General features: G+C 24.7%; 4 protein-coding genes across 4 annotated transcripts; 2 read left to right on the top strand and 2 right to left on the bottom strand.

The window, feature by feature from the left end:
* The first annotated feature begins 5,874 nt into the window (after positions 1-5,874).
* LOC145842885 (CDAN1-interacting nuclease 1-like) lies at positions 5,875-6,821 on the top strand. The gene has a single exon (XM_082950361.1). The coding sequence runs from the start codon at positions 5,886-5,888 to the stop codon at positions 6,819-6,821; it is 936 nt and encodes a 311-aa protein (XP_082806487.1). The 5' UTR covers positions 5,875-5,885.
* Positions 6,822-10,890: 4,069 nt separating this feature from the next.
* Positions 10,891-17,020, top strand: LOC145842601 (sentrin-specific protease 1-like). The gene is made up of 6 exons (XM_082950070.1): positions 10,891-11,226; positions 11,640-11,745; positions 12,712-12,937; positions 14,011-14,205; positions 15,599-15,676; positions 16,347-17,020. The coding sequence occupies exons 1-6, from the start codon at positions 10,923-10,925 to the stop codon at positions 16,503-16,505; spliced, it is 1,068 nt and encodes a 355-aa protein (XP_082806196.1). The 5' UTR covers positions 10,891-10,922; the 3' UTR covers positions 16,506-17,020.
* Positions 17,021-25,616: 8,596 nt separating this feature from the next.
* On the bottom strand, positions 25,617-35,431 carry LOC145842884 (adenosine receptor A2b-like). Its single transcript, XM_082950360.1, has 6 exons — positions 35,242-35,431; positions 32,534-32,687; positions 29,130-29,246; positions 28,674-28,803; positions 28,292-28,477; positions 25,617-26,027 (listed from the first exon to the last, which is right to left on the bottom strand). The coding sequence occupies exons 1-6, from the start codon at positions 35,429-35,431 to the stop codon at positions 25,617-25,619; spliced, it is 1,188 nt and encodes a 395-aa protein (XP_082806486.1).
* A 15,310-nt stretch (positions 35,432-50,741) lies between these two features.
* On the bottom strand, positions 50,742-61,045 carry LOC145843349 (cyclin-dependent kinase 9-like). Its single transcript, XM_082950816.1, has 8 exons — positions 60,952-61,045; positions 60,161-60,242; positions 59,722-59,828; positions 58,347-58,449; positions 54,658-54,788; positions 54,151-54,325; positions 51,528-51,767; positions 50,742-51,258 (listed from the first exon to the last, which is right to left on the bottom strand). Exons 1-8 carry the CDS (start codon positions 61,017-61,019, stop codon positions 51,052-51,054), a joined length of 1,113 nt encoding a protein of 370 aa, XP_082806942.1. The 5' UTR covers positions 61,020-61,045; the 3' UTR covers positions 50,742-51,051.
* Positions 61,046-72,089: the final 11,044 nt, after the last annotated feature.

Raw genomic sequence — 72,089 nt, 5'->3', positions numbered from 1 at the left:
TAGGAAAATACTGTTTGTCTTCAAAGTTAAAATATATTTAGCACCTTTAAGTTTATATATAATATTTTTACATCACCAGAACTTAATATTTTTTTTTATTAAAATAATAAATGAATTCAAAATAGTTCAAACAATTCTTTATTGATTATTTGGTAAGAATATTTTTTCGTACATACAATAAAAAAAATTAAATAAAAATTACAAAAGATATTTTAATACTATATAAGTATTTAACTTATGTAGTTTATGTTTTGTACAAGATATAACACTTTAGTAGTTAAACTGATTTTTTAAAGCATTTTAGTTAATTTTTTTAAACAATTTATACTTATCTTATTTTATATGTAAATTAACCGAAAGATATGTTCTTCGTGCACCAGGTCCTATGACTAAAGATTTTGAGCGCTTTTTTTTATCGTTTAATAAACTATAATTAAATATTAAATGTGTCCTTGAGGTTTTCAGTTTTTTTTTAGTATTAGACAACTACGACAAAAATAGCTATAGCAAAAATTTTGCTGATTTAAAAAACAAATTTAAGATAGCAGTTTTCTATTTTTAATAACAGTGTAAACTTTATGGGACCCAACATGTGACTTTATTGTTTTTATGTGAAAATTATTTTACATTTGACAATTATCAAAAAAAACACATTATGCGGAATTAAAGAAGCTTTGAAGAAAGTTTTACAAAATCTCTTTTTGATAATATGTATTTTACTATTATTTTTGTTATTTTCTTTTTAACTTCAGTTTTTTTTTCTTAAAGTGATATGTCCTTTTTTGAAACTTTCTTTAAAGTGTCATATATTCAATGGGATAAGTTTTTGTGATAATTCCCATATTTAAAACTAAAACAATATTCAACTAAAACATTTTAGGTTCCAAACAGTTTATACTGATTTTTAAAATCGAAAACTGTTACCATGACTTTTTTTTAAATCAGGTAAAATTTTGCAGTAGCTGTTTTGCCATATTAGCCTAATAAAAAAATAGCTGAAAACTCTAATGTCTTAATTTTTATAAGCACCATAATATATATTTGTTAATTTTTTTTTGCAATGAAATACAGTTACAAATATGACCACTTTCTTCTTTAATTGTAGGCTTATTTTTACATAAGTACAATAATATTCTAAACTTTAAACAATATCCTTACTATTTAAAACAATTTATAAACTCAATAAAATCAAAAGCTATATATCTCAATTACATTATTAAAAAAATTATAAATAAAAATTCAGTTTACAATTTTTGTTTGAAACGTTTAGTTATACATTGCAACTATTACAACAATAGTTTTAACTTACTCTAATAAAACCTTTTTGATAGTATGGAGTTTCATAAACTTTTTTATCGTTCGTTTCAGCAACGTTGATTCTGCAAAACCTAAAAAATTCTAGTTCTTTTATACTTTTACGAAATATCTCAGTTTTTAAGATTTTGTTGTATTTTGGTTTTTTACTGATGATTATGTCATCTATATAAGTTATTTAATTTTAAATGCATAAGTAATAACAATAAACTGTGTTACTATTCAATATTATTTAATACAACTTTTTAAAAAAGTAATTTAGGTTTTATTTAAAAAAAAATTTTAATAAATTGACAGTTTATAAAAAAGATAGTGGTAATTTAAACTTTCTAAGGGCCATAAGTAAATCTAAACTTGTTAAATACTTATAATTGAGTCTTGTTGAACTACAAGGTGCTTTCTTTAATATTTTCTGGCTGAGCAAAAAAGAACTTTTTTTCATGTTATTTTTAATTTTAATTGTTAAAATTTATTTTTTTTAATTAAATTTGAATATGTTTTAGTGAGATATATTGGGGATAAATGAATAAACAAAAAACAAAATCTTAAAAAAAATTGTAGACTTAGCAAATATTAGGGAAAGAATCTTGTAGTTTCAATCGGGCCCCTAATAGTTTGAGTAAATATTGCCTGATAAATGCTGTTTTTTTTTAATAAACTATTTGTAAAAATACTTGTTTACTATTCAGCATAAAACACATTTACTAACTTATTCATCTTTAAATTGAAACAACTATTTTACAGTATATATAACAAACATATGTGCTAATATGTGATATGAAGAACAGCAAACTACAACCTCAGGGTCAGGAGTGTCAGGACCATACTTGGTATAACTTAAAAATCAACAACTTGTTTTGTTTCTACACACGCATTTAGCACTATAGTAAATAAAGAGGGAGTTCGAAAAATAAAAGAAACTAAAGAGAAAAAAAATTGGTACGCTTGAGCGCGCTTGAGTTATTCTTTTAATTTGCAGTATGGTTTTTCATAATTAAATTAAAATCCACTGCTACCGATTTTTCAACACTAAGCACAGTGCTTTTTACCAAGTCAGCTGTTGATCTAATACGGGTCGTCCAGAATTTTTTTATTATATAAAAAACTTATAGAATTCGAAACCGAAATTCACTAACAAATTTATGATTAAATTTTTGAGAGCAATAGAAAACACACTAAATACTATTTAATAAAAGTGTGTTTATAAACTAGTTACTACAACTTTACTTCCAAAACTACAATAGTCTGTTATTTTTAAACCTAAATCTCGACTGTAGAAAAAACAATTATTATTTTCTAACTATTTAAAATTTTATTATAAAAAATCTTGTTTTTTTTTTAAACATTCCGTGCGCTAATTACCATGAAATTTATTTATAGTTTTTTAACTATTTTTTCTTTATAGTCTTGTTAAAAGTAGTTTACTAAATTTACTAAAAACTTTAGTGTATATTTCAGTTTTTTGAGCTAAATAAAACAAAACTAGAATTTAACAACAAAAGTATATGAACTTATAACTTCTTTTTTAGATTTAGTTAATTTTTCTAGTTAATTACTCAATTACTTTTTCGCCCACTTATTAGTTATTGTCCTTTGATATTTCCCACTTTTGAAACTCAACCTTGGTTTTTATTTTATTTTAGGATAAATTATTCAAGCCAAAATTAGTAAATTTGCAAGATAAAGACAAAATTCTATCAGTATCAAAAATTCTAAAAATTTTTCCCTCCCATTGCTACTTTACTAGTTATTACCTTAGTCTATATTTGAAAAAGCCTAAAATAAAAGTTATGATAATAATTATAACTACTAATATTAAAGGTAATTTCTTAAAAAGGTGGAATCACACATGATAAGCTCAAACTCACTTTTTTTTTATTTGTAATTTTTTTTTATGGTAAAAAGACATCAGAACTTACTCTCCCCTCAGTAAAAATAAATGTTTTTTGAAAATCAATTAAGTGAGTTTGAGCTCATCATGTGTTATTCCACCTACCCTATCTTTAAATTTATCAAGAGAAAAATTACCTTTTAATGGAAAATAAAACTAAATCTGTCTACAAACTAAAAAAAATAAACTAACCAAAATAAAATCTAATCCTAACCCTTTAATGAAAGAACCCTGGTGACATGTTATTTGGAAAACACTCACAAGGTTAAAATCTCATCACCAAAAACCACAAAGTGTGGGAAAATCATGAAGCTCAAATCCCTAAGTAAGTATCCACCAACTCTACAACAAAAAACACATCAATAATCCAATTATGTGATCACTGCCACCAGTATGAACTCTCAATCAGCTGTTGCATATTCAAATAAATTTATATCTAATTCAAAGTATTAAGTTCTATAAAAACCAACTAGATAGAAAAAAAAAGTATATATATATATGTATATATATATCAACACTAAAATCAATAAAATAATAATTATTCCATTAACTTGTTAGTATTAAAGGCATAGGGGGGTAAACACCATTTTTTGGTTTTTGATCTTATTTTATATAGTTTTTACTAAACTACAAGATGCTTTTTACAGATTTTAAAAATTCAAAATAATTTTTGAGATATAGCCGGTCAAAGTCGGAGCCAACAATAGGTTTCTTATAGGAGGCGCAAACTAAAACGGCAACATTCAAACAATGGAATGGTATATGAAAAATATATTTCATTATAATATTATATTTTTATATATTTAATTGTCTTAAAAAAATATTTATAATTTTAATATATATATTCATTTAAGCTAAAAAAAAAGTTTTATTTTTTAGTATTTGGTGTTTGTTAATTAATTTTTACTTTATTATAAACTTAAGATGACTCAGGCTAGTTTGATTTAAACTGGTTAGTTTTTGGTTACTTTAATTTTAAAATTACTACAGCAGTGGCAACTCAGTCGATTTCGCAGGCAGTTGGTAGTTCAAGATCTAGTTAAAAAAAAAATCTTGTGAACTGCAGTTTAAGTTAATCTTTTTTAAGTCTGTCAATTATACAGTATAACCATTACTTTTAAATTTTGCTTTTTATTTGTATTTTTAATGGTAAAAAAATCAGTCTCAGACTCTGCCCTTTGAAATAATAAATATGACCCAAGAATTTTTCATTTCTAACACCAGATTATCTATTTTAACTTTTGAAAATTCTAGACCCCAAAATGTCTATATAAAATTTAAACATTTGGTAAACTATCCATATATACATAATGTTTTTTTTTATTATTTAAAGTTTCAGAATGATTTCATAAATTTACATGCTTGCAGGCCATATGTAGTCTGTGGGCTGCAGTTTGCCAATTTAGAGTTTGAAGTTTTTTTTGAAGCTGATAACTAGACTATAAAGAATGAAGCAAGTTATTAAAAAAAGCTGGTGAAAATTTTACTCACTATTTCTGCTTTTAAGCACTTGTTAAAAACATATTCTTCAAATGAAAAATATTAGAAAATGTTAAAGAAACACAATTCAGCATAACAATAAAAGCTTATTGAAGCATTATTTAAACCAGGGTTTCTTAAAAAAAAATTTAACATCCCCTTTAGATATTTAGAAAAGCAATGTCCCCCTTCAATAAAGTTTCTTAAATATCTACTGTGTCAAGGTATGAAATATTTTCAAAGTAATATCTTGTGTATGTTTCAAAAATACCCTTAAATATGCTTAAGACCTTTTTTGCTCTTAATTGTCAACTCAATTATATCAAGTACAGTGGTTCTTGACATTTTTTTCCTATTTTACCGTTTTATAAAAGGTAATTACCAAGTTTACCTTATATATCAAGTATTATTTAAATATATAACATTATATAGTGTAATTATATAAAATAAAATAATATTTGTGCATTTATTTTATTAAGAAAAAATTTACTTCCTAAAATAAGGGAAATTACCCCCAGAGGTAATTTTACCCCAAATTAAGAATTCCTGATCTAGGATAAGTTTCTAATTATAATTTTGTCACGCTGACCTTAAAAACACTTTTTTTTTATTTTTTACATAATAAGATAAGCTGCTTGTTACTTTTTACCGCTTGTTAAACTTCAAAGTAACTTTTGAGAAATAGGAGATAAAAGTTAGAGCCTTCAATAGGTTCTTTACAAGAGGCGCAAACTAAAAGGGCAAACATAGACTATTTAAATAAAAATCTATCTTCTCCTTCACTTTTGAGCAATTGTATTAAAACTTTTTCTAAGTACTCTTTAATAAATTTAAAATGACTTAAAAAGAAGAACATAGATATTTAATAAAATTTTCAAATTTGTTTACACAACTTGTTATATATCAAAAGTTAATTGAAATTTTTCTCTTATATTAAAAGTATCTTATAGTATATACTTAATGCTTTGAAATAATAAATAATGTTAATTTTTGTAAAATAAAATGGTGGACCCCCCTGTGCCTTTAATTTTAAATTAAACAGAAACATTTTATTAAGTAATTTTATAAAATAATTTGATATGTTTTGATGAGTTTGTATAGTATCTAGAAAATGCTACTTAGTTTCAATTCAAAACTAATAATTTAATAATTAACTTATGTAATTTGAAATTTTTATTTATTTAGAATTTTATTTGTAAAAATGAAACATTGTCAATGGAAAGAAATTAACAGTTTTTTACAATCGCTTGAACCTCTAAAATTGCAATGCTGGGAAGTTTTAAAACTAGTGAAAGAAAAATTTACCACTGTAAGTGCAGAAACTTTAATCAGCATAGTGTTGCAATGGTATGCTAAAGTTGTTGTTGATGTACAACCCAGAAAATACAGGAAAGGGGCATATTCAAGTTATAAAAGAAAAGTTAAAGAATTAGGTTCTAGTGTTACACAAGGAGCCATATACGAGCTTGCCAAATCATTCAATTTACCTCCAACTGTATATGCAGGTTTTATATTAAATCAATATGTTGAACAAAAGTTCACCATTGAAAACAATGCTGAGAGAAAAAAGACAGCCAAAAAGTTTTTAAGTAATCCATTCAGTATACCAGATCAAAGACTTTCAAAGGAAGTTCGACACAGTATTGTTATGGACGATGCCTATGGACCTCTTGTTACTGTGATCAGAGAGTTGACAGGAGAAGATATGGAGAGGTTGCTAAACAAAGAATTGGAAAGAATACATTGCAAGTGCAACAGCGAAGATGAGTTGCGCCGGATTGGAACAGACAAAACTCCAGACTGCCTTTTGGTTGTTCCGAAAGTTGTTGATGGAGTCACCGTCAAGTGGATTGAAAGCAAAGCTTTGTTTGCTGATGAATCAACTCATCAAGCATATTATGAGAAACAGTACAAGAAGTACGTTGACAGGTTTGGTTCGGGCGTGGTGATTTATTTTCATGATTTTGTTGAGGAGCTTGCAGATGAAGCGAAGAAAAATGGTATTCTGATTAAAAATAAAGTTCCAGAAATTCATGATTACTGTGATGATGAAGCAGAAATTATGAAACTACTTGATACTTGGACAGAAGGAAACGAATATAATCTTAAAATAGCTGACAAGTTTTTAGAATTGTAAATACTTACAATTATAAAATTTTATTCAATATATATATTTTTTCCTTTTTTGTTTTTGTATGTTTAAACTATTATAGGATAGTTGTTATTCTTTTATTAAATATACTTCAGAAAGTTAAACTAAATTTTATAGTTAATATATTGTAAGTGTTTTATTTTTTCTCAAAAAACGAGAGTTTTAAACAGTTTAAAAAAACTATTTTAATATCAAAAATTTTAAGTGCATTTTTTTGTAAAAAAAAACTGTTTTAAAAAGTTGAAGAATGTATATATTTTTGAACATAAGTAAATTCATAACTTTAATTCTGTTGTGGTTTTTTTTAAATAAACCTCTTGTGAAGACTTATCATGTAAAAAAATGTATAACTTTTTCAATATTTTTTGAAAAAAAAAAAAACAATTTCAAGAAGTTTTTTTTGTTTAACATTTTTTGAAAAAAAGTAAGACTTATGTAAAATAAATGAATCATTTACTAAATATAATTTCTTAAAAATTTTTCACTAAATTAATTTTTCACAGTTTTAAAACTTTTAACTTTAAATACATTTTGAACTGAATCTCTTACTAAGCTAATACGTATTTTTAAATAGATGTTAAATATTTTTAGATTCTACATTTACAAGGTGATCCTAAATTTTTACAGATGTTTGCTATCCTTTTTTTTCAAAGAAACTTATGTTGCTCAACAGCCTGTAAGTACAGTAGACTACCGCTTAAGTACGCGAATTGAACCCGATCAAAAAGTGCGTACTTAGTACGGGTAGTGCGTACTTTTTGACGACATAGTATAATATGAAATTTATTTGTTTGTTTTCTTTCTCACAACTAGCCACCAAATAATTAAGCCAAATAAACAGTCTTTTTATTTTAAATAACATTTAATACATAATTCTAATCTGCAAAATTTTTTAATAGATTTTAAAATAACTTATTTTTTCTATAAAAAGTTTCTACATAATTAATAAATACATTTATTATATTTTTTTTATTAGCTAAAAAGTGTTTGATTTTATTTTTTTGAAAGAAAAACGTTTCAGGACTGCTTTTGTAAGAAAGTTTATATCAGTAGAAACATTTATAGTATAAGTGCACAATGATAAGATGCTCATTGATTTTTTTTTTAACTTTAGTTTTTTGTTGTTGTTGTTGTTTCTTTTTATATGTTTATTTTGACTTTATAAAATTTGTAACTAGTTTTTGTGGTTAACTAGTTTTATATTATGTCACATTAAAATTAGCCTTTCTTTTGCAGAAATTATGAAAGTTTTTGAATAAAAAAAAATTTAGAAACTTTAGGAAAATGGATGGAAAGCGTCAGAAAATGACTCTATGGAACAAGTCTAAGGATAAAGGTAAAGTTGCACCACCAAAGCAAACATATGTCTCCCGTTGTAATGATATTAACATTTCATTTTCTTATTTTAAAGCGTGTGAATAAATACGGAATTTTCTTTAACAATAAAATTAATGATAAGCTTTCTCAAAACAATTATACCAATTCCCAAAACAACTCAAGGGAGTTAATTTCATTCCGACGCGTATGTATTTGCGCTTGTCTTTCAAATACGCGTTAGTTGCTTATTTATTTGCTTACTTATTCCGAGTTACGATCAAGTTACGATAAAGTTCAACGTTTTATTCGCAAGTTTCAAGACTCAAGAAAACGTCTACATCGCGGAGTTGATGTTAGTATTTTATATAACTTTACGATTGTTAATACTTTTTATAGACTTTATTTGTATCGTGATTTAATAGTTTCTTTCTTCAGAACTAAGAATTATTATTTAAAATAAACTAAATTGCATTTATTCAAAGTGTGTTTTATTCATAACTTGGGAAATAGTTTTGTAACTTATAATTGTAGCTACTTGTAACTAAAGCTGTCAGTTAGTAAGTTACTGGAGACCACGTAGTTAAGACATAAACATAAACAAGCATTAAAATATAGCCTATTTGGTTAAACCGTGATAATATGAGGGAACTTCTTAGAATTTTCAATGCTGAAATGAGAATGGATTCTCGATTTTGTCTTTCTTGATAAGTGCGTACTTAAGGCGGGGTGCGTACCAAAAAAATTGCGTACTTAAGCGGTAGACTACTGTACAGTTATATATTAAACGTGATTTATATCCACTAAGTTTTAGATAATAGTTAAAGTGATTTTTATTAACAGTATGTAAAAAAACTACTTTTCTGGTACATATACCAAATAACTACCGTTGATTATTATAACATTAGTAAAATTTTAGTTATGTCTGTGTTTTAATTGTTGGTTAGGCTAATGCTTAAGAAAACTTTGTACATACCTTTCACAAACATAGTATAACTTTAAATATCTTAATAATGCATGAATTTATCTTATGCTATTATAAATAGGTAAATATAAGATATTTTATACAAATATACTTTTATATTTATACTTTGTGTTTTTATGGATACTATTATTAATGTTATGTTTGAAAATTTTTAGGACAAACCTAAATATTTAGAGCAACTTAAAATTGAAACCACCTTTTGTTTTCTTATTTTTTAAACTTTTACTAGAGCAGATCAAAAAACGTTGTTCATAGAAAAACTGAGTATTTTTTTATCAACAACTATGTATGAAGTTTTAAAACATTTTATTTAAGCAAAACTATAAGCATTCAGATTACTATTTGAATTACTTCAAAAACAATTAATCACATAGGTTTCTTTCAAACAGTATGTTTTGACCATATTAATACATAAAACTATTTAAAACCAATAAAAGAAAAATTAAATCCTAAAACAATTTAAAAAAATAAAATCGACAAAAATATCATTTAACTACAACAAAAAGGCTTAACTTTAACTAATTAAAACTTTAATTATTGCCACTTTGTAGCTAAAATGTTTATTTATAAAACCAAGTTTAATAGCTTGGAGCTTTTTAAGTCAACATATTTTGTTCACTTATATAAACACTAAAACTACTGTCAAAATACTACTTCAAACAAAAGGGCTTATTTACAAAATACTTATGTATTTCAGATTTTTCGATTATGTTGCTAATTACAATACTTTTTCTGAACTTTATTTATTAGTGAAACAGTCTTCAAATTTTATTGCTTTGCAAGTTCTTTAAAATTTGTAATTTCAAAGAGAGTTAAAAAATTTCTATCCATACGTTTGTATTGGAACTTTTTATTTTAATGAAGCATTCATCTACATATCTACAGTATTTAAACTTTGATTTAAGTATGTACTATATTAGTCTTACCATAAAATGGTGTATAATTAATTTCATAATAGGGACTTGTTGCATTACCGCTAATTTGATAGTACATTAAATTTGGCCTTCAAGCTAATCAAAATTTGTGCACCCTAAATAACAAAATTAAAATTTTGTGTACCCCTATTACAAGTATTTAAAAAAAGTTTCAAATTTCCCGTAATACCTAGTGCAGGGTTTCCAAAAAATTTCTCAAAAAACGACCATAAAAACCGCCTAAGACTTTTTTTGCTCTTCATTATCAACTCCAGAAAATCTAGTGTAAGTTACAAATTTTTTTTTCCATAATATCTAGTATAACTTTTAAAATTACCACTAAAAACTCCTAAGACTTTTTTTGCTCTCCATCATCAACTCTAGAATATCTAGTGTAAGTTTCAAAATTTGAGATATTTTTTCAAGTTACGATTCATGCACCCCAAAATAAATTTAGTTTACACTGGTGCACACTTTGAAGATCACTGCATTAAATGAATGTAACTTAACATGGACTCAATTTCTCATATTTTCTGTAATAATTAAAAAAATTAATTTTCTTTTTTAAGACTTGATTTATCTAAATTAATAAAGAAATATTTCATTAAAGATCCAACTAATTTCATCCTAAATCACTAATTAAATATGTTTTAAACACAAAAAAGACCAGATAGGTTTCATTAGCCTTAAAGGGTTTAATTGTTTTAAATGAGAAAAAATAACTTTTATAGCAAATATAGATTTTTAAAACAGAATTAAAATAGTATCTAGTAATTAGACAAAAAATTGTTTTATAAATTAGGTTTTATTAATGTCAAAATTAATATTTTTAGTACAAGCTTAAAAATAAAAGTCATTTAAGTTAAAGTAAGAATGGAAACTTCTCAAAGTCCTGTCCGTACCTTGCCTAGTAGAGCTGCAAAAAACAAAAGATATTATGACTGTGATTCATTTATAGAAGAAGGTGACGATTTTCGCCCATATAAACAGAAAAAAGTTAAAAAAGAGTTACCAGATTTAGGAGATGACAAAGAAAGTTTTGAAAAGCTCTGCGATTACATAAATCAGAAAAATAAGCAAGAAGCTAATAACAACAAAAACAGCGATGAAGATATTATCGTGGTAGAAGATGAAAAACAAGAAATTAAAGTCGACCAACTTTACTGGAGTGTTGAAAGTTAGATTATATCATTTTGTTATAAAATTGGCTGGTTTGTAGTAATTATTACGGAAGTTAAACTATTAAGTTTTTATAAGAGTAAATTGTTTTTCTATTGCTGGTTTTTATTATTTTTAAACATAAAACATTTTTTGACATAATTTAAATTGGTTATTTATAGTTTGTTTATGGTGTTATACGTTTATGAAGTTGATAAATTACTTATAAAAAATCAACAATTGTTGGTTTCAAATTAAGAATTTTAAATATGTATGTTTTTTAAATTAACATTGAAAGTTGTTTTCTCTTACATTTAACGTAGACATCTAAGTTATCATATTTTACAATCTTAAAAAAATATTATTGTACTTTTGCCAACATATTTTAGCAACAACACTGAACACAAACTGATTTTAAATACTTTTCACTAGGCGTGCTCACCAACCTTTTAGTGCAAGGTGAAGACCCAGATAGAATTAAAATTGAAACCGTTTGTGATCGCCTAAAAGTTTCTGTTGGTTGCAGTTTTGTTGAAGTGTTAGTTTACACCGATTGTATTTTTATTTTAATTGGTAAACAGTCATCCTAGCTATATGTGTAAATATATATATGTATTGCAACCAGTTTTTTTTTGTAGTGATTAAGGCCATAGGGGGAGGTCTACTTTGTTTTTTACAACTTGATCTTATTTTGTAGAATTTAATCTGAGCTATCAGACACTTTTAACCGCTTAAAAAAACTCAAAGTAATTTTTGAGATATAAGTGATCAAAGAAAGGGCGTTCAATAGGTTCCTTATGGAAGGCGAAAACTAAAAATGCGAAAAAAGACTATTTCACTAAAAATCTATCTCCTCCTTCATTTTTTGAGTAATCTTTCTCAAATTTTTACAGAATGTGTATCATTAAACTTTAAAGAGATCTATTGTAGGAATTTTTTAAATTTTGAGTAGAAAAAAAATTATTGTCAAAAAATACCCTTTTTTTTAGTTTTTTGTGGATAAAATTTTTATTTTTCAAAATTTCAAAAATTCCAACATTCAGATTCTTCAAAGTATTAAAAGGAACATTTTCTGAAAATTTGAAGTCTCTAGGTCAAAAAATGAAGGAGGAGATAGGTTTTTAGTGAATTTTAAAATTTCCGAAAAAATTGACCCCAAAAAATTTGCGGTCCATACGTTTATATTGGAAAATTTTTACAAAAAGTTTAATATCTCAAAAGTTAAATGATATTTTTGAATTCTATAAAAACTGGCTTATAGTTTGTACTTTAAGCTTTCATATAAAAGCCAAAGTTAATTTTAGTAAAAAAAAATGTTGGACCCCCCCCTATGGCCTTAACAAACGTAGCTTTTTTCGTTGTTCGCGTTGTAACTATATAACATATAATCAAGTTGAATTTAAGAAGTGTTAGCATTTAAACTAAAATTTCCTATTAACTTTTTAAATAATTTATAAATTAATCATTTAGGCTCTACTTAAAATTTTAGTATTCTCAAACACAGACTGGCTGACGTGAAGGCAGTAGCCGAGAAAGTTCTTTGCCACGTTGATACTGATGAAAAGCCCACTGTTCAAATAAATAGTAGTATAACCAACAAAGACCTGGAAACACTGGACAAGACCAACTGGCTCAATGACGTCATAATCAACCACTACATGGAACTGCTGTGCAGCGAAGCCAAAGAGAATGGGTTTTCCTACAAAGCCATCAGCAGTTTTTTACTAGAGGTAATTTTAAATTCTTTAAATTTAAGCCGTACCGGTAGTCTAACTTTTTTAACACAAAATAACTTTTGCTTCTATTCAAAAGCATAAAGTATATACTATTAGGTACTTTTAATGAAGCAAAAAAATTAATTGTACTTTCAGAAAAATCAGTCATTTAAAATGTTTCCTATGCAATATATGTAAAAATATGGATAATTTTTTTTGGATCGGAAAATTTTAACCCGAAAACTATCTACTTCTAAGTTTTTTAAAGCTTTTTAGTTTAGTTTTCAGTTTTCTTGCAATTATTAAAAAAAAAAAACTGATTATAAAGAATTATAACCAAAATTTATAAAGATCTGTTTTTCACTTATGTTTGAAAAAAGTGTTAATTATAATTTTTAAAATGATTATTAAAACTGCTCATTTTTTTAAAAACGTTGTATTTATAAAATTTAAAAACCATCGTTTACAATCTGTAGCAGTAAATATTTTTTTATAAAATACTATATATTTTGCCTCTTTATTTGTGCTTTTCATAAAAAACTCATTGATTTCTCAAAGTTTAATCCCATGTATCAAAACAAAAAAAAAAAACAGCTAGTAGCTTAATTAATATTTTAAGAAGCAGACTAACTTTGATAAAAACTATTTACCCTCCTCATTACATAGAAAAAATTGACATATTGTTTTGAAATGTTGTGCTAAAATTTATTACTAGTTTTAGTAACTACTAGTTTCCAAGCGTCTAGAAAAAATCCTTAAGTTTTAAAACTTTAATATATCCTTGATTTTATACACTTTTTGGTAATAAACAACATTTACTATTTCATTGTCTTGTATTTGTTAATTACCTATCAATACATGATATTTAAATTTTAAATGTTAATTTTTTTGTTGAAAATTGTTGTCCTGTAATAGAAATATATTTTAACTGAACACTAGTTTTTTTATAACACTATTAAGATTAATTAAAAACTATAAAAAAATATTTTTTTAATACTTTTTTATACGTAGAGAAAAACGGTGTTGTATTCAATTATAGTATTTACTAACTTTTAGAGTTTACTATCAAATACACTTTTGCTTTCCAGCATATAACGAATGAATCAAAAAAGCAAGAGAAGAAGAAACACGTTCTACCGTCTGATTGGTTAGAATTTGACCACCTTCTAATTCCTATATTCTATGACGATCACTGGTTTCTATTGCATGTAAATGTATTGTCCAGAACTGCAAATGTGTTTAATTCTTTTGAAACATCTAAAAGAGAAAAGAAACAAGTTAAAGTTAGTTTGTTTTGTTCTAAATAAGACTAACAAAATAAGTTGTTAAGTTTTTACAAAGGCAGTAATACATTTTAGTGTTTTTATAGTTGAATACGAGTTTCCTGTATGATAAAAGTTTTTCCAAGTTTCATTGAGTATTTAAATAAATTATTTTAAAAAACCTGTAAAACTTAGGGCAATATAAACATTCTTAGTTTGAAAGTAAGCTTTTAATAGATAAAAAACTAATAGTCCTAACAATTAAGATACTTAACTTTACTAAATGGTATAGTGTTATATTATAACCAAAATCAATTGATAATTTTAGTATTTTTGTAGCCAGTTATAAAGTCTTTAAAGTTATGTATATGTTAACTTACGTTATTTTAAAATTTATATTTAAGCTAATTGTAAGTGTTACATTTTAATTAAGATAGACACAGAAATTCATAACTTACACTGTACTTTAAAATATTCGTGTACTTAATTAAAAAAATTTTTTTGTTAGATAAAAGTCTTAAAATTTTTATATTGTTTGTTTTATTTTTTATGACAACAAAAAATCAGTTTATTAGGTTTATTTTATTTGAATAAGTTTAAAGACAAATTTAGTTTATTTTGAGACTTTGATATCTTAAATTGTGTTGAATAAAGAATTGTTTTTATCTATAATTATTACTTAACTGGTTTTTATAGTTATAATTTTAATAAAATATGAAATGTATTGTTTTTTTGTATACATTTTTTTCTTCTAGTCTATTATTTCATTTGGTCATTTAAAATGACTTAAATACTTATTACATTGACAAAAAGTTTATCTTTGTACTGATGGTGTGGGAACTCTTAAAAATAATCTATTTAAAATGGGAATCATAAGTAATAAATGTTTTATGATTTTAGGGCGTGGGAATATTTTGTAAAATAATGCATTTTGATAAGCTTTTCCACAATAAAATTATTTATTTGAGAGAACTAATGCGATTTTTAATGCATATATAAGCAGTTTCGGCAGAGCATTCGGTGGTTATTGGTGTGGTTTAAGTTAAGATGCATTTCAAACATGTTAAATTTAAGATTCTTTCTTGACTAATACTTATTTTAGTTATAAGATACTTATTACAATTGTATTAATTTGTGTTTAAATGTAGTTCTAGTATAGAGTGATGTAATTGTATCTTTGTGTTGTTTAGTTTATGTAAATAAAATATAAGTGTTGTTTTGATTGTTGTACTAATCTACTTTACTAATCCCTATTACCCCTTAATAACATTTCTGTAACGGGATATCTTAATAAGAAACTTTATAAATAGAAATACGGTCCAATGACTAAGAATTTAATTGTTTATAACTGTTAGATATGTTTTTATTGTTGTTATTAGTTTATACTTTTTAGCTGTTGAACTATTTTTTTCAGATAATTTTAGACTATATGGATAAACATTTCGATAATAACGACGAGGGTGGAGAAAATTGGACAGTAAAATACAATCATGTGAGCCTTTTTTAATTTTAACATCTGTTTTTATGTAATTAAATATATGTTTACAACGTCGAATTTTTATTATTATTAATATGACCAGCTAAAAAGTGTGTTTTGAAACTGCTCGAAGTGTACATTTATTGATATTTTCAAAATTATGTACATTTATTATTTCTATATTAAAGTTCAAAAGCTCCCTTCAAGTTTATCTAGTTCCTTAAACTTGATTGAACTTTTATAAAATGCTCTTTCTAAACAACGTTATGAAAACTTATCTTATTTATGATATATTACTTTATAATTTCAAACTTCAGTGATTTTTTGTTGCTAAAAAAAGAGCTTACAGTTTTACACTATAGATATTTGTTTGATACTTGGTTTAAAGCGATGTATACTTTATAAACAAAATACAGCAAAATATTCCTATGGTATAAATTTAAATTGTACAGTGATTTTTCAAATTCGTCTAACAGATTAATAAGTTATTGCGTCGTATCATCAAGTTTTTTCGTACATATGATAAATTTCTACAAAATGATTCTAATTTAATAGTAAACACAATCTGATGACACTAACAGCTTTACGTTTTAGGTGCAAAACATACGTAATCCGTTATTTTTGTTTATACCATAGATATGTATTTGTTTGTTTATTTATTTTAAATTTTTAATCAAAACAACAGAAACACAGGCAGGACAACACATACGACTGTGGCGTGTACGTTTGCATGTTTGCCAGATCCATTATCTTCAAAATTAAGCAGGACATCAAAACCCAGCACGTCACATCTTACAGAGATTGGATGAAAAACGAAATAATTGAAGGAAAACTTCTCAGATAACAATTGTTACATTTATTTACGTTAAACATTTGTCCGGCATATAAATGGCTTCGGTTTTTTGTTTTGATTGATAAAAGTCTTAAAGGATGTGAGATTTAAAATTTGTTTATTTGTATTTTCTGATTTAAATCTAAGCAAATACAAAACCTTTCTCAGAAAAGGATACGTAAAAATTCAATGCAGCTCCATTTCAAAAATTTTCACTTTAAACTGTTTAAAACTAATTTTGAGTAGTTAAGCAGCTAAATTAATTTTTTTTGATAGAATTTTTTACCACTTCATAACTTTTTTTAACAAAAGTCTACTTTTTTTGTTACAAAGTTTTAATCAAGGTTTTTTAATTGCTGTATTTAAATGTTATGCAGCTAAAGAGCATTTAAAAATCTTCTTTTATAATGTAATCTGTCAACAGTTTTTTATATCTGTTTGAATTTGAAATGTTTTATTGTTAGGAAATATTAAATATTAATAAAATTGTTTGTTTCTTTCTTAATATCAAAGTTGATATAAATATATTTATACCTAAGTTTTCACTTTATTTGTACAAAGATTACATATTTTACCAAACACTATAATTTATAATTACTTATGTTATTAAAAAAACATACTAACAGTAACTAAAAATATGTAAAGAATTATTTTATTCTGAAATTTATTTAGGTTTTTTTTAAATGTTTCTAAAAATGTAGGTTTAATAACAAAATAAATAAGTCTCGACAGTTTTTACACTCTGTTGATTAAGATAAAGCGGCTACATTATTTGTGAAAGTCTTATTAAAATAATTTTGATAATGACCACAATTGTACTGGAAAATAATTAAGTGTGAAAATTGTTATTTACGTTATTACGTATATTTCGAAAGTTGTACAGTTTGGCTATAATGCTTTTTTCTTTTCAAAATTAAAAACCTAAAAATTGCTTACATAGTTTTGAATATTTTTTTACAGAATATAAACATAACTCTTGTTCAACTTATTACAACTAATCTTTAAAGTTATAAGGTTATTGCTTGAATTGAAAAACATCTATTTAACATCAGGACGGGTCAGTTTTTCACAAAGAAACTTTTGCGCGTAGAGTCAGTTCAATGATACTTTTTCACTAAGGGTCACTTTCGACGGAAGTTAAACTTTCCAAGAGTGACAGTTTTGCACTAAGAGTTAAGGGAAACAATAATACTAAAAACTGCTATTAAGGGTTAGGCGTATAAGTGATAGTAAATAGAGACAAAAATTAAACCCGTGCAAAAGTGCCCGTTTGTACATTTTTGACATTACCCACATAAAGTATAGTAAGATTGAATTGAACTAACTTAAGATACTATCGTATGAATGTCTTACGTAGTGTATTGATATTCGGCAGATCTTACAAAATAATATTATAATGAAAATTAATCTCCATTTTGGATCCGGCCGAATCCGAATATTTAAAAAATTGGAATCCGAAAGATTTAATCTTATTGTTATGTAAATACAATATAAGTTTATAAATAAAAGTTACGTATTATATTATTACTTATTCCGTAAATAAAATTTGAACAATATTTTTAACGTGTTAATAAATTAATATATTTTTATTTAGAAGTAATTTATTTTATAAGTGAACAAATGTGTTGCTGGAAAAAAAGCTACATACACAAAACTTAGTTTCAATGTTTTTATGTCCATCCAAGCAACATTAACAATTAAGTTATACTTTTGTTAGGCAAAATAAATAATAGACTTTAACAAATGTTGATAGCACAAAAAAAGTTAAAACATTTACGTTTAATTTAAGAGTTAGTTCTTACTGTGACCATAAACGAATTAGAACATAAACTTTTGCAAGTTTTCATATTTATAAAACAAAGAGCTATTGAAAAGATATGGAGCCTTAATAAATTGAAGTATAAGTAGTAAAGGCCTAAAAAAAGAATCGAAATTTAAATAAAAAGTTTTTTAATTCCACTTAGGATTACACTTTATCATAATAAAAAAAGAAATATAGATTAACTTAAGCAACTGTTAAAAAATATTAAACGAAGAACAATAGCAAAAGATGTCTCTGTTATAATACAAAAGACTACTCTTGTTTTTCAAGTTGTGGAAGAGAAATAAAAGTTTTTTTCAAGTGTTTGGAAGCAAACGATTGCGCTTTTGCTCGTACGAATTCGCAGCTTCAGAAAATAATCTTACAGAATACACAAAAGATAATAGTGCAGCAAGATATTTCTTTGCAAAACTGGCAAGTTGTGGGTATTTTGTCTTGTTTAAGTTCTACCAGTTTAATACTTCATCCTCTTCAGTTTCTGCATTCAAATTTTCTGTAGCAAAAAAACTCTTTACTTCTGCTTCAACTTCTTCATCAATAAAACTTGTTGCTCGTCCTGTTGTGTTTTATTCTATTTTAATCAAAGAATAGTAAGTTGAACATTTCTTCGGATCAAAAAACCCTGTTATGAGAATGATATAACTTCAATTATTTTAAAGTTTTGTTTTTATAACAATATTTCATTCAAAAAAAATGAAAATCAAATAAAATAAAGATTTGTTAGAAATTTGTGAGCTATGAATGTTGGTGGGCCAACATCCAAAGTCTCAGTAGGTTCTGGTTGACTGTCTTTGTGTAGATTGTCCACCTGACATTTTTGCTCATATTTTTTCTGCAAACGGGGTGACTTTCTAGCACTTTTGTGCTTAGGACCCTCTGCAGGCAGCTTGGTATTTGTATTACTTAAATTCGACATAACAAACATAAAATGCTTTTATACTAACTTATTACAACGTATCAGTGAATTTTAACTATCAATACAAAAGACTATTCTAGACTACTTTTTATAAACTAGGCAAAATAGTTTGGGTGATGCATCTATTATACAAAAGAACCACACAAAAATAGTACAAAATTTCTTACTAAAAAAATATAAGCTGCTTTTAATACTTTTATAGATCACAAGGCAAAAAATGTTTGATGAAATGTCGGATCATTGATTTTAAGCCTGTTTTCTCATAACTGCAGCAATCTCTAAATATGCTCTTAATATTCAGAGTTCAAAATGAATAATGCAAGTAGTTGCAGCAGTTCATTACAAGTTAATTAAATCTTTGTTGTTAACATATTTGTTTTCTTAAGAACATTTTTTTTTAATAAATGACAAAATGTTTGAAGTTTTAACATAATTGTCATAAATTAAAATTATCAATTAAATAAATAACAAAAAAATTAACAAAAAGTATATAGTTAAACATATGTTAGAATCTGTCTTAAAGTTACATATTTAAGCTGCATTTTTCTGTATAAATAATGCAGCAGTTCATCACAACGAGCAAACATAAAAAACTAAACATATAATGAATAAATAAGAGCAGTTATCAAAAAAGCTAAGATTAAACTCATTAACTATGTACTTAATTTTATTTGAGAGACTAAGAAAAATAATGTATCATAGTTTTTACACTGTGTGCAAAACTCTAAATAAAAACTGATAAGGCTTTTATATGTGTAAAAAATCATTTTTTTAATCCACACAAGCTTGAAATCATTAACTAGTTTTACATTTCATTTAACTTTTGATAAACAGTTAAGTAAAGTTCAAAAAGTTTAAAGTGGTCTACCTAATCTAAAACTTCGGATTTGGCCGAATCCAAATACGAGTCTTATTTTTAAGTTAAAGATTTGGCCGGATCCGAATCCGAGTCCGAATATTGGATACAGTAGATCACTGCAGTCTTTTAAAAAGTAAATAAAATTTGAATTTTTGCTGTCTATAAATAGTTCAGTATAATAACAAGTAAATAAATTAACTTATATATTTTACTGTTTAAAATATTTTTGGGTTGCTACAAACTTAATGTAGTTAAAATTAATCCGGCCAACTTGGCTAGTTGAAAGAATTAAATAGAGATTGGTTTTACAAATTTTTGATAACTTTTACTATGATTATATGTTTCTCCATTTGTTTTTTTATTAACTTATGATGAAGTTTAAACTCTTGGGTAACCTCTCCTTCTAAGTGCAAAGCATTTTTAATTTTCAATTAAATGCTGAAATGGTTATTTCTGATAACTACAAAAAAAAATTATGTTGAATTGAAGTTTACTATAGCGTATTATGTACTCAAGAAGGTTTTTAAAATTTAGACTAGTATTGTTTATTAAACGATAAAAAAAGCGCTCAAAAAGTTTGGTCTAAGGACCTGGTGAACAAAGGAACCTTTCAATTATCGAGTCGTACACCACTTTATATCAAATAAATTCAGTTATATTTATAATTCAGTAAATTAAGGTTTTTTTTTAACTGAGTACTGTTTTTTAAAAGTAAAGTATTGTTAAAATGCTTTACCGTGAGTTGAAAAACTGTGCTCTAGTTTAACATAATTTATAGAGCTTACACAAATAGAATGTTTTTTTTTTCAAATGTGAAAACAAACATGCTTACACTTTTTCATATACATTTTGATTTATTAACATCTTACGCCTTTAGAAAAACATGTGTTTATAAAGCTTTTCAGCAATGATATGCTCGAATACAAATCAAAATATTTATTAAATACAAAAAATATGTAATTATTTATTAGCATAAAACATAATAGCGCTAGAGGTGCAACATTTTTCAAAGAGTGATTTAACATACTCAGAATAATTTAGTTTATAGAAATATTTGCAACTCTGAAATACTTTACTAATTTAATGGTAAGTAAATAAATAAAACGAGTGAAAATTCATACATAAATTAATTGTGTGAACATATGTTAAATTAAGTATTTAATATAAAACTATACTTGACAAATGCCTAAACAGTTCTAAAACGTTTGTTATTTTTAACAATTTTATTGTGATTTGACAATAAAAAGTTATTTTTTCATAAACTTTAAAGTTTTGGAGCAAACTTATTCTTAAAAAAGACTAAAACTTCATTATAATACTAATTTGAATGACCAAAAATTGATATAAAAAAGCATTTGGTAATGTTTTTTGAATTTTTACAGCCTTGTCTTACTACATACTTATTATAAACTAGTTGAAAAACAAGTAGATATAAACAATTATATCATTTTAACAGGTATAAATATATTTAATGGCTTTGAATTGTCTTAAATTTACGTTAGACATGTACAAAAAGACTTACACTTTTGAACTCCTTGGACAAGTTTAAAAGTTTCTAAACTGATGATCCATAAAACTGTTTATAAAAATTTAAGGTATAATGATAAACTGACTACCACAATTACAGCTATTTTTTTTAACTCAACTTTTTTTTTAATTTTTAAGTATTAGCTGTATAAGGTACTGACATACAAAGCCGTAACAAACTTTCTAAGGTATTTGTAATTTAGTTACAAAAAAAAGTAATAAAGTCAAAAAATTAAAAACAACTTTAGCTTTTTAGAAGTACTTATACGTTAGAAAACATAGTTTAAATTGTTAAACAAGTTTGTTCCAATTCTATAATTAAAATTTTGTTTATAAAGTTTTATTTAAATGGTATCCGAACAACTACACTTACCTTAATAGTACGAACTAAAGGTAATAAGGTTTATTAAGTCTGTATCTAAATAGGGAACGAGTCAGTTATGTACGAAGGGACATTTTTGCACGGGATATTTTTGCACGAAGACTTTTTTAAACGAAGAAACTTTTGCACGATAGGTCGCTTTTTCACGTAGGGTCACTTTTGCACTAGAGTAAAACAACAAATAAAATAAAATTATAAAAAAAAAAGATATATAAATAAACAAAAAGAAAAAGTATAAGTTATCAACCGAGGGTAAAGGTTAGGAGTAACAGTAATAGTAAAAATTAAAGTTAATAGAAATATAAGAAAACTAATAACTATTTTTAATAATAAAAAATTAATTAAACATTAATGAAAAATAAATTACTAAAAAGAGAAAAAAAAGAAAAGTAAGTTACCAACCGATGATAAGGGTTAAGGTCAACACTGATGGTAAATAAAAATAACTAAAAGAAAAAAAACTATAAAAAATTAAAACAAACTAAATATTTTCAACTCGTGCAAGACAACCTTCATGCAAAAGTGACCCTTCGTGCAAAAGTGCCTTCTTGTATGTTTGACACATACCCATCTAAATAAACTTACTGACATAAGTTAGACAAACTAAGGAAAGTTTTACGGCACCTTACTTAAAACATTTACACCAAAGTAAAGATGTTTAGAACTTTTTAAAGTAAATAGTTAGTCGAAAAGAAGTTTAAGCGGCAATTGACTACAGAAAAATAGTTTTGATGAACAGAAAATAAAATCAGGTGATGTTCATAGCTAGATAGAACTGGGTTTACTAAACTTGTTTTGCTTTAAGTACTTTAGAAGATATATTAGTTCAAATGCAACGAATATTTCTATTTGGAAAAACTTCTAGAAACTCCTCGAAATGTTAGTTAAAATTGACTACTTAAATATATGAAGTAACTAATAACGACTATTTTTCTACCCAGTTTCTTAATTATGGTAAAGTGTCTATCGAAAAGTTAAAATTAAGGTTTGTAAATTGTACAGTTTACTTTTTTTTATGGTACTTTATTAAAAATATTAAATATCTATATATTTTTTAAAATATTACTTACAGAAACCTTAAAAAAAAAGTTTCCTCAGAATCAAAACTTGTGAATTATTTTTAAGCTTCTTTATAGTGTGTGACTGGGATGATAAAATAGGAAGGTTTCTTTGTAGGTTTATGAGTTTAATGAATTCAATTAAAATTGATTTAAAACCACCCTTGAGTTTTTAAAAAATTTAAAAACTTTATTACATTTTTTTTCTAAGTTTTTGAAAAATATGTATAATTTTTCTATGGGAAATGTACCGTTTTAGATAAAAAAGGTAAAATAAAACTTAGATAAGTGTTTAAGGTGTTTTTTAGTTGTTGTTACATTTTTTATAGAAAACCTGAAAATATTTCGAATAATATTTTAATAGGAAATTTAATAAAATGGACGTTTTAAAAACTTGCGAAACTTTTGGAGTACTTGAAGTAGAGAATTAAAAAAAACAGTAATGAAATATTAAACCCAGTTTTAATGAACAATGTACAATGAAGTTTCATTTTTTAGAGATCAAAAAAGGTCAACTTCCACTTACCTACTGCGAAGTAGTTACATAAATATTGTTTTCAGAGTTTTCAAATTAGTTCAAGTTAATCGTTAAAACTATATAAAGTTTACTATAGAAAAGATGATAACAAATCTAGCAAATGGAATAAAGTATTAAGGTAAACTGCAACAGTTAAGAATTAATTAATAACGATTGTTATCTAAAATTTAAAATAAGGAAATAAAACAAAGGCCCAAAAGTTATCAGACTTTTTTACATAAATCTCTGAAAAGATGAGAAATGTTAACAAATTAACAATATATTTGTTGACAATAGTTTTTTATTTATTTCGAGTGCATTTTTAAATATTTGTGTCCTGGACCGACTTGCGAATTATTATAAATCTTGTCTTGAGTGCATTTCTAGTTAGGGTTATTTTTTGAAACACTTTTTTAATCAACATTATAAATAATCAAATAGCTTTTATTATTATCTTAAGAAAATGCAAAATCACATTTTTAGATCATTAAGTTTAAAAAATTTTTTATGACTAAAAAACAACTAGTTTCAAATAAAATAATATGGCTATAACTTAACTTATGTACTAAACTACATTGTAATATGGTGAGTTTATTTAGTAAAACTAAATTAATGTTTTAGTTCTATACAAAAAAAAAGTTTTGATAAAAAGTAAATGTATAAAAAAAATTCTTTCAACAGCTTAAATGTATAACAAAGTTTATTGAACAAAAAGTAAAATGTATACATAAGAAAATTAAAAAGTTAAGATTTTATTTTATCTACTTTATTTTTCAGCGATAGCTTATTTTGAAAAAATGTTTTGACTTAAAAAACGTAAATTACTTTAGATATGAATAATTTTCCAAAAAAAATCAATATATGTTTTCTAGATCATATACAACTTTTTTATGATTTTCAATCAAAAATACAATAAAAACAAATGTTTAAGTATAAGAGTTTAATTTATTGCAGCTTGGTTGTATTTAAGCATAAGAAGTAGTTCGATCTGAGCAGTTTGAACAAAATAAAAAACTATGAAAGCAGTGATTTATAAAAATAAGATATTTATCTTCTAAAAGATATTAGTATTTGAAACTGTTTCAAGTCGTACTCAATCACATAACTTATGTGTTTCGTTGAACTTGAAAAAACCACTGACTACTAGAGAAATAAATTAAAAAAAGTGTAAATAAAAGCTAAACGAAAAATCATGGTTTAAAGAAAGTAAATGTTACGAATATTATATAACTTGTACTTCGGCTAAAATATAACTTAATGAAAGTAGTTTATAACAAACATAGTTCTATAGTTTTAAGAATTATTTTTATTATACTCTAAAATTTTGGTCTGTTTGCAAAAGTATGGTCATAAGTTTCTAAAAATAAATTTTATTAAGAAGAGTTTAAATTTTTTAAAATAATTATTTACTTATTTATTAGTTGCTATAAAAAGTAGTTTAATTCCTACTTCTTGAATAAGTTTTTTAATATACATTTTTTATTTCAATTTTTTTTTGATTTTAAAGTTACGGTAAAATATAAATTTATGATTATTAATAAGATAAATTTATATAAACAAACTATTTATTAAAAAGTTAAGCACTTTTTTATATAGAAAATAAATTTAATTTTGAAATTCAAAACATAATACAAAATGATGTTATATTAAACTAGAATATTTGTTTTTTGTGTATAAAAATGATTTTAAGAAGTTCTATAAGTATAATACAAGCTTATATTTTAAGATAATATAATTATATAGAAAAACTTTTTAAAAACGGATTTAAGATATTTAATCAACTTATCTTTACCAATATAATATAAAATATATATTTCTACTATAAAATACAGTATAATTATTCTATGTAGCAAATATTTTCAGTTCTATTTTTTTAAATGTGAAATGTTTGAAACTCTAGAACTATTTGAACAAGTCCATTTGAAAATACCGGTGAAAGTAATCAGTTTGTTTACCTCTTATTTTTAGCAACAATTAAAACAAAAAACCTAATAAAATAAAAATCAAAACTATTAATTTAAAGTTAAAGGTTTTCACGATAGTCATAGTTTAATTCTGCCCAGCAAAGTTTGAAACGCTCTTTTCCACTCCTTCATGCGGAAGGCGTACACGAAAGGGTTCATCAGCGAGTTGGCGTGCGAGAGCAGTATGAACAAGTCCGTCCACACGGGCGTCGAATTCATTCCGACGCCGAAAAATAGCAGCGTGTTGTGGATGTTGAGGGGCAGCCAGCAGAGGGCGAAGAGGCCGACGACCACGGAAAGCGAGGTCGCCGCCCTCAATTCCCTCCGGAGCAGCTTGGAAGTGCGGAGTTGGCGGTGGTGGCGCTTGTTGCCATGGCGGCAGTGGAACTCTGGGGACAGGTCGGCGTTGTTGAACAAGGAGTTTTCGCTGGATGGCGTTGACAGCGCTGAGCCTTCTTTGATAACGGTCGTGTTGTTGCTTTCAAAGTCCTTTAAACAATACACATGTTAAGTATTTGGTATTTTGATTCGTTATTATAGTATTTCATAAGTCTAACTAATTTTATTTTGTTAAGCTTAATTAAAATAGTGGTTTTTCATTAATTTTTTTAAAAGATCAGCTGTACCTCTACTAATCGTAAATAATAAGAAACTAGCAATAAACAAATAACATGATTATTACAAGGTGGAGACTTGACTAAAAACAATCAAAAGTACATAAACACTATATACTTGATAGTTGAAACACAATATAGTTTTACAAGTATCTAATATACTTTTTTTAACAATGTATATAGCTTATATCAAGAAAAATTATTGGAAAAGTCGATATATTTGTTTAAGTATAGCTCAATTATAGTATATACAGTTATTTTCTGTAAACTAAAAAGTAACAAAAACGGTATTTTAACGAAAACTATGTAAATACTGAGATGTTTATAACCTAAAATTGTGCAAATAACATGATATGGTTCTGGTTTGTGTCTTTGTTATTTTTTTATTACTTAACTTTGTTTTTAAAAGTTTTTTTTTTATCTTATAAGCTTTTTCAAGTTACTAATTTTCAACTTAAGTATTAATCGCTTAATTTAAACCTAATATTCGAGAATTAATTGCTAATAGTTTACTAAAAAAGATCATATTAATGTTGTTATTACATTATTAACCAAAACTTCTATTTCAATTTAATATTATTACTTATACTATTTAAATGTTTTAAATGTTCTCTTGATCTTATACGAATCTTATCAAACTATTGTAAGTAATATTCGTTTAGCAAATTATAACTGACGAGCTCCTAAGCAAAAATACTATTGATTAACTTTTTGAACTTTCTAAATGACTGAAATAGTGTTGAATTTTAAAAAATGAAAGTTGATACCAAGAGAAAACTAAATAAAAAAAAACTTTAACTTTATAATTAAATGAAGAATGTATCTCAATTAAGTATTATTCATTAAAGTTTTTGACGACCGAGTATTCAAAAATATTTAATTACGGTTTAATGTGTTCGTTTGTTTTAAAAAATGCATCAAATAAGTGCATAGATAATATATAATAAATAACAAGGTTAAAATTTTGATAATTTTTAGACTTCTTTAAAACTCAGGGTTATTTATCAAATGTCACTGGGAAATATAACTTTAATCGCTAGTTTTAAATATGCATGTATTATAAAGTTTTAAGGATGTTATTACAGAAAATGATAAAAATTCAAACAATTTTTTTTCGTCAAAAGTCATAAAGTATTAAACTACGTTAAGATTTTAGTTGTAGCATTTGCGGTAAAATATTATTAAAAATGTAGACTAAACGTGCTTTAAAAAGATCAATGTTTTTTTTTTATGATATAAAAAATACTTTTGTCATCGTGTCTGTACTGTTCTGTAGATCTTAAAAGATTATGTTAAAATCGATATTGTGTTTATCAATAGTATTCTTTCATTTTAATCGAAAATATTTTCTGTAAAGTACTTATTTCAAAAACAAACCATTGAGTCATGTGAATTAAAATTATATTAAAATTTTACAAGTTAATGGAACTATTGGGTAAATAAAATAATAAAACAAAATAATTTAATCAAATTTTTTTTATTTTAGAAATAATAATAGCTTTATACATGTAGAAATTTTTTAATTTCAAAGTACTAATTTTAGTTAGTTGTATGAGGCTGGAATTAAAAAGAGTTGAAGTAAGTAGTTTTAATTGTTTGTTTATACAAAACTTCAAAACTAAAAATAATTTTTTTGTACTATGTTTAAGAGTCTAAGATTGTAATTTAATGTATTTTCTATTATTGAAAATTATATTTTTTAGTAACCAATAGAAATAGATACTTGGTAGAAAACACTTTAAATTAGTTGAAAACAGTTCTCTTAACAATTACCAATTGAATTTCATACCAAAAGATAAAATACAATTTAACTTTTTTCTATCATATAACTACACTTTTATAATTGCCTGAAACTCGTGTTTAAATTTTTTAGATTTTGAGTACAAAAATTAGCAATTTAGAAAAAAATAACTTTGTCTTTAAATTTAACGGATTCTTATAAAAGAACACTTTGTTAGTCTTTAAAATATTTTTTTAGTTTAAAGTAATAACCACTGAAGGATACTATCTGAGTATATCAACAACTGTTAATACTAAAACAAACATTTGTAATACTACCTTTCTCATTAATTGTTTAAAAGTTACCTTAAATAAAAACTAAGCTTTATTTACCCATCTACAATTACAAAAACAACATACATCATATTTTATTTTTCCGTTTACTTGTATGACCACCATACAGTCCTTCGAACTTGTCACATTGTTTTTGCCTTCAATAGAAACTTCAGATATGCGGTAATTAGAGACGGAATCGAAACTTTTTTTCTTATGCTGGTTCACATGGCAGTTTAGTTCGTAAATTTTCTTCAATTGATTCGTTGCTGACTAAATCGTTAATTTAGTTCTAAGATTGATATTTTGTTAATTTGTTTAAATTAGTAGTTTTTTTCATAAATATAAAAGTAAAATTGCAGTACATCTAAAAAAAATAGTTTTATAGGTTAGCAGTTCAAAACAATTAAATAAAATGAAAATCGGTTTTCAATTACTGACTCAAAATTATAACAGTTAAGTTTCTCACCCTTAAAATTAGAGTATATATGATGAACAGAAACAGTAGGGGAAGTAATAAACAGGCGAAAAAGTTGCAGTACACCATATACTTCATGCTTACTACTTGCTCGAACGCACAGTATTTCGCCTCGTTTTTTCTTAAAATTCAAAGTTAGTATTAAAGAGCTTTTTCTACAAATTTCCAATTTAGTAGAAGCTTAAACAATGAACGTCATTCATAAAATTGTTTTAGGGTAGTATTGTAGTAAGCGAGTATAGTTAGAATTATGTACTTTTTGTTTTCTTTTTTCATAACGTAATGTTTACTGTCATATTTAATTGCAAATGTTATTTACATATAACTAAATTCTTACTAATACAACTTACAGCATTCTTGTTTGATAAATTTACTTTTATTAGCTTGAACTTTGACATACAAATTTTTATTCCAAACAAATATAAGTAAACAACAGCGTAAACGAACCCATTGAAACTTTTACTAAAGACATCTGCTAGCGGCGTTATGCCTACTAAACCACCAACTATCCAACACAAAGCAATCCCAAGTCTGATTCTGTTTGTTGTCATTATTCGATGATATCTGTTTAGTATTTTTTAGATATGATAATTGTTTGAAACATATAAAAATGCTTTGAAACCAGCTCTCTTAAAAAAAAAACAATAAATATAATAAACCCAAGGAATTTAGAATTTTTAAACGTTTACAAAAGTTTTTTTGTTAGGTAACAACTACACTAAACTATGAAAGTTGCCCTACTAGATATAAATAAAGTAACAGGATATCAAGTAAATAAAATAGTTCAATGACTACTATGAAATTTAGTTTATTTTTTATGGTTTTATTGAGCAATCATTATGTTGATTATTTGTATTTACTTTACTATAACACTTTACAAACAGATTAAAGACTGTTTTAATACTATAGAATTAATTAGATTTTTATTTAAAGCTTCAAGAGGTTTTACTTTACGATATATTCTTTTAAACAGAATTTAAATGTTTGTTTAAGTTTATCTCAATATTTAAGATAACTTTTTACTTTTTATTAATCTTAAGTATTTAAAAACACAAGCTATGTTAAGTTTATTAATAATCACAATTTCCGTTTAAATAATTAATTTGCTTTTAGTAGGTAGTATACTAATAAAAAAGCATGTTGTATAAACTTTGTGTTAATTTCATATTCGTTGCTTTAAAACTATTTAAAAATAAATACATATGCACAATAATTTATTTTTAGTGTATAGATAAACGTTTATGAATTTTAATTGTTTAATATCTAAGAATATGATAAATATTTAGTTAACTTGAATACAGTTGTTTATTTTAGAAACAATAAATAAAGCTTTTCATGAAAATAAATCAATTACACTTTGTTAAACTTAATATTATTTGTATACATTTTAAAAATTTAGTACTCAAATGTTGCCAAATTAAAACAACTAATATTTACTAAACTCTGTAAAGTATAAAGGGTATATTATTAAACCAAGCAGTTTCATCTGGGAAATGTGGTGAATTAAAAATGAAGCTTAGCTTTACAAAAATTTAAATTGTAAGTTACTATGAAAAAATTTAAGCTATTTTTATTCAATAAAAGCTCATTATTCTGGAATCTAAATATTTTTTTTGTGCTTAATACCTGGATTGTTCTTAGTTACCTGTGCTTTTTTCGAAACTGTATTAAAACTAATCAACTTTAGACAAAACGCTTGATTTATTTTTTCTAGTATGGTTCTAGTAGGCAAAAATGTGGCTTATTTGCAAAACAAAGTGATTAATCTTGAAAATTGTACGACATTTAGTTACAACTGACGGCCAAGATGTATGTTTTTCCTTACAGTTTTAGTTTACATTTTTCAGTCTATATCTTTATATAGTTTTTATAACAAAAAAAAAAGTCTGAGTTTTGTTTTTTTTTTAGTTTGATGTAAAAGTATCCCTTAAACTACTTACATATTTTAATAAAACTACAAATACGGTTTAACTGAGAAGATTTTAGTAAACTTTACCAACATTAAATTCAAAAGCTTTTCTACTTGAGTAAACTATTAAAATTATATAAGACAATATTTATATATTTCTACAAAAGTTTTAAACAAAATGAAAAATTAAAAAGAGCTAATTTTGTAGTTCAAATTCAAATGTAATTAGTTTACTATTAGTTAAATTTATCACAGGGGTCGGCAGCCTTTATATGTCGCTGGTCAATTTTCCTAGAGAAATTTTCTCGCTATAATTTATAATAAAATATTAACTAATATATCGCTAAAAAATGTTTTCAACGGGCCGCAAATGTTTTAGTTTTTGTGTTAATCATCAAAATATTATTTTAAACAAAAAATTATCAATTATTAAACTAAAAGACATGATAATAAAATTTAACTAGAAAATCTTTATTTTTTTAAAGTTTTTATTAAGATTATAAAACTTTATTTGTTTTGAAATAATTTAAAGTTTGAAAGTGTATGCATTGATTTTTTACACCATAACTTAAATTTACTTGTAGTAGGTTAGTTGTTAACAGAACTAATATGCGTTTTTAATTTACTTTTCGAGAATAAGTCGACGAAAATTAGCTACTTAAAAGTGTTTATTTATATAACTGTTTATAAAAAAAAACGATTAAGTTTTAAATACATAAAACTTATTTAAAATGACTAAAACAAAAATATTAAAAACGTCTACATTCCTTGATTTTTTTTTTTTATAAATACAGTTAAGATTACATAACTATATGAACGCGTCTTAAAATTATTATAAACAAACTGTTTTTAACACAATTAATTTACAACTTACCACTTCTGAAATTTGTTCTATAAATGCAATTTGTTAACAAACTTGTGTGGTTAACAAACGTTTTTAAAATATAACTGTCTATTATCAATTACTAATTATAACTCATTTACAAATAAATTTCATTTACTGTTTTTAAAACATTAAAATTGAAAAATATATAATCTTAAGTTTTCTATATAAGTTTTAAAAAAACCTTTCGATTTTGAGATAAAGCACATTTCCCTAAAAATGCTTCAAACGTAAATATTAATTAACAACTGTTTTTCAAAATTTTTAAAAAACGTATTTATAATGACGTAAAACAAAATAAATTACCGAAAAATTGGGAAAAGTGTAGGTTTATGTAATTGATTAGTTTAATTTTAGTTAATAAAAATATAAACTATAAAAAAAAATCGATCAGCTGTTTGCAAGTTCATTATTTTAAGTTTAGGTATATACTATTTTAAAGAGAAACAAGGTAATTGATTAAAATAATAAGTTTACGAAAATTAATTATAAAAATAAATCGTTCTTGCCTAATAATTGTGTCATATAAAAAATGTTTTACTCACTGTTTTTTCATTTAATTAGAAAAAGCTTTTATATTTAGACGGTTAGTTTGAACCTAATTAACATTTCAAAATGTAACTGGAAATAAATATTAGAATAAGTTTATTTTATACAAAGCAGTTATTTTAAATATGATGAAAATAAAAACATAAATTAATGTTTTTTATGTTTTCAATTTTGCAATTATCTCAATTACTTCAGTAGAAGCTGTTTTTTTTCCTGTTGATTGTGTAGAAAAAAACATCTAAAGTTATAAAATAACAATGCATGGAAATTTTTTTTTCACAACTTTGTCTTTCTTATTTATTTTTTTAGACTTAATAAGTAAAACTTTAATAAAAATAAGTAATGTTACTAAAGAAGAACTTTTTAAAGCTGGTATTTTTTTGCCGATCTTTTAAAAGTTGCATCTTAATCCAAGAGCTTTTATTGTGCAATTTACATAATCTAATTTACAAAGTGATGAGAAACAACACTTATTTTATTACAACAAACTTTACCTATAAATAAACAAACCTTAAGCAGTGTCTGATCGCAATGTATCTGTCAATTGCAATGAGTAGTAGATGAAGGATAGAAACTTGAGTTATAGACACAACTGTCCAAATAGCTAAACCACAAAATTCTATTGATATACAGCCAGTATTCTTTTTAGTTGATAGTTCAACATCTAAAATTTGTTACTTGTTGAGTATAGAGAATTTTGTATAGAGAACCTAGAAACTAGTTTAGAAAAACCATTAGTAATTAAAGTACTTTTTTGATATAACATGTTTTAGGATTATTTTAGTTAGTATAAAATATTATTACAGTTTGTGATTCACAACGTGCTTCTTTTTTGTTCTTTTATTTAGTATTTTTTTTCAGTTCAATATTAAAAAAGTTTTCAAATACTGTATATACTTTTCTTTTTGTTTAGATTTTTGTTTTAAAGTATTCATTTGGCCTATATTTAGTTTGTAAGATGTTGCGAAACAATACTTCTAAAGACAAAGTATAAATACGCAAAAAATAAAAATAAAATATTTCTAACTGACATATCAAAACTATTTTAGATTAACCAAAGCTGAATTTGCACTAAACAGTTAAAACAGATAATAAAGAACCTAGTTGAACTAAACTACATTTGCAAAGTAATCAAATTTTGAGATAATTGCGAAAGTACCACACATGTTTCAAATTTTTTGTTGTCAGCAATAAAACGGTCACATTTTCGCTTCGCTAAATCTTGAAACTAATTCTAAAACTATCTTATCTAAAGTAGTTTCATAAAGACCTTTGATAAAAAGATGTAAAAATGTTTTTTTAGACTTGTCGTTTTGGTTATATAAACATACTTTAATTACAAAATTACATTTTTTTTACACTTGTACATTTTTTTATACTTGTCTTTTTTTAGTTATAATGGCACATTTTGTTTTTCAATAATTAAACACATTTATAAGCATAAATCATTGTTCTTAAACTAATACAACTATTCCTAGTTCAACTTAAGTCTAGAGCAAATTTTTAATATTTAATGAAACTTACTGAGAAAAATATGTTTTTATATAGATCAACTAGTTTAAAATTATCTTAATGCATATTATTAAATAAAAATAATGTTATATTAATGCAATCTATTTTTATAAATGCAAATAAACTTGGATTAAAGTTAATTCATAGTAGTATATAAGTGTTGTTTTTGCTGTAGTAAAAACTATAATAAAAATCTGAACAACAATTGTAAAAAAAAATTTTTTTTTTCAATTAATTTAGTTTCATATTTATTAGTTTTAAACAGATTTTAAATTCAAATATAAATTTCAAACCTATGAAAATAGATCGTGTGTAGCATGTAATTCAACTAAAAATAAACTTTAAAAATTATAAAGAGAACGGAACAGAAATATCGAAGTATATATGGAAGCTTAAAAATGACAACATTGACTACAAAATAGATTGGGAAATTGTCCACCATATTGGCAAAGCCAAAAACCCACAAAGCATTTGCAGTACTTGCATATTAGAAAAGATCGCGATCGCCAAAGCAGACAGAGGGACAACTTAAATAAACGGTACGAACTCTTTTATTCCTGCCCGCACTTCCGAAAACTCCACTTCAAAACTTAAGTTGCCCGTAATACAGGTTTTATGCATGCTTTTAATAAATTTTTGTGTAGCTATTTTTTTCTTAAAGCTAAAAGTTTTTTTTTAATTATTCAAGCAAAATTTCAAATTTTCGTAACTATTACAAGCACAAAATTACTTAAGTTTTCAATAGTCAAGTCACAATAAAAATAAGCTTGATTAAAATGCATCTTAACTTAAGCTCACTTATTACTATTAACTACACTTCATTTAACCAATGTTTACTTTGAAAATCAACTAGAAGAAAATAGAAAGCTACAAACAGATATTTTTATTTTTATTTGTGTTGTTCTTTAATTTTGAAACTTAACTAAAATTTAAACTTTGCCACAAATTTAATCTTAATATTGTAATTTAACTTGTTTTGCTTTTAAGTAAAAATTTGTTTTAATTATAAGTTTTTATATCAAGCATTCGGGCGGGATTTCAAAATTTCATAGCTGTTACAAGCACAAGATTGTTTAAATTTTCAATAGTTACGTCACCATTAAAATAAGCTACGTTAAAATGCACCTCAACTTTTAGCTCACTTTATTAACTACATTTTTGCTTAAGCAATGTTTACTTTGAAAACTAACCAGAAGTAAAAAGAAAGCTACATACAGCTTTTATTATAATTATTGTTGTTATATTGATTTTGAAACTTAACTGAAATTTAAACTTTAACTCAATCTTAATATTAAAATCTATTTTGTTTAGTTTTTTAAGTAAAAATTTGCTTTTATTTTAATTTAATTGTTTAAATGCTATTTTCCATGACTGTCACATATCTTTTTAGATTTATTAAAGCACTTACGAAACTTAGTTTGTAAAATAAATTCTTGAAAGAACAAATTCATTATTTCTCCTCCAGTGGTTGAGATCTCTCTATTTGTTTTCTTAAAACCAAAACATATAAAATTGTTGCTCAACTAAAAATAAGATAAACTTTCATATCCTTAAAAAAACTAAATTATTTATATACTAACATAAAAAATACTGATTTACCGAAAAAAAAAAGTTTTCGTTTGAAGCCTACGATTGTGTTTAATAAAACTTGGTCTCGTACACACTGTTAGTTATCAGTCAAAGCGAAGTAAAACAAATAAATTTACTCATTTTTATCATTATGGCAGCAGGGATTCCCAACAGCGCCACCAAGAGGTCTGTCACGGCAAGACTGGCAATAAGCTTGTGTGTCGGAGTGCGCAGGTAGTGAAACTTGCTCACTGCGATCAGCACCAACGCGTTGCTACTCACTACCATGATCGCTATGACAACCTCCGCCACTATCGTCATCGACATTGCTGTGCCCCATTTTTTCAGCTGATTGCCACAGCTAACATTTCCACGGAAATTCTATCAATATTTTACAGATTAAACTAAAAATAAAAAGTATAACAGTATTTGAAATGGTTATAATACATTAATCAGTGAAAGAAGAGGAACTAAGTGGTTATTTTTTTTACAATTCTAATAATGTAGTTTGTATTAGTTTATAACTGTTAGTCAAAAGCCGTCTTCAAGTACAAAGCTTCTTACAAATACCCTTAATGTTCATGCGTAAAAATCAAGAACATAAGTTATTAGTAGTTCGTAAATTTTGGATTTTACTACTGACGACACATAATAATATAATTTTTGAAGAACTAAAAAAAAATATTTTGTTATTGTTCCTATATTTTTTGTGGTTAGTAAGCATGTTTTTTTTTTTTTTTCAAAAGTTCTACAATAAAAAGTTTTTAATTTTTTTTTTAAGTATAGGTCTTGTGAGATTTTTATAATAAAATTTTTTCTCTAAGGAGACAAAAAAACCTCGGATAATTTAGAATTAAATTTTATTTTTCTTGAAAGTTTAAATTCAAAAAACTTAGATGAAAATTAAGCTTAGTTTTGACCTTTAAAAACTATAAAAAGAACTTATAAATCTTACATCACGTTATTAAAACTTCAATGAGTATTTTCTTTCGTATTCTACTAACAGATGTTTTTTTAATTTATATAAAAGTTCAAGTTCATGCAATTTTGCTGGTTTGAGAACTAGAAAATATATAAAATATGCAATCAAATCTTAAAAAATAAAACTTTTTTTTTCTAATTTTAGTATCAAAGTTCAATTAAGAAATAAAGTATGTACTTTAAAAAGTATAACAAAATTTTTCTATTATTATTTAAACAGTGCATTTTTTGTTCTGATTTTATCGAAAATTTGTAAAGCTCGTTATAAACAAGAGATTGTTTATTTTTAATTTTAATTAGAAATTAAGAATTTATTGTAAGAGTTTGTTATCTATTTAAACTTTTTATATAATAAACAAATATTAAAACAGTTAAACTAATTATAAATTTAAAGTTACAACTTTTTTAAAGAACAAGGTATCAAGTATAAACGATCCAAACAAAATGTATATGCTAAAAATTAAGGAAGTCTATAAAATAGCTTTTCAACTTTTAGCTTTAAAATGCTGCTTTATATTACTGTATGTAAAATATTTCTGTTTTAATGATTTTTTTTATATAACTTTGACATATGAAAATAAAAAACAATGTTTCATATTTCAATACTTTTATGACTTAAAAAATATAAATTTAATTTTTAGTTTTAATTCTAAAATTTTCTTTAATGGTTTGACCTATTAAACTATTTGTTTTTAATTTCGTATCGTCAATAGTTTTGTGACATTAATGTGTGAGAAAGAAAAGAATGCTTTTAGTGAAATCGTAATTGAAGATAAGTGAAATTCACTGATAAGCCATATGATTTAAATACTTATTTCTAGTAAAGTAAGTTTAAACCAAAATTATTTTAAGTTATGAAATTAATAATTTTGTAGCTAAAACTTTAAACCGTAATAACTTTTACGTAATTTTATATAACTGCTAAGTAGTTATATTTTAGTTGTACTCAATGTATTTAGTAATAAAACTTGTAAACAATTTTTTCACTTTACATTTACTGTACAAAGTTTAAAAATTACGTTATAAAAATAGACTAAAAGCAAATATTTACTGAAGTTTTTAGTTAAAAAGAAATCCATCTAAATTTATTAGGTTATTTTTTGACTTAAATACTACTTTGCATAAAATAAAAAATAGTTTTGATTTACGAAGAACTAAAGTTTCGCTCAACTAGTTCTATTTGTTAAAAACTAAAACATTTTTACGAACTGGTTTAACTGTTAGTTGTTTTGTTAGTATAGAAATGAAATATCAAAACTAAATCAAAATTAAAAAATACAAACCGATTCTGTGTGATTATCTCCAAATGATGCCTGCATTTTTTAATTTCTTCGTTTTGATTAATATATAATAAACCTGTGATTATAAGTACTGTTAAAATTTGCCGAGTTTTGTACAAGCTTAAAGCTAGGGTTTGTATCGACTTTCGTGAACAAAAACGTTCATGCTAATATGTTATTTAGATTACTCCTTATGATAAAGTTAGAAAGTAATGTTTAACATATTAAGATAGAATACAACATTGAAAAACGCAATCGATTTAAAGTATCTGGCTTAGAAAGTGTTATCATGTATTTTTTCTTTTCTTCATCCGTTTCAATTTTTAAAGCTAGATTATTTGTTTTAATATTTTCTTTAGTCATAACTCTCATATAATCACCTAATAACTAAACACTACATCAATACTTTGTTAAAAGTTTATTAATAAAGTATCTTAAATTTGTAAAAACTTTGTTTTGAAAATAAGCACATTTAAGTAGGCTAAAATAATAATAAAAACACTAAGTTTCATATTATCTTAAACAAAAAAAGTTTTGCTCATTCAAAACAAAAACTTTTTTGAAAAATATATTAAGAAAGGGTGTTTTTAAGAAATTATTTTTCTAATATTTTATACGTTAACATAAAATTTACTTTCAGTTTAGAAGTAAAAAGATTAATGAATTATTTAAACTACAACTTAATTTTTGATTTAATGTTATAAAAATATTAGCAAATAGGATCTTAAGGTAACTTTTTTCTTATAGTCAAGAAATAATTTAATTTTAATAGTTTTTTGACAAACTAAAGGGTAATCATACAAAATATTTATTATAAAAATAGTTCTTCTATATAAATCTATTTCAAGTTTCAGTTCAGCTCTCTAAAAAATTATTAAAATAAGTTCTAGTTTTTCACAGCAATGTTGTGTTTTAATAATTCATAGTTAATAAAAAAGTTGATTAGTAAATTATTTTCAAAGTTAAATAATCAATACGAAGAAAAATATTTAGTTTTTCTATAAGAAATAGCTTTCCTATGGGAGAAAATACTTTAATGTTTACTTATAACTTAAAACATACCAAGTTATCAAATAATCAAAATAAAGAAAACAAAATGTTGATACTTTTTAATTAACTTTTAATTAAATTTCAAAGTTACAATTTATCTTTAAAGTTTAAAAACTTAATTCAACACCACTTAAAAAGCTCAAAAAATAAACACATTAGTTTAATCTCTTATTTTAGTAATATTAAATTTATAATAAATCAGATTTATATTAAATTCAAACATCTTTAGATTTATCATAATTTAGTTGTATCATAATTTACTAAAACTTACCTTTTGTTTCTAAAAAAATACTTGAGAGATTCAGTTGATTAGATTGTTTTTATTAGTTAAATTTATTTAATACTTAATTTTCATCTTAAGGTTTTCAGCGAAGTATTTCTAATGATGAAACTATTTTCAAACTACGTTTTTAGCTTTCAACTTCCTATTTGTGAAAAATTTAGCTTAATTTACTTTATTCTATAGAAAAACTTCCTAATTTCTTTTTTTAGATATTAAACGTTATTTATAAGATAATTAACGAGAATGTATTTTGTTATGTAACTAGCTTTTCGAAAATGCATACAGCTTAGAAATGAACTTTATAAGAAAACTTTTAATTGTATTTACAGCTTTTTATGTTTCAAAAATTATCTCTAACCCATGAAATATTAGTTCTATACTAAACTAACTTATCATGTTAAATTTAAGTTTACTTTTAAACAATAACTCAATTTCATTAACTGTTTGTGTAAGTAAAAAATGTTAATAGATACAATTATAAAACTATATGTGATAACTTAAAAGACATACAACAAACTTTAAGTTTAGATAACTTAAAATAACGTAAAACTTATAATAAATGAATTACCATAAGTTTAAAATAAAACTTTGCTACGCTTCTAACTAGTTTAATAATGTGTTAACTTAAATGTGATTAAAACAACGGTAATAGTTTTAAATTTAATATATCAACTGCTTCTCTATTTATTTCTTTAAAATTGTTAATTTTAATTTATATAATTGAAAAAAAAATATATTGCACACAAAACTTTTTTTAATGGTTTTTCAATTAAATAACTGAACAAACGAAAAAAATTACTAAGTTTATTTATTTTTCATAACTATGAAGTAGATATATATAATTCTTCACTTTTAAAGTAAATAAAAGTGTTTATACATCACTAAAATTTTAAACAAATGTTTTATCTACAACTAAACACATTTTAGTGTCGATGAAGATGTTCTTAAACTTGTAGCGCTTTAATGTTTACAAATCTATACATCAGTAAAAATACTATATTATGGATGCATGTTTTTTTTTCTGTTATTTCTCTCATGCTATGCATAACTTTTTTACCAGTTATTTTTGTTTTTTATTAAACTATTTTGTTCGCATCTAAAATTGTTATGGAAATACAATTTAATAAAACAATTATTCTTTAAAAGGCATTTAGATTAAAAACAAAAGAGTTTCTATTAAAGGTTAAAGTAAGTCTACGTGACAAAATATCGTAGGTGAGACAGTTTTTAATGAACAAAGTAATTCGGTAGACCGCTATGAACTACTTTGATTAATCAAAAGGAAATATCAAACTTGTATACAAAAGCTTATTTTCGTGTATTTCAATTTTAAAACATATCAAACGGAAATTGAAACTAAGTTAAAACTAAATGTTGTACAAATATATAAACTTCCAATTTTAAAGTAAATAAAATGTGTTGTTACTGAGTATTTCTTTTCATTTAATAGAGCTTTATAATAGTTTTTTATATAACAAGCTGTTCTATCTTAAATTTTCTTATTAGTGTTAATTTATTTGTTGAAAACCAAAATAAAAAATGTTCAGTGTATTTTTTCAGTAAAGTGTTAAGCTTATAAACACTGACTCATTGAAAAAATGTAAACAAAAGCAACTATACTTGAGTTTCACCTTTCAACTTCTCAATAGTTGGATATTCAAATTACATTAAATTACACAGCAAAGCTTAGCCAAAATATACAACACTAAAACTAAATTAAAGCATTATGACTTTAAACTGTATCCTGGTGTATGACTAGATAACCGAAAGGTTTTTTCGTACACCAGGTCCTTGGACCAAATATTTGAGCGCTTTTTTATTCGTTCAATAAACAATATGACATAATATAATAATCTCTTGAATCAGTTTAAGATATTTTAATTCAAAGTCTTAATAGTTCCTAAGACAAATAAGCCAAAGTTATAATAAGTTCAAAGTTATTTAAACAGTAATAAAGCTCGTTAAACCTCAATAATATTTTAGTTTGTTTATGAATTAGAATTGATCTAATTTAAGTAATTTGTTCAGATTATTTTTTACGTATAAACAGCGGCGTTAGCCTCTTTTATTTAAGTATACTCTAGTTTGTTACCATAAGCTGTCCTTTTTTATTACCACCCAAGTGGTTCTAGCATAATTTTTAGTACTTTAAACTACAAACATACTTCAAAAGCTCAGTATCATCTTCGTTGCAACCGCATTAAAAATAATTTTTATGGTTAGTTTATGTAAATCTTAAGTAAGTTGAGAAGACTCCAGTATGAAAATTGTATTATTCTTGGAGATAATTTTTGCCTTGTAAATAGTACCTATTAGAAAGGAAGTAGTTTACCTTTTTAAAGTATTCTTTACTGCACTAAATTTCGTTTTGTTTTGTTTAGAATTTTTTCGTTGTGCATTTTAATGATTTTCTTTTAATTTGTCTTACATGAGATACGAGTTTATTAATATGTTTCTTGAAGTTTTAATCAATGAGTTACTTTCAATAAGATGATTTTAAGAGTTTATGAATTGCTACTAAAGTTTGTTTGAGTTGAACTGCTAGAAGTTTTGTATCAAACTACTTTTCTTTTCTTTTTAAAGTAACTTCTTTCTTTTTTACAGTTTTTATACCAAATTTTTTCTTGGTAACCGCATTTTTTACTATTGAAATATATATCTTTTACTTTAAACGTAAATTTTCTTCTTTACTATTTTTTTTATTTAACCGCTCATCAATTATAATCTAATTTTGGTTTATTGTGACTTTTGAATGGCTTAGCTTTTGTAGATGTACATAATCTTTGAGTTTTTTTACGGTCTTTACGAGATATCGTTTAAATCTAGCTCCATATCTAAGATGTCTGTAAACACTAGTGGTAATTACATAATGATAAATGGATAAAAATATTGAAATAAGTGTGAGTCTTTTTTGCTCTTTTTGGTTGAAAGCTAGGATAGCTTGACAATACCTCTAGACCATCGTCCTTGTACAATCCAAAACTTCTAGAACAAAAGTTTTTTTTTAATGTTTCTAAAAAAAAGCCCTACCAGCTTGTATAACTAAGCGCCCATATTCGATTCCTGTGCTAAGACAAAAAGTTATTTCATTTATTTTTCCGCCACAAGCTCCCTGTCCGTAAAGTACAAGGGTTTTGTACTAGACTTAAACCTCTGGTGTAAGTGTAATTTCCAACAAAGTTGACTCTGTTACTTATTTTTTGTTAATTTAAGGATTAAAGTCGACCGCATAAAAATCAAAAAAGCTGTACGTGTTTTGTCTTGTTGGTCTACTGCAATAGCTTGGATTGTTAACGTGTAGCCTTGTTTATGAAGTCAACCTTCATATTACACTTCGGACTTTGTCAATAAGTTTACATAGGGTGTGTTAAATAGCATTCCCTATGATCTTTAACCGTTGTATAGGTGCTTTTTAGCGGGAGTTACTTAAATCCATCATGTTATTAATTAATCTTTTTGGTTGTAAGGTTTTAAATTTTATAATAAAAAGAAGCAAACAAAATCAGAAATTTCAATTTGTACAGCTGTTTCAACGTATAACACGCGTCCTAAGCATAGTTATGTCTTAGATAAAGAGGATTCATACAGTTCAACATAATAAATGAGTAAATTCACTCTTGTAGACACATTAAAAATGTTTTTGAGTTAAAAACAAAACTTATTGACATTTTTTATAGTTTAACTGCTTCCTCAAAGCGAAGTAAAACTTTTGTATAAAAGGTCTTACATAAAGTTAAAAATTAGAACATAATGTTTAAATTTATTGTATTTTATTTACTTCTGTTTTGATGTCTTAAGTGTTTTTAAATGTGAAAAAATAAGAATAAATAAGTTTAGTGAGGAGCAGTAATGTGAAACTATAGATGTTTTTTCAAATTTTTGTTTTTGCAATAGACTTCATAATCTAACAAAAACAGTTTAGTTACATCTTTAGATTTGAATTGAGAATACTTAAAAAAAAATATTTTGAAAACTCTGTTTTGAAGTATTTTTGCAAATTTTTTTCTAATTAAACTTTTGAGACAAGTTACTTTTTTAAAGATCCTTTTGTAAATGGTAAATATTTTAATTTTTAAATGGAATAAATATGTCTTAACTTAAATTTTTAAATCAAATTTTATTTATGTTTTAAAAAACAAATACTTAACATTATAAAAGTTGCTAACAACTGTTACGATAAAAAAAAGTTCCCTCAAGTTTTATAATAATTTTCATTGTTTTGAATTAATATAATTAAAATTTTTAGACTTTTAATTTTTTCTGGATAATGTTTTACTTAATATATAATAAGTCATGATTTCATGAGTGTTTAAAACTGGCTGTTAATTAATTAGAACATTAATAAAAAACTTTTTGAACAACTTTATTTTAGTTTATGATAATTAATTATAGTTTTAATAATTTTGTGTTTTTGGGGACAATTTAGTAAATTTACATAGTTTAAAAAATACCTAAAACTAAGAATTAATAAATTAAGTATTAAAAGAACTCAACCAATACTGTTAAAAATAGTTTACAAAATTAATAAAAGTGTTTCTTCATTTATTTTGTACAAATAGTCTTTGTTTAAAATTAAGTAAAACTTGGAAGACTACTTAACATTTGTCTTGTTTTTTAGTGTTATGTACTAAGGGACTGAATATTTTTTTAAATGTTTAGTTTACCTTACTACAATGTTAAAATAGATAATCATTTAAAGCTTAATCGTGAATTAACTTCGGTCAATGAATATACTTTTATTCTTCTGAATATAGATATAAAAATAAAAGGTTTAATACAGTTTGGTGTACGACTCGATAACTGAAAGGTTCCTTTGTACACCAGGTCCTTAGACCAAATATTTTAAGCGCAAATTTATCGTTTAATATATTTTTTTAAAAGACAAAAAATGCTCAAAATGTTTGGTATAAAGACGTAGTGTACAAAGGAACGTTTCGGTTATCGAGTCGTACACCAGAACAGTTTAACGTCATGTCCAGGACAATAAACAATATATTAAATATATCAAATGTTATTTTTACTGTAATAAATAATTTTATCACTAAACAAAATTTATATATGATATTAAATTTGTTTATTATGTCTAGTCGTTTTTATAAATTATGTATCTGTTTACAAAGCATTAGTTATAGATTTTTAAAACTACGTATATCTAAAATTTTAACGTTTTAGGTGCCTAAAAACAAAGAATAGTTTTAAAATATATTCAGAGTTTAAAAAAACTAATAAAAATCTATGTCTAAGTCTGAAAAATTTTAAGTTACATGTTATCTGTTAATACAATTGAAAACTGCTTTGATAACTATTTTCTGCCTGAACTGTTATTATAAACTTGTTGTTATTTAAACTGTGAAGCAATTTTCAAGCTTTTTGAGTAAGTTTAAAACTTAAACTGTATTAGAATAACTATGAGAATTTTTAAATGTAAAATGACATATGATTTTATGGTACTAATTGATTAAATTTAAACAATGTTGTTAAAATCAGCGGAAAATTCTTTAATCATAAAAGTTAAATAATTTTTTGTAATAATGTAATTTCGATAACTGACCTAGATTTTTAGTTTATACATATTTTTGGATTGAAAAATAACGTTATTTATATTTAACATAAAAAAGTCTTGTCATTTGATTAAAAGTTCTTTTAAGTACTAGTACAATAACTTTAGCAACTTTAAACAAACGTAAGAAAAAAAAACAAAATTTTGCTTAAATAAAAAAAAAAAAAGCTTAGAAAATTTTTTTTTTTATTTAATAAACTTAAAAACTTTCTTTTCAATGGGTAAAACAATTTATTTGGTTTTGAACAATTGATTTGGTACAAGTCGTATTTTTTAAAACTAGTTATATGTTAAACGTTGTTTAACATAGTTAATAAAAATTTTATTAATGTTCTGTTATTATTTGTTTTATTAATTTATTTATTGTTTTTGAATTAGATAAATTATACAGTGTAAAATAATATTATATAGTATGAATGAAAAATTTTGAAAGTCTAAGCCAGGGTTTTTCAAACTTTATTTTAAATGGCCTTAAAAGAAATTAAAAACGCTATTGCCTCCCTCCAACAAAACTACTCCAAAAACTACCATTTGAAAACACCTAAGACCTTTTTTATTTATTTTTGCTCTTCATTGCAACCCAAGAATATCTAGTGAAAGTTTCAAGTTTTATAACTGCACAAAATTTTAAATTTTTGCGCACCTTTGCTAGTTATTGCCGTCGACTTACTAAAAACACCTCCAGGGAGGCGCTACCGCCCATTTTGGGAAACCCTGGTCTAAACCAATAACAAAAACAAACCGCATAAAAAATACTATTTACTAATACTTAGAGGGTTGCAATTTACTATTTCTATTAAAGTTAACATTGTCTTAAGTCAGGGGTCGGCAACCTTTTGTAACTCGCGGGCCAGTTTTTTTTCACAATTTAGAAAAAAAAGTCTTAGAGAGTCGCAGTTATTTAAAATTAATTATAGTTATAATTAGAAAAATACTATTTTAAACCAAAAATATAATAAAACAAGCAGTGTAGTAGCACCAGTAAAAAGTAATAATTAAATTAAGAGCCTAGTTATAAGTTTTTATTGCAAAATCTTTTGTTTTTTTACTTTTAAATAAGTATATTTTTAGCTGAAAAGTACCTCGCGGGCCGCAGATTTCTGCTTTGAGGGCCGCATTTGTATTTGTAGCTGTACCTTTTATTTCATAAATGATAAATAACCTATTCACATATATTACAAATAATAAAGTTTTTTTTAATTGATACTACTTAAGTGTTCTTTATGGACTTTTGAAACAAATAAGACGATAATTTAAACTAATTGACTGCACATTGTAATGCTTTTTTATTTCTATAGATGTTATATGTTTTGTTTATAAAAATTAGAGCAACTCAGTTTTCAAGAAGCTCTTAACATGAGATAAATTCATACTTTTTAGTTTAATCTAATTTTTTTGAAAAAACAGTGATATATACCATTTTTATACACAAAAAAAAAATAGCTACTAAACTTAATGCCTTCATATATGTTCAATAAATCAACAGATACCTATCTAATCCTATAGACTTTTTTCAAAACTTACAAAAACTCTGTTTTGATAATTATTTTTGACTAGAGTACTAGCAAAATGTTTGATAAATCACAAACTTATTAAGAAAAATTAACACTGAAAAATATACATACAAAAATTGCATTAACAAAAACCTTATAGAAGTTTACAAATCAGTAAATTATCATTAGACAAAAAAAAACTGTTATGAATTAAAAATATTGTTTTTTTTTTTACGAAAGTTTCTAAGTTTTTTTTTCAGTTTTATACAAGGATTCGAAAACAAATTTTGTATAAATCACATCAAATAACAGAAATGTTTTTGTTAAGTTAGAATTAGAACATAAGGTCCTAGTACATGCTTAAGTACATAACGAAAAAACTTATTAATATTTCATTAAATTGTCGTTTACAAATACACTCTGTCGATAGATAATAATCTTTTTTTAAATGCTCTCCTAGGAACATCACTTTTTAAAGAAATTTTTATACTACCTAGAGGGGAGCGGGTCTAAATTTCACGAAGACAAAACTGCACGAGGTTACTAAATTGCACGAGGGGACTAAATTGCACGAGTGCACAAATTTGCACGCGAGCACAAAATTGCACCAAGACGGTTTTGCACCAAGGCTCAATTTTGCACGAGAGTAAAAAAAAACAGAAAAAAAAACTTTTGATTTAATAAATTGATTTAATAAAAAAGGAAAAAAGTTACTGACCGAGGGTAGGGGTTAGGGGTAACAGTAATAGGAAAACTAAAAAAATAATAATAACTAATAAAAAATAACATTTAAAAGTGTAATAATTTAAATAAAAGGTTCCGTCCGAGAGTTAGGGGTAATAGTGATAATAAAAAATAAAAATTATAAAAAAATTATTAAAAAAAATTAAAAACAAAAGCAATAAATAAATAAATTGCCGACCGAGAGTAAGGGGTAACAGTGATAGTAAAAAAAAAGATCTAAAAAATAAAATATTTACGAAAATAATAAAAAAATTTAAAAAAAATAAAAATTAATCCGTGCAAAATTGTCTTCGTGCAAAATTTTCTGTTCGTGCAAAAGTGACCCTTCGTGCAAAAATATTTTCGTGCAATTTTTGTGCACTCGTGCAATTTTGAACGCTCGTGCAACTTATACAGCTACCTACCTAGAGAGACTAAGATTAGTAATAAAAGTTTTTTTAAGAAAAGTCGTAATATACATTTGTTTGGTTAGCTAAACTCAATTTTGACTGTTCTAAACAAACTTTAGTGTAGTATTTAAATTTTAAACAATAAACAATGATGAAAATAAACTTTTTAAAAAATGTACCTTACAGCCTAATGTGCACACTTTTTTTACAGTAAGTAGTTAGAAATGTTAAAAGCTTTTCGAGTTTTTGAGAACCACTGATTGAAGCATCTAGCACGCATAGTATTATGAAAAATTTGATAACAAGGAAATAGACAATGACTATCTAATTTGTAGTGTAAACGTATTTTTTTCTTACCATCGAAAGTAAATCTTTTTCAAAAATATTCATTTATATATATATATATATTTGTAAGATAAAAATTAATTCCAGGAACAATTTTGTAAGTAAATTTTAAATTATTTAAGTCCACTTAAAAAGCAATTTTATATTTATCCTTACTAAGTTTTTTTATTAAATTCAAGTGTCTTAAGCATTTTAGCTAAACAGAACACATAGTACAATTATTATTATAGAATAAAAACATTTCAAATTGACATTGTTTTAAACTTTAATTAAACAAGCTTGAGATAAATTAAGTTTTTTGAACTAAATAAAAACTCAAAGGGTTTAATGTATAACCAAACATGTACTAAAAACGGTGCTAGTTTTCGATGAATTTTTATTTAAAACCGAAAGTTTTTTAGTTTAACATAAGATAATGATAAAAAAGTTTATAAAAATTGTAAAAAAAACCGCAAGTTTTATATATTTAAGTTTTTTATGTTAATGATTCTGTATTATAAAAATATATAAATCGTGTAAACAATAACAAAACTTCAGACTTCGATGTCGACCCTGGTACGCTGAATAAAATTTCTAGAGTTATTAGGGATAAAAAAAAGGTTCTATGGATAAGACTACAAGATGTGTGCCGACAAAATTTACAGAGACTTATACTAAAGGGAAAACATCTTAACTACGAAAGTAGCCATATATACGCTTAACTTGGAAGATAAATTTGAAGCTGTTTACGAAACTTTTTTATTGCTTTAGTGCAGTGCTGATATTTCATTTAACTATATTTCTCACAATTATAAAGACTTGCTAAATGACTCGATTGTAACAAATTAAAAAGTGTTGAAGTTGTCAGCAAAGTTATTAAACTTAGTAATGTAGTGAAGAAGCCTCCCTTAAACGAAAAATGGCAGAACTTTTAACAATTTTTTATCATTCATTAATTACTATCCAGAAGAAGTTGAGCAAGCACTCAAAACTTTAAAATACTTTTAATTTTTTTGATTATTTAAAAAATTTCTTAACTTTTAATTAGTATTTATATAAAATATGATAGTTTGTATTTTAATAATCGGTTATTTTAGTAAAGTTTTAGCAACTTTTACTATCCATTTAGCAATCAACAGCTGTGATCAAATAAATTTTGTTTAGCTTAGTATATTTTGTTAATATATGTATAGTTTCTTACTCTTAACAAAGTTTGTTTAAAACTAAACTTATTTATTTTTAAGAGTTTTAGTACTTTTTAAGTTATAGCTGTTTTTGTATCGTTAAAATTCATTTTCTATTACAGTAAAAGATAATAATTGAAAAAAAATAAAACTAGTTTGTTTAGAAAAGTTGTACTTAAAAATAAGTTATGGATTCTTTGTGACTATTGTCAAATCAACTTAAAGTAAATGGAGGTTTTTAGTTCAGCTCAAAAATCCAGAAAACTAAAACTTTACATACCATATTAAATGTTTTATTGTTTTTACAAGAACTTTATTTACTTAAAACTGTTTTACTGTAGTAAAAAAACATGGAACAAACTTATGGCTTCTATAAGTTTACAAGATTTAAAATTTTTTTAATACTTTACAAAGTAACTTACTTTACTGATAGCAAAAATAATAATATAGAAACAATTTATTTATGTCTTTCATTTAACGATTGAACAGTTTAAAAATTAGACCAAGATCTGTTAGCTGTTACTATAAATTCTAGTTAAGAATTAAGCTAAATTATTTTTCATCTGCTTCAATGTACTAATTTTGATCTTATAGTTTTAAAAAGTCAGCAATACATCTCTTTTGAAGTTATTTATATTATCTGTAAATAATAAATATATGAAGATCCATCTATCTATTTAGACTTTAATCTATAATAAAGCACTTGTGCTGGAAAAATTTTTAAAACTAGAAAATGAAGTTTATCAGTATATTTTTATAAGTGTACATATCAAATGATAGAATTCAGAACTTTCTATAAATTTAAATATTTTTCTTCAACAAAGCAATTAATAAACATAAACTATTTTTCAAAAATGCTTATTTTTGTTTCATCTTGTTAACAATAACTTGAAAAGTAAATTAACTATTTTAAGTTTTTACAGCAACTATAGCAAAGGTTTTGTAAATGAGGCTACATAAAGAAAAACCTTTTCATTAAATTAACTATAACTAAAATGTAACAAAACTTGCTACAGTCTAGACTAGATCAATGTCATTAAATTTGTTTTTTGTTTCAAATAAAAACTTATATAAAACAATAAAAATACTTTTTAAAATAAAAACACTACAAGTTAAAATAAAACTAAACTTTAATAAAAATGTCAACAAATTCATTGCATTGTTCTATTTAGTAGAAAATATTTTTCTAAATACACTTATCAACTATTGCTGTATTTAACTAAGCTATACTATATAATATCAACACCTATAAAAGCTAGATAACGGATACGTTATAAAGAGTTTAAATAAAAAAATGTGGAATAAATACTGTTTAGATAAGAATTAGGTAAAAATTAAATACACAAGACATTTAAGTATAAGTAAGTAAATAGAAAACTTGAATTAGTTAAAGGATATTACAATAAAGTATATACAAACAAATTTTTAAAATTTTAAAGATATATAAACGTAAATAATAATAAAGCTATGAAAACGTTTGAATTAAAATATAAGTATCAGAATTTAGTTAATGTAACAATAATAATAATTAATTTAGCTAGTTATCAAGCTAAAGTATTAAAGAATTTAAGTTTTGGAGCAATTACACTAAAATATATTTTCGCAATTAAAAAAAAGTTTTAAAAATTAACTAAAAAAAATACTAGAACAAAATTAAAAAAAAAAAAATATTATATAAGTTTTATACAAGTTATTACTATCAACTAACTTTTGTTTACAAAGCTTAGGCTTATAGATTTTTATAAAAAGAGATTCTAAAACACTTAAATGATATATGTTAAGTCCCTTAGTTAAAATTGTAAATTTGTCACCATTACAACTTTTGGAGCATTCTGGGTAGTTTAGTAAGTGATCTCCAATTGCCGAAGGACTTTTGGTCGGTTTATTACCTTTATTGGTCATTAATACTTAATTGTTTGCATATAAGTAATAAATTTTAAAGTTTATCTCAATTTACTAGGTGCATAACTTTAAGAATTGACATAACATAAATAAGCTTAAAATTGAATGTTTATAAATAAAACCCGTTATCAACTTTAATACTTTTTCCAAAAAAGTATTTTGGACTTAAGTTTAATTTATATGTGATATTTGCTTCCAATGATAAAACATACGACTGTGTAAAAGTATGAAACTTTTATTTTAATAAAGAATCAGAATAAGTTTGCAATTTACTTAGAAAACATAGTAAAAAAAAATCAAATAAGTAAATGAAGAAAAATACTTAATAAAAAACTGCAAAAATTAAAAAAAAAACCTTATTTTATAAAGCAGAATTTATTGTGTTCTATATTATTTTTTGAAAAACCATAGTAAAATTAGTAAACATTTTTAACAAGACTTATAGGAACTAACAAACTTAAATTAGTTTTAAAATCAAAACCAGTAAAACATAATATACATTAAAACCGTCTCAAATAGAAGCAAAAAAAAACATTATTTCTAAGATCTGTGGTGTTATTAATAACATTAAAAACTACAAACATTGAAAATTCGTGCAACACAACTTTTTAGTGTCATTTAAAACCTTGCCTCAAAACAATAAACTTAGCTAACGCAAACTAGCAAGTTGTGTCTCATATTCTATAACATATATTCAAACAATATATACTCACATACACCATCTACAAACTTGTCTCCTATTTAACATCAAATGATTTTAGTAAGTGCGGTCGACAAGCTGCGAGGTGCTTTCAATCTTAACTTTGTTGTTTTTCGGAAGTGCTCTTGCTTGGCCCTGCGGAACCTTGAAATTGGGTTTTCGGGACGGCGCCAGGTACTCGAACATGGACTGGTTGAGTTTGCTCAGCAACGGTTGCAACGAACAGGGTAACGGGTCGGCCCACAAAAAGTCGTGGTTGAGTGCCTATCACATAAAATATTTAAATAAAACCATTAGCAAAGAGTAATTTAATAATAAATTTATAAATAGTTGTTTTTAATTAGTCTCATTAAAAAATTGTAGTAAAAATTAATGAAATATAGAGATTGGGAATAAAAAAAAAGAATAGAAAAGTTAAAATTTAAAAACAAAACTTAAAAAGTATAGCTTTTGATAAAAGTTAAGAACTGAAAATATAGTTTTTTAAACATTAACTTTAAATAAGAAGCACGCGATCTAAAGCAACCACCGACCTGATCTGCGTCGAGTCTTTTTTTGGGGTCGAGGACGAGCAGCCTGTCGACGAGGTCCAGCGCGTAGCTGTCCTTCACGTAGTTCCTCAACCGCTCCTTCACCCTCCTCTTGTACTTGTTCTTGTCGGGGACCACCATCGACTGGTAGTGTTCCAGCCTGGTCGCTTCCGGCCACACTTCGGGGGCCACCGTTCCGCACAGCTGGCTGATCAGCTTCAGCTGGTACTTTTCGGACGCTCCCTTAAATTTATTTTGTTTTTTACAAAACCATTAAGCTCTATTCAGGGCATAGTTAGTAATCACGTATTTTACAATTTGATTTTATAGTTTTAAGTGAGCTACAAGTAGCTTATAACGGATTTTAAAAATTTGAAAAAAAAATTTAAAATCTTGTTTTGAGATATAGTTGGTTAAATTCGGAGAGTACAATAGTTTCCTTACAGGAGGCGCAAAAAAACTTTTATCAATCTCTTCCTACTTTTATAGTATAAGATAAATACAGGGTTGGCAAAAACTTTTGAGAAATTTCTTCCAGGTTTTCTTTATTTCTTCCACGTTTTTAAAATTACACATTTTTGGGTCTATTTTTAGTTTATAGCTAAATTGTTAAAAACAGTGCTAAGTAGTATAACAGTATTTAAAAGATACTGTAAAGCTACTTTAAACTTGATGATGACAATTTTTTTCTGTATATTGGATTTTTCGTTTCAAATCAAAATTTTATTATTTCATTAAAAAATTGTTAAAATTTCAAGGTTTTTTGGTGATTTATGTTCAAAATAAAAGTTTTTTTTTCAAAATTTCTCAAAATCCAATTTTTTTCAAAGATTCCAGGTCTTTTGGCAACCCTGCTTATAAGTTCCTTATTACAAGCGCAAACTAAAAAGGCTAAAATACTATATCATTAGAACCTATCTTCTCCTACGTTTTCTTAAAACCTTTTTTTAAATGTATTTTGTTATAAATGTAAAATAAAATTCAATTTAGAAAATTTTTAAACAAAGTTTACTTGTTAATGCAAGTAATCATAAAACTAAAGAGTGGAAAAAAAGTTGGCAAAGCTATTATAGACTTAAAAATATTCCAAACACAGTAAAATCCTTCAAATGTTGAAATTTACTTTAAAATTTTTATTTTATTTTTACTATCGTAAGCAAAAAAAATGCTAAATATAAAGAAAAATATCGTTTTGATTACTTTATTTCCTAATCTATAAACGTATGATTTTAATGTATAATATTATCATTAAAACTATAAACCAAAATATATATAAACATAAGAAAAATAGAAACAAACCATACTCTTTAGTGTCTTTAAAAATTATATAGAAAAATAAAAAAACTATAAAAGCTATATAATCAGGAAAAACAAATTTAAAAATTGCCTTGTTTTTTAACATTAAGTTGTCGAATTTAGGTAGTAATGAAGAAAATAAATAGGTAGTAATTGCTGGGCCAAAATGTATAAAGTTTAAAAAACATATTATAAACTAATTAATTAAAGTTTTGTATGTTACATAAAATCATTGAAAACATAACAAAATATATATTCTTTATACTTAAAATAATTATTATTTACATCAGAATTATCAGAATGTTACTAATTAGATCAGAAATATCTTACAAATAAAAAGTTTAATGTTTCAATACTTAATACCTGAGTTGTCAGGCTAAAAAAGTTTTGTAATTTTTGAATAAAATCCAAACTGACTGGTAATCCAAGAACAAAATTTTTTTTTTAAATACCATGTATACAGTATTTTAAAGTTGTATTTAAGTGATTTAGCAGTATGTATAATTCAGTATTATTTTAAATTGATTGAAAACCCAAAATTATGTAATACTGTACTAAAACCATTGTACCAAGATATATTCCAATATTATAAAATAAGCAAAAAAAGTGCTTATTGTTTCGTTTCTACCGGCAAGATTTTTTTTTATTATGTAATAACTTATACATTTAAGTTAGAATTATAATTGCTTGCTTTTTAAACGATAAATTAACTCCGAATTAGTTAAAATATTTCGAGTTTTTTTTAACAAAGCTTAAGACAGATAAAATAAAGCAAATATGCAACTTTTAAGAGTAGAAAAACTATCATGAGTACCACTGAAATATTTTTTGCTAAACTATATTTATTTTACAAAAGCAAAAAAAAATATGTATGTTAGTTAGTTCACATATTTTATAATGTATGCATGCATCTTTTTTTTTCATTAAAACTATTTTAATATTTCAAAATATAAAGCAATAAATTAGTTTTAAGAAATGTAAAAAATATATACGTACATATTAGGAACGATTTTGTAAGTAAAATTTAATTTTTAAAAGGAATTTTTTTAAATTAGTTATAGTATAATTTTCATGAACACTTGTATCAAATTCAAATGTCATAAACTTTTTAAATTGGCAAGTAATTCTACTTAAAACTGTATTTTCATTACACCACTCGAACTTTAAACATTTGGTTAACAAAAAACAGAATACATATTTCAAACTGACATAAATTTCAACAATTTTCAAATATCGCCCTAATTTAAAACCGCAAGGGTCCAGTGTTCAAACAAACCATAAAACGTCGAAAAAAATTTGCTAAAAAAAACTTCATAAAAACTTTATAAACCTGCATAATGGGGCTTCTGGTCCACATTTCGGCCATGATGCATCCCGCCCCCCACATGTCAATCGGCGGACCGTAATTCCGCTCCCCGAGCAAAAGTTCCGGGGGCCGGTACCAGAGGGTGACGACCCTGTTCGTGTACTTGTTCACCTCCCCGTTGCTACGCAAGCTGAACGCCCTTCAAAGTGAATACAAGTTTACAAATGTTGAAACGACAAGTGAAAATGCAACAGTGTAATTAAATTGTTTTTCAATTATCGGCCATTTTGTGTGTTGGCGGTTAATGTTTCAATTTTTATTGAGTTTTTGTTGATTCTAAGCAGTTTTTGCACTAATTTTGTACATATTATTTATAAATTGTGGTTTCTAATTGCTGTCATTATTTCAAATAAAAAAGATTAAAACTTTTTGTAGCTCTTTAGCTCTTGTATGTAACTCTATAAAAGGTAATTTAGCTCTCTTTGTAAAAGTAATCCTTTAAGACAAGCTGTTAGGGTTACAAATGTTCACCTGGCAAGACCGAAGTCGGCAAGCTTGAGTATTCCTTCTTTGGTGATGAGTATGTTCGCCGCCTTCATGTCTCGGTGCAGAACGTTGTTGCGGTGCATGTAGAACAATCCCTCTAACAACTGCATTATCACCTGGTACAAGTAATTACATAAAAATTTTAGTTTTATATGTAACTTACTTTTTAATTTCGTAAAAAGTAAATAGGTATTTTTTTACCCTGAAAATAAGATTCATTTGTTGATGTGTTAAAAGAATAACTAAAATAAAAAACTATTATTTCGCAAGCAATTTCGCATTAAATCTATATATAAATGTTAAAAAATATTCAACTTCTAGAAAAATTTAAATTTGGTTATTTTAGGAATTGTTTTATTAAATCGACAAATTTCAAAGTTCTAAATGCAAACTGCAGATAAGTACTTCTTTTATAAAAAACTGTTCTTCAATTGATTATAACTCTTTCAACGCTTAAAGCTTATCTTCAGAGCAAATATTAAGTTACATTGGAAATTTTTCAAAAAATTACAAACATAAACATTTTAAAGTATCTAATAAATTAAATTAATAAAGTTTTTTTTTTAACTTTTCGTTCAAGTTAATCAACTTTTTTTTTTGTTGTTTGTTCTTTTTTTTCATAATTTTAAAGTAAAGTATTGTTTCATATTTTTGTTTTTATAAAGTACATGTCTTTGTAATAGAGGCAGGGTTGATGTCTTTCTTCTCTTTTGTTTAGTGCTACTTTCTAGATTTCATATTTTTCTAAGCTACACAAGTTACATGTTTTGTTATTTTTTGGTTATAGTTCTACAGAGTATATCCCATTATAATTATAGTCTTTGATTGCGTGTTTAGTTCCCATAAGTAGCTTGATAATTAAGTGCTATGTATTTTAAGTTTGTTGTTAAAACTTGCCTTACGATTTAGATATATACTGCCTACGTAATACTTTGTTGTGCTGTTTGTTTTTTGATACGGCTTGGTAAATTAGATTGCTTGCTTTGCAGTTATTATCTAATGTTTTTTTTTCTGCAAGTTGCAGGTTTTCCTTGGTTTTTGAGGTTTAGGTTGTTCAATATTTTGCTATTGTTTTGAGAATATGTGCTTTAAAATTTCCATGCAGCTGAACTTAATTTTTAAAACACTAAATGAAAGTGCAGCTGATGAATGGAAACTTGTTAACCTTATTAATGAACTGCTTGAACCTTCTTACAAAGTAACGCAGCAGTATAGTAGAAACAACGCACTGCTGTGAAGTGTGTTCCCACATGCAGAAATTAAAACTTAAAACATTCGTACCCCAGGTCAAAGTATTTCTACAACCTTAGCAACCGTGGCAGAAAATGAATAGAGGCTTTTGAAAGAAAATTGTAACAGCTCACGCTAAACCATTCATTTTAACAGCTTGTTACCAGTCACAATACTTGTTAATCCACGGTATCGATTTAAGTTTTCCCCTCCTACAGGTTTTCCACAGATCAAGTTGAGAAAAATTTTGTGACGTTTTACTAAAATTTTCTTGACTTTTCTAAATCAAACTTCTAGTTTAAGCTTATTCTAAAACACATAATCAAACACTTCAAACTATACAAAAGTTTCAATCTTATTTTTATACAGATTAAAAAACAGTTTTTTTCGCTGAATTCAATCATCTAACTTCCATAACATTACTTATAAACCATCTGTGTATGATTGGTGTATTTGCAATAAACAGCTCTATCAGCAAAAAACTTGTATTTCTAACTTATAAACACAACTTGTCTGAAAAAAGAATCATTAATTTTGCATTTTCTAACATAAATTTATCTAAATAAACGAAAAGACATATACGGAACTTTTAAAATTAAAACCTTAAAACAATAACGAACGTTTAAAACTAAAACCTTAAAACAATAACGAAATTTTACAAACTTAAAACAATAAAGAACCTAATCAAACACAGTTTTTTTACTCTTTATACTAAAATTTAATTTATCCGTTTCTTTATTAGAACTTCAACCTCTTTATCTAATGAAGACATGGTTTCCTTCATCTGGTCTGCATACCGCTTAATTTTCTTGGCAGTTAAAACCATTCGCCTCATTTTATTTAAATCGTTCTCATCTGCTGCCCCTACACTTGTCGAAGAAAATCATTTCTCTAAATCTAGCCACAGTTTTTGGGCTTCATTTCTTTCTTTTTGCACTCATTTTATTAATTTTTACCAGATGAAGGCATTGGAAATTAAGTAATTATGTGAATTTCTAGAAAATATTTTGCAATTTTAGTCTGACTTTAAAGAATTTTTAATTAATTTTTGAAAGGGACATTTTGAAGGCTTTTAAGAATAAGGAAATTGAACTAACAAAATCTTACTTTTTTTTAGATGTGTCAAATTTCCTGACTTTTCCTGACTATTGCCTGTTTTTTTAGTTTTTCCTGACTTTTCCTGATTTTCCTGACTTACTGACCTTGTGGCAACCCTGATCCTAATCTCAAACAGAAGGTTGAAAGGCTGCTGAATTTAGAAGTTAAAAAGTTAAGTTGTTTTTAGACTGGTAAAAATGGTCATTAACTTCTAGTACCGCCTAACAATCCGAAATATCAAGTATCTGCAAAAGGTTATTTTCTGGAACTGGTAACTTGTACGAAGAAAAGCGAAATCGAATGCTTTCAAGGACCAGCAAAAATTTTTATTTCTTCATCACAACTTGAAAAAGCTAGAAAAGGTTATTTGTAGTAAAATAGCGTGGATACAAGTTAATTTTATTTACTAAATTACTTAATATTATATATATATATCTAAACAGTTGCTAAAGATTTCAATGTTCTTCTTTTCATTTAATTCAAACTATTTAATATAAAATTTTAACCTTAAACTTATCATATTTTTTATTAATAATCTTTATTTTTTAGAACTTTAAATTTAGTTTATTTTTCTTTTACATCAAACAAGATACGAAGTTCAAGTTCAATCGTATAAATAGATCATATCTTAAAATTTAAACTGAGATTTCGTATAGATAGTTTTTTTTTTTGTCATTTGTGTAAAATGTTTAATTTTTTTCTTAGTGTTCAAAATAATAGTTTAACAATAATATTGTGTTTATTTTTAAAAAATTATGTGTATTTAAAGTTTTATTTAACAATATATTAAACTAGTGGAATTATAAAACTTATTCGTTTATGAATTTGTTCTCAACTGACATAACATAACAATTAAAATATTTATGATCCTAAATAAAAAATAAGATTCGGATCCAAATCTGGATGAATTTTAAATTTCAAAAAATGATCCGGATCCGGTATACCACTAATTATTACTTTTATCTAAATTTTTTCGACATATGCTTATAAATGTATGTTTTCAAATTAAAATCTAAAAATTTCTTTAGCATACTTTTATTTCAGGCTAACTGCTACCTATTTATGTAAAATTTTGACCGACAGACTAAAATTAAAAACTTTAGAAAGTAAGGTTAAATAAGTTTTAAGATATTTTTAAAAAGTTAAAAAAAAAATAATGTCTATTTAACAAAATTAAATTAAATTAAAGACTAAAAACAAAATATTAAAATATTCTGATAACGTCTAAGAACAACTGATAGACAGATAAAAAATATATAGTTAAATTAAACACTTAATTCATCATTGTAAAGAAAAGATTATACTAAACAATAAATAATATTTTATTATAATCAAACTAAATATACCTTTTTTATTTCTCCAAGTGAAAACTCAATACTTGCATTACTAAGTAGACCGGCCAAATCATGCTCACAAAAGTCCAAAACCAAGTAAACTGATCCTTTGTTTCTAAAATTATTTTGATTTATTTCCATATGTTTACTATATAAAAAAAATATAATTTGAACCAGAAATCTTTAACAATGTTATTTTTAAGTATCTTACGAAAGCTAAAAAAAATAGTTTACCTTTTTTTTCTAATTACTAGACAGATAGTTTATTAACTTAAAACAAAAGTGTTTTAATTAGAAAACGTTAAAAAGTTAAAAATAAATGCAAATGTAAATATTTTATAGTTAATTTAACAATTTTTTAATGAAGTTTAAAATTGTTTTATTCAAGGTATTTATCAGAGTTGTGCACAAAAATAATGATCAGTAAAAAAGTATTTTAAAACTGGAAAAGTTTAATCAAAACTATTATCAATAATTAAATTCTGTACAACTGAAAGTTAAAATAATAAATTTTTAAAAAATTGTCAAATAAATTTAATAAATTTAGTTCATCAAATTTAAACTCTTATTAAATTATAAATTAAGTTTAATAAATTTAAAAAGAAATAATTTTGTTAAATAAACTTTGATATATAAAATGTAGAAGCTTTTAGAAGTTTCTTATGTCTTGAATTATGTTATAGTAGTACTAGGAGATCTTAAATTATAAAATAGCTTAATCTTTTAAATCAAAATATTGTAATCTTCAAACGTAGAAAAAACCAAAGAGATACATACATATGACAAAATTATATAATTACTGTACAACGCTGAACTCAGACATTAAAACCAGGGCGACTTAAACAGGAGACAAATTTTTTAAAACAAGTAGATACTTAAATCTATAAATAAAAAACAAATAAATAAAAACAAATGAATCAAAGAAAAATAAAAAATACTCACAGGTTGCACTTAAAAAAACAAAATATGTACAAAAAAAAGCATAATAAAATTAATAAATTGTACAAAAACACAGACATGAAACAAAACTTAACAAATTAAATTCTTTACAATGTTAAAAATTTAGTAAAATGAAAATATTACAAAATCAGCAGTATTTATAAACGTTTGTGTAAAAAACAAAACCAATAAGTTTTGGTAAACTTATACTTGACAAAAGTTAATACCCCACAAGAAGCACAATGAAAATAAAAAGTTTTAAGATTTTTTACACTTTTCGTTAAGTTTTTCTTTTTAAATAATTTATAAAACCTGCCAATTTTAATAAAAACTACGAAAAAATTCAAAATAAGAGTATAAAGTAAGAATTATTTTTATAGCTTAAACTGAAAATAATATTTTGAAACAATGAATCAGTAAAATAGCTGTGTACAATACTATTTAATACCTGTTATGTGGAGAGGGTTTTGATCTACAAACTTCAACTAATTGAACAACATTTTCATGCTTTAAAGCTTGTAGTATTTTGATTTCTCTAAGAGCTGTAATTGGAAACTAAAAAAATGATTTAACTTATGTTATAGAATTAGTTTAGTTTTTAAAAAGTTTGGAAAAAAATTTAGTAGCAGAAATTCTACCTATTTTAAAATTAAAGTCTTTTGTAATAGTATAACTAATACTAAATTGAAAAATATCAGAAGTTTTAAAAATTTTATAACAAAATTTACATTTTTAAGACTTTATAAAAGATACCTTTGTGTTTCTACATTAATAACAACTTAAACATCTTTAAACTAGTCTCACTAAATACTTTCTGACATATTTTGGGTGAAAACTAAAAACAAAAATAATAATATTTTTTAAATATCAAAATAGTATGTACCAACCCCTTCTTTTTCATTATCCATCACAACTTTTTTCAAAGCAACTACTCTTTTTGTAGTTTTGTGCTTTGCCTTGAAAACTTCGCTGTATAAATTTTAAATTCATATAAATTATACAATGTGTCACATAGATAAGATAATAATAAAATATTTCTTAGATTAAAATGCTTTTAGATTTGAAGTGCATTTTTAGTTTAAGTTTAAAAACAGGGTTGCCACTGACAATTTGAGAAATTTCTTCCAGGTTTTCTGCATTTCTTTCAAGTTTTTAAAAGTACACATTTTTGGGTCTATTTTTAATTTAAAGTTAAGTCTAAGATTAAAAACTGTGTTAAGTAAGTACTTTTTTTCCAAAAGTTGGCCCACAAATGCCTGTTCATCACTTGTCTAGCTATTCTTAAAGTCCTAAACTAGTTTGACAGGTGATATGTTTTAGTTAAAAACTTCATATTCATCTGTTGTATAAAAACTCTATACTTAAAACAAGTTTGTTCCCGCTAAAATAATTCTGCTGGTATTAACATACTTGCTTGGTACGCATGAAATATAAATAGTATGATATAATAAATTAAGTATAAATCTCAAAGTATTTCATAATTTTCTTGTTATAAATCAAACTATAACTACCAATGAATTTAAAATTTAAACTATATAAATTCTCAAATTTCAAATTAAAACTATAGTTTTATTAAAAATTACGACCACATGAAAACCTTCAACAAACTATAATTGTAAAAAAATGGTGCTAACAAGTTATAAACCTTAAACAATTAGTAATTAAAAAAAAAACTTACCCAAAAGTACCTTGGCCAATCTTTGCCATTTTTTCATATGAACTGACATCTGTACAACCAAGCATCATTTTTAGTTGTTTGTTATTTAAATCAAAATTCTAATAAAAATTAATTTTTAGTTATAAATACAAGAATTAATGTTTGCTAATTAGCAAAATTTACATCATATTTTTATTTTTATGATAACATAAAAATATAACTTTATAGCTTACTAACAGGTTAACCCAAAAAATAAAATTTTCACTAAAAAAAAATTGACAAAATGATAAAACAAGGTAATTAAACTTTTTGTTGGGTGAGATTTTGTTGTATTTAAAAACTACTTGCAACTTAAAATCATTTTTATGAACTTGTCTAATACCTTAAGTTTTCAAGATTATTTAATCTTCTATCAAAAGTTAAATAAAAAGTTTAAAAAATGTTTTGGAAACTCATTAAATATTTATTTAGTCTTGAGATAATTATAAAAGTTTATATAAAAAAAATATTTAAATTAAAGTTATAAAAAAAGTTAGTTTATAAATTGTGATTAGGCTTTTTTTTCTTAAAGACAGAAGTAACAGTAAATAGAAAATATATTCATTAACAAATTATATTAAGTCATTTTTATTTTTCACGTTAGTTTTATATATCTTTTTCTTAAACAATAATACATAAATAAATTCAAAATAAAACTAAATTAAATTTTAATTACGTCTTCTAAACAACATTTTTAATTTTTATTCTAATTTTGATAATAAGTTAAGTAAATAGAAAATCTATAAGTATTAAATAAACTATAATAAATGGAAAGTTATTTAAAATTGCAAATGGTTTTTGGAAGGTAACTAAACATTTATATAATATTTAAAATAATTCATTTTAAATAACATTTTTATGTCTTGGAACTAATTATTCCAAAAATAGTAAACAAATAGTTTTATAGAACCTAAATAAATTATATTTAATTATGTTTACCTCTTAATGTTTTTATTTTAACTTAACAAAAAGTGGAAGTCTAAATCAGTATCAAAAATGAAATTTTGTAATACTATAAATACATAATAGTTTTGACAAAAGTATTTTAGTGATCCAGAAAGGAAAGTAAAAGGTGATTCAAATATAAAAAATTACAATAAAAACCTATAAGTACAACAATCTGAATTTGTATGCCCCTATAATAACTTTATGGCAGAATTCTTATTTTATTCAAAATTTAAATCCTTTAAAAGTAACTTATTTTTATCATAAAATTGACCAAAGTATTTTGTTTCGAAACTCTTACAAAAATAAATGAAATTCATGCAAACCATTAGATAATTTTTTAGTTATTTAATTTAAGTGACCCTTAATCTACGCAAATATAAAAAAGTTATAATATATTTTATCAATTATTTAAATTGAACAGTAAATTTCATAAAATCAAATTTGTAAAGAAAATTAAAAAGCTCCCAACTATGTTTAATGGACAGGTGTAGAGGCTTAACATCATAAAATAACCAGCTAATTAACCTTGGTAGTTTTAAACTTAACTTTTAAACCTTTAGACGCTAATCAAAAATTCAGGTACAGTTTTGATTTAAGGTTAATGTACAATCATACAAATAGTTTGAAATTAAAATTTTATTTTATTAAGTAAAAAAAAATGTACAACTTGATATGAGTTGGCCAATGACAATCAAGACTATTTTGAGTCACGAAAAGCTAGTTTAATCTCAATAATAAGCAAAACATATGTAATTGAAAAGTTTATCATTGCAGAAGCAATTTTTTCAGTTTTTAAGTGCAGCAAAAAATATAATAAAATATTACTCACACTAACTACCATTGCTTTATTAATTATTTATTGCATTTAAAATGTGTAAAAAATGCTTCTGGGTTTTAAAGTTATATTTTGTATACAATCTTGATTTTATTGTTTTACATGTAATAACTTTTAAACAAAGTTTTTTTCTATTTTTTGTTTCAAAATATTTTGATTTCTAGTTTGGTTTTTACAAAATTTTCAAATTCAAGACTATTTCATGATTCAAGGTTAATAGTCACTATGTATTTTTTGTTAATCAACAGTATTTCTTTATCAAATCAAAAAGGCTATAATATAGCTCATAAACAATCTGTCAAGTGATATACAAACCAAACTATCATTTACAAAGCTTTCATCAATTTATTAGACATTTTCAATGCAATAAATTTAAAACAAAGGCTCTTAAAAACACAAACAAAAATTTAAATATAAAAACTAAGTTTTTAGAAAAATATAGGCAAAAAATACTTAGTATATAAAATTTAAATAAATTAAGCTTTACTTATCAACACAAACAAAAAAAAATCCATATTAGACAATTAAACTATTCACTTAATACTTAAAATAATAAAACTTAGCTTATAAAAATTTATAAAAATAAAAACTTACATACAATAAAACTTATGTATAAGTTAAAAACAACAAAAAATGCATCATTTTACAATATGTACTTTTACAAGTATACCCCTATAAATCACTGTATTGTGTTTTAGCTATATTAATATTTGATTTAAGTTTATTTATCCAAAAATGTTCTCTATAGTCTAAATTCTTAAAACTAGGTTTTTCAAAAAAAGCAACTTTATTTAATTAAAATTAAGTCTCTCCAAGTTGTTATTATACTTAAAATGATAGTGCCTAAACAATGCAGTTTCATCTGATTTATCTTCAGGATTAAAGTTTAATTTTGATTTGTTCCAGTTAAATCTGTTTGCTATCCATCTCTTACTAAAACTATATTTAGTTTGGCCTACATAAATGCAATCACATCTTGTGCATACTGCTACATAAATACTACAACTCTTACAGTTCAGACTTGGTTTCAGTTGTACTGTTTTACCCAAATTGGTTAAAATCTCTTTATCTAACACCATGTTCTTATGTTGGCCATAATTTCCACAAAGTGCGTATTTTTTTGCACTTTTTGCTGGAAACAGTCTTAGTTTGTATTTGTTTGGCAATTTGACTATACTTATTTAGAAGTTTTCTTAGATTTGCTGGTTTTGATAATGATATTTTACCTAAAGGGAAGAGTTTTGATTCCTCTTTAGTGAATTTTAAGATGTTCTTAAACTTAGAAGACCAATAGATGTTTTTATTGTTAGTTTTTTTCATTTTCTTTGTTTTGCATGTTCTCATTTTCATTTTGCCTACAAATTTTCTCAAATTGGTCTTCTACCAATTTTAGGTTAAAATTAGATGTAATACATTTAATTTTGAGTTTTTTCAAACTCTCAAAATATTCTTCTTTTCTTTCATTTATTCTTTTCATTCTTTTCTCTTCCCCTGTAATAATTCTTATTTTATTACAGGGGAGCTTTTACTTTACTTTAGTCAACAATAACCATAATGTAATTACTTAAGCATAGGGTTTTATGACTGCTTTTTCATAAGCCATCTTATCCAATTAAGATCTAAATCAAATGATTTAAAAAATGTTTTTATATAATTCAAAATTTATATTATATATTTGTTTCAATAATAATAATAGTACTAATTAAAAATTTTATTTTCAAATTGATTTTTTAAATAATAAAAATTATCATATAACAGAATAAAACTGGTTAATACCAACTAAACACTGCTTTACCAGTTAAATTACACTAATTAACAATAATACATGTGCTTTAGTCTTAAAAGTTTTAAATTTTGAACCAAATATTTTATTACTTTTAAAACATAGTCAATTATGTAAAAAAAAAGTATCATTGGTAGTTATCTAGGATGATGTCTCACCAATAAAAATATGAAAATATATAATATTCAATTTTTTCTAACCATACAATTTCAGGCTAATAAGTAAAAATCAATCTTTCTAGCCTAATATATTTGATCTAAAAATATACTTTGTTTTAAACAAGCTATATAGATACATAGTTAGACTTAAATTTGTTTATTAAAAACTAAAATATTTAATAGACTTTTTAACAATATAGTATTCAATATAATTTTTTGTACCAATATAATCAATTAATATTGTAAAATAAAAGCAATTTAATATTTAAGTTTCATTAGTCTATGATAGTTAAGTTTAATTTAATTACTTATAATATAAATTTTTGGCGTTAAATTATGGTTTAAAATTTCATGAAAAATAAGCAAGTAACTTTGCTTGGAATCCAAAGCATAATTTTTGATTTCCATAATGGTGTCACAATAATTGAAGAATCTGTTTAATTTAGGTTCTTAAAGACTTTATGTAGAGTATGTACACAAACTTTCATAAAAAAAAGTAAATAACTTTACTGGAATTGTGGTCCAATTTTTCTTAACACTTCCACTGTGAGAAGTTTTATATAAAAAATTACATTCAAAATAACATAATTTCAGCTTGGTATTGACATCATCCTGAGTAATTACCGTATATTTTTTACTATTTTATATTAATTTCTTTGAAAAATTACTAGAACTATAATTTTATAGAAATTTTAAGTTCCAGTACAAAGTTTATATACATGTATCTTTTAAGAAGTTCATAAACTTTGCAGAACTATTTTGAATGAAATAAATAGAATAAAAAATACTATCCCCTAACCTGGCACAAAACGAAGAGCTAAGTTATAGACAGAAAATCGTAACAGTTTTCAAGCAAAGTAACTTCTTCGTTTGTTTTTAAGAGAAAAGTTTTCAATCATGTGTTAGTAGTTTAAACCTTAAATGAAAAAATATACAACAACTAAAAAAACTCTTACCAATTTAAAAGTAATAAGTGTAACTTATATTTAAGGTATAAAAAAAAATCTGAAACTCTACCATACGAAACAGTAAACATTTTATCAACAAATGTTATTGTGCTAAAGCATGTATGTATAGCTTTACCTGCACTTTAATATTTAGTTGTTTATTTAAATAAGTAGAAATGAAAAATACTTTTCTACAAAATAAAAACCTTAAGTAACACACTATTTTGATTTTTTACAAACTTTCACATTATTTTTCATTCACTTTTGATTCTTATTTTGCTTTATTTTTTCAAAATTATCTTTTTGAGTATTAAGTTTTTTTCAACAAGAAAATTATTTTAAATTTTTAAGCAGTACTCAATATAGTTATAATATCGAAAAAAAAATTATTGGAAGCTAAATGGTATTTTATCACACAGCTAAAATACCAACAATTAAAAGAAAAAATGTACGAAAGTCACATTTAAAGTTACAATTACAATATGTAATACTTCAACCATCAATGTCATTAAAATTAAAACAAATAAAATTAAAAATAATAACGACATTAAGCTTTAACCATGAATGACTATTGAAACAAAAATAATTTTATAAAAATCTAAAATTTATTTTTTAGATTCTTAAAATAGTTTATTAACAGAAAAAATATTAGAATTAAGATTAAAAACAGAAACATAGTTTTTCTGAAGTGATATTTGTTTTTACACTTAAGTTAAAAGTTTTCGTTTTATAAAATAGACATTTATTACTGAAAAAAATTAAGTTAAATAAACATAATATCCAAGATATTGAAATATGATAAATGTATATCCATTTATTGATTCCTTTTTTTTAGCGTAACATATCAATCTTAGAATACTAAAACTAAGCATTTTGTTATAAGTTTTTAAAGCTTTTAAATCTTTTATTTTTCTGAAAGGCATATTTTAAAAAATAAACAATTTTATGATTTGTTAAAACTTTAATTAGTTGAAATTTAAAAGTATAATAATATGTTGTGAAATATAAATTATTATAAACTGTATATATTCTTTAAACAGTTAAAAGAGTGTATCAAAATATAAGCTTTAGAATTTAAATGAGTTATTATGCTCCTATTTACATTTCTTTTATAAAACAACAGATACTTAAACTAGAGCAGGGTTTCCCAACCAGGGGTGCTCGCATGGGGGTGCAAGATAGCTTTTAAATTTTGTTTGATAGATACAGAGATTTTTTTAACTTGGGTGACTGTAAGCCAAAACTTCGTTAACTAAACATAACTATCGATTTTTAAAGCTAACAAGCAATTCAAACCATTAAAAAAAATGATGATTATGCCATTGTATAATTGAGTAATTTTAACCTAAGCTTTTAAGTTCAATATTAATTTAGTAATAAAGAGTATCATTTATTTATAATTTAATAATAAATAGGAAATTTTCATTAAATTTCAAGTGGATCTTTTGTTGAATTTTAAATTTTTTCAAGAAAATCTAGCATAAATAAAAACTTAATTTTCCGTTAAATACGTTGTTAGTATTTGCCAAACAACGTGTCAATAGGAGTTTTGTTGAAGAAATAGGATTGAAGAAATTTTTACTTTTATTTTCGTTAGTTAAAAAAAAAGTTTTGTTTTTGTGTTTAAAAACAGATTCATATTTATTTCGTTTGCTTAAAAGTTAATTGTTTTTTAACTTATTTAAAGATAGGGTAGGTTAAATAACGAGTGATGAGCTTAAAACTCACTTGCTTAACCTTCAGAAAACATTTATCGTTGCAGAAGGAGTCTAAGTTCTGCTGTTTTTTACCTTAGAAAAAAAAAACTTATGTAGTTTGTTGTATTATTTAATTTCTATATATTTAATTTTTGTTAATATAGCCCACTATAAAAAATTGATAAACAAATCTTTGTTGTTTTTTATAAAATTGTTCTCAAATAAATCATCACATGTACTGCAAGGGTTGCGAGAGCAAATAAAAATATTTTAGGGGTGCGGGGCATTAAAAAGGTTGGGAACCACTGCTTTAATCCATGAGTTTTAATACTTTCTACTTAATATGTAATAAAAACTATTGAATAAAGTTAAGATCTAAAACTAGTTTTCATTCAATTAGTATTGATTTTTTAGCTAGTAGTTAAAACACTTTTTTAATATTTTTAGAAAGTGTAATAATAATAATTTCATCACTAAAAATATTAAAGTTTTAAGTTTCAAACGTTTTTAAAGGGCATATGGGGAATAAAACTGTTTTTTTTTAAATTGTTTTTTTTTTTTTTGTAAAGTTTTAATAAAGCTACAAAATGCATTTTATATATTTTTAAAATTTAAACAAATTTTTGAGATATAGTCGTTAAGTCCTTATAAAGGCGCAAACTAAAAAGGCGTCCTTTAATGGTGAGAACAACCAATCTCTCAACAATCAATAAAACTTTTATATTGATTGAAATAACATACATTGTAATTAAAGTAGGCTATACACCGTTCATGAAAATAACTTACCTACCATTCATGAAAATAAGCTAAACATCATTAAAAATGATAACAAGCTTCACACCATTCACAGTAAAAGTATTCCACACACACTTGTTTTATCAACCAACAGGTTACAGTCATAATATAAAACAAAACACCTCAGGGTTACGTTTTAATCAAAATAACACAGGTGGTACTTATAGTTTGAAAGAATTAGGGGATAATAATAAGCAACATGCTTTTATAGGCAATAACAGTCAGAGCTTTGTACAAGAGAAAAATAAACAAAATCAGTCTTTAGATTATGAAAGTCAATTAGAGGGGAAGATTTTGAGATTGCAGAATCGAAAAAAATTGGTAGCTGAAGCTAGACTACTAGTAAAGAAAAAAAAAATATATAAATAACTTAAATCTATTAAGAATAAATAAGGTGAGGCTCAAAAAAAACCTCAAAACAAAGACAATATAAGACACAGTAGAAGCAGTCCTTTAGATAACATTCACACACTTTAGGTGTTACATATAGTAGCAGTTTGAAGCAAAGGACATTAGAAAACTGTGAGTTATTTTTTAAGATTGAAACTGTACGGGTCCTATTATAGAACTAAGATTGTTTGAGGGTGGGTGTAGGGCGTATGACATTACAAATGAAAGTGAAGAATTTGAAATTCTCCAAGAATCTGACTAAGATATTTTAGACTTTGTTGAAGCACACGACGAGGAGAGAACTTACAACAATCTTTATAAGTTTTTAGAAAGCAAAAGCAGTAAATTTCCACGTATCTCAGGAGCTCATTCATCATGGTGGAAAGCAAAATTCCAATGTATTTGTCAGCAAAAAAGTAGGCGAAAGCAAATGAGGAAAATAGAATATTTTATGTATGCGCATGTCCCTGATAAATTAAATATGAATATTAAAGAAAATTTTGGGCTAAGGTATCAGGAATTTTTAAGGCGCGCAGAGTCAATATGTGAGGTAGAAGAACAGAGAGTTTTTGAGCAATCCCAAGTTTTTTCAAAGGAACTCACAAACCATACTACAGTAGGTTTAGAAGTAAAAGACACAATGTTGTAAAATGGCAGTGTAACAACTTGCGCTGTTCTTTCTTTCTTTTCTCTCAAAAAAATGCTTAAAATGAGTAAAACGCGAGTTTATAGGGGAGTCTAGTTTTTATTTCGTAATAATAACATATCGTTTTAAAAGATTATGTTCGCCTCGTACTTCTTGTACAAAGGCGACTATTTTTATATTAACTTGTGAATTGAAGTAGCTTATTTGTATATTTTGTTATCATGTTATCGCGGTTTATATTCATTTTAATACAGTTTTGTGTTTCTAGACCGGATTTCTTTATTTACAATTAGTTAAGCATTCTAACAATCTAACTATTTAATTAAACTAAGCTGAAAAGATAGTCTAAGTTTAGTTCGCAATTCGTTAAGTCGACTTAGCTAAATAACTTAGCTAAGTCATATCTAATCATTTAAATAACATCACCGATTGTATTTATAACGCGCAAGGAGTCAGATAATAACCAGCATTTCGCGTAATATAAGTATAATTCATTTCGGTCGATCGTTAAAGCAGGAAAACCAAAATGTTTTTTATAACAACCATAGTAGTTATAAGCCCAGAGTATTACAGACTGGAAGCCAACCACTGTACAAATTATGGCAGTTACCACTAAAACTGAAATACCAAAGACAACAAGCATCATGTAATTGATTATCACCAAAACCAAAAAATTTCTAAAGTAAATGAAAAGTGTGGTTTAATTTTTTTAAGGGTTATGGTTTTTTTCATCGTGACGATAAGAATATTGACATACTTGACACACTGATATTACTAACAACGACTTTAACAGCTCTTAAGGTCACTTGCACAAGTTGAGGTTTATTAAGTTTGATTAAGTAATGAATATAAAAGATATGCCAAAAGCTGCGAACGAGACAGGACCCAACTGCAGACCAGTTCAGGATTCCAGGGCCCCAGACAGGTGGCCGAGATATAATCAGCAGTTCAAAAAGAAGCAAACGCCTCAACAAAAAAAAATTGTATAGTAAGTGGTTATAGCTAATTAAAGAACTATCAATATTTTAAGAGAAGACTAAATATTTATAAGAGAAGACAACTAAGTAATCAAACAGGTTAAAACAAATGTTAGACAACTTGTAGAAGAAAACAGCCATATTGATTTTTCAAACAAGACAATAAAAGTTAGTTTAACAGGTTATAAACGTATAAAAAATAATATATGAAACTACATTTATAACAAGATAAGTTGATAAAAGAACGTCTAAAAGTTAAAAATATACTGAAAGTATTAAATAAAAGATCAAGGATACTTTCAAATAAAGTTTTAGAAAGGCTAATGGAAGACATTAGTATTACAGGACTTGGTTAAACATAACAGTTGAGTTATGTTTCTGTATGACAAAACAAGTTTTTGTTTTGTATTTTTTTTATTCAAGTATTTTGATCTTAAAACAAATTCCAAAACCAATAGAACTTAATGGAAGTTGAAAAACTAATTGTAAAAGTTGGAAAAATGGCACGTTTTTGCTTAAAAAAAAAACTTTTTCTCAAAATTCTGCAATCAAGAGGGTAGAGTGAAGATTCTCTTCCAAACAACTGAAGAAGAAGTGTAATAAAATGCTGCATTTACTTGCATTATTCATTATTTTAAACTCTGAGTATGTAGAGCCAAAAAAAAAAGACCATTAATGCAAGTGAACTATTAAAACACCCAACTACAACCTAATAAGCCAATCAGAACGAGGGTTAGTGAGGCGTGAACTTTATTTGATTGCATGTTAATTGTAGGTATTGTTGAGGTATAAAGTTATTATTTAGATCTCATGTTTAATTGCTTTAAATATTTAAGTTAGGTCTAAATATTTAATGCATCATTAATCCTTTTATAATTTATTACTCACTAAGAGTTTTTATTTAAGCTTTAATTAGTTGTTTTAAGTCTTTTTAAATAAAGATTTTGTAAAAGTGTTTTGTAGTTTTTTTTTATAATAGTACATTGTTCAAACTGTCTTGTCTAATTCACATAAAGTAAACTTAATAAGAATGTAGTATCTATAAGGTAGTAAATTAATAAGGTAGGATTTAATAAAGATGAGTAGTACATACAGATAAATTAATTTTACTAACATACATACCTTACACTGTTTTTTTACTACGGTTTTAGAAAATCAATAATTTTAAAGTATAATAAATCCTAATTTATAAAATAAAATTTTACTAAACTTTTGCAGTTATATCTGAAATATTTTCATTTGTTTACTTTTTGAGTTTTTTTTATTTCATTTTCCGAGTAAATTGCAAACTTATATTGGCTTTTTTTTATATTTAAATAAAAGCTTCATAATTTTACACAGTCGTAAATTTTATCATTGTATGCAATTTAATCATTATATATTAAAACATAACCCAAAATACTTTTATGTAGAAAGAATAAAATTGTTAAAGTTGATAAAGATTTTTCTTCAAAATAATTAAAATTTAAGCTCTATTTTAACATTTCCCTCTTTTTCGATATAGAAAACAAAAGATTGTTTTTTTGTTTTGAAAATTAGATCAATTAATAAATTGATCAAAGGGAAAAAAAAAATTTATAGCATATTTATTTTTTGTATTTAACGAACTTTGACTTCCTCGTTTGCGAGTCTATTTTATTTTGTTGAATGTCGAATCGAACAAAATGGACTAAAAACTATTTACTTAGTTCTAATTAAGTAAATGCAAGTCAAACCGGCTGCAGCACAGCTGTTTTTAGTGGAACAAACTTAGTTTTATTCTATATTGTAGTGTTTTTACTTTTTTAATGTTTAACTAAACTTTTTATTTGAAACAAAAAAAAGCTTATGTATGTTATTATATAAACTAAACTAGTAAGTTTTCGTTAAGTACCAGTAGTTTCTTGTTATAAGATAAAGATGAGTTCTACATAGGATACATACCAACGTTTTTAATTACCATGT

The sequence above is a fragment of the Thalia democratica genome, chromosome 8 (genome assembly GCF_965202585.1).
Source record: "Thalia democratica chromosome 8, ktThaDemo2.hap1.1, whole genome shotgun sequence".
NCBI classification, from domain to species: Eukaryota; Metazoa; Chordata; class Thaliacea; order Salpida; family Salpidae; genus Thalia; species Thalia democratica.
The sequence above is the reverse complement of the archived record's forward strand: the minus strand, read 5'-3'. Positions and strand labels throughout refer to the sequence as shown.

Bases quoted from the DNA above. Each gene is read 5' to 3' on its own strand.
- LOC145842885 (XM_082950361.1), top strand. From the start codon at position 5,886: ATGAAACATTGTCAATGGAAAGAAATTAACAGTTTTTTACAATCGCTT.
- LOC145842884 (XM_082950360.1), bottom strand. From the start codon at position 35,431: ATGTCGATGACGATAGTGGCGGAGGTTGTCATAGCGATCATGGTAGTG. The intron at 32,688-35,241 runs GTAAATTTATTT...AACAAATTTTAG, and splicing joins TGCCATAATGATAAAAATGA to ATGTTGAACTATCAACTAAA. The intron at 28,478-28,673 runs GTGAGAAACTTA...TTAACGATTTAG, and splicing joins TATATACTCTAATTTTAAGG to TCAGCAACGAATCAATTGAA.
- LOC145842601 (XM_082950070.1), top strand. From the start codon at position 10,923: ATGGAAACTTCTCAAAGTCCTGTCCGTACCTTGCCTAGTAGAGCTGCA. The intron at 11,227-11,639 runs GTTAGATTATAT...ACTTTTCACTAG, and splicing joins ACTTTACTGGAGTGTTGAAA to GCGTGCTCACCAACCTTTTA. The intron at 12,938-14,010 runs GTAATTTTAAAT...TTTGCTTTCCAG, and splicing joins TCAGCAGTTTTTTACTAGAG to CATATAACGAATGAATCAAA.
- LOC145843349 (XM_082950816.1), bottom strand. From the start codon at position 61,019: ATGATGCTTGGTTGTACAGATGTCAGTTCATATGAAAAAATGGCAAAG. The intron at 58,450-59,721 runs GTATTAAATAGT...AAATAATTTTAG, and splicing joins AAACCCTCTCCACATAACAG to AAACAAAGGATCAGTTTACT. The intron at 51,768-54,150 runs GTTTATAAAGTT...AATAAATTTAAG, and splicing joins CCAGAAGCCCCATTATGCAG to GGAGCGTCCGAAAAGTACCA.